Here is a 68,277-nt window from a genome sequence, read left to right on the forward strand (position 1 = left end):
GGACTTATGAAAAACATTATGGATCTTCCAAGTCTGAGGAAGATCAAGACGGTAGGCAACAGGATTGATGACAGACAGGATCTTGTAAGGCCCAATAAACCTAGGACCCAACTTCCAGGAGGGAACCTTCAATTTAATATTCTTGGTAGACAACCACACCAGATCACCAACATTCAGGTCCGGACCAGGCACACGTCTCTTATCTGCCACATGCTTATATCTCTCACTCATGCTCTTTAGATTATCCTGAATCTTTTGCCAAATAGATGACAAAGACGAGGAGAATCTGTCCTCATCAGGTAAACCAGAAGACCCCTCTCCCGAGAAAGTCCCAAACTGCGGATGAAACCCATATGCACCAAAAAATGGTGACTTATTTCTGGAGCTTAATAATATTACAGGCTATAGCTACTAGAGAGGGGTCGTTGATCCAGGGAGTTATTCTGATTGCCTGATTGGAGTCGGGAAGGAATTTTTTATTCCCCAAAAGTGGAGAAAATTGGCTTCTACCTCACAGGGTTTTTTTTTTTTTTTGCCTTCCTCTGGATCAACTTGCAGGATAACAGGCCGAACTGGATGGACAAATGTCTTTTTTCGGCCTTATGTACTATGTTGACTATGTTATCAGAGGACTCCTGACGACGGTTATTTAAAGCAAACTCAGCAAGGGACAAAAAAGAACACCAATCCTCCTGATTCTCCGCCACAAAACAGCGCAGATATGTCTCCAGATTCTGATTGACGCGCTCTGTCTGGCCATTCGACTGCGGGTGGAAAGCAGAAGAGAATGACAACCGAAGCCCCAAGCGAGAACAGAAAGCCTTCCAGAATCTGGAAACAAACTGCGTGCCCCTATCAGAGACTATGTCTGAAGGAATACCATGCAATTTGACAATGTGGTCAATAAATGCCTGCAGCGTCTTAGCATTGGGCAAACCAGGAAAAGGGATGAAATGCACCATTTTGCTAAAACGGTCCACCACCACCAGAATCACAGTCTTCCCCGAGGAACGAGGCAGGTCCGTTATGAAGTCCATGGACAGATGTGTCCAAGGACGGGAAGGAATGGGTAAGGGAAGGAGAGGACCTGATGGCCGTGAATGAGGGACTTTGGCACGAGCGCAAGTCTCGCAGGCTGCCACAAAACCCTCAACCGACTTACGAAGCGCAGGCCACCAGAATCTCCGAGCGATGAGATCCAGTGTGGCTCTTGCCCCCGGGTGCCCAGCAAGGACCGTATCGTGGTGTTCCTTAAAAATCTTGTGTCTCAAAGCGAGAGGCACAAACAACCTCCCAGGAGGACAAAGATCAGGAGCCTCTGACTGGGCTGCCTGCACCTCTGCCTCCAATTCAGGAAAAAGAGCAGAGACCACCACACCTTCAGCCAAAATGGGACCCGGGTCTTCAAAATTCCCACCTCCCGGAAAACAACGTGACAGGGCATCTGCCTTCACATTCTTAACCCCAGGGCGGAACGTGACAACAAAATTAAACCTTGAAAAGAACAAAGACCATCTGGCCTGTCTCGGGTTCAGACGCTTGGCTGACTCCAAGTAGGCCAGATTTTTATGGTCAGTAAACACGGTAATAGGGTGTCTGGCTCCCTCTAGCCAATGGCGCCATTCCTCAAAAGCCAACTTGATGGCCAACAATTCCCTATCTCCCACATCGTAATTTCTCTCTGCGGAGGAGAGTTTCTTCGAGAAAAAGGCACACGGTCGCCATTTGGCAGGAGAGGAACCCTGAGACAAGACCGCACCCACACCTACCTCAGAAGCATCAACCTCAACTATGAAGGGTAAAGAAATATCAGGTTGTACCAGGATGGGAGCGGAAGCAAAACTCTCCTTAATATTAGAAAAGGCCTTACGCGCCTCTACCGACCAGGAAGAAAAATCTACCCCCTTTCTGGTCATATCAGTGAGTGGTTTAACAACAGAGGAATAATTCAAAATAAACTTCCTGTAATAATTGGCAAAGCCCAAAAAACGCATCAGCGCCTTCTGATTCTCAGGAAGCTCCCACTCAAGCACAGCGCGGACCTTCTCGGGGTCCATGCGAAAACCAGAAGCGGAGAGAAGAAACCCCAGAAATTGAATTTCTGGAACCGCAAACACACATTTTTCCAGTTTCGCGTATAATTTATTCTCCTGCATGATGAGCAAGACCTGACGTAAGTGTTCCTTATGAGTTTTGAAATCAGGAGAAAAAATCAAAATGTCGTCCAAATACACTAATACAAATTTTCCCATTAAATGATAAAAAATGCTGTTCACGAAATGCTGAAAAATGGCTGGGGCATTCATCAATCCAAAAGGCATAACCAAATTCTCAAAATGGCCCTCAGGGGTATTGAAGGCCGTCTTCCATTCGTCTCCTTCTCTGACCCTGACCAGGTTGTATGCCCCTCTTAGGTCTAATTTGGAAAAGACTTTAGCCCCAACAACCTGGTTAAACAGGTCCGGGATCAGAGGAAGCGGATAAGGGTCACGAATAGTGATACTGTTCAGCTCCCTGAAATCCAGACAAGGTCTTAAAGAACCATCTTTTTTCTTAACAAAGAAAAAAACAGCGGCAACAGGTGACTTCGAGGGTCGTATGTGTCCTTTTCTCAGACTCTCAGAGATATAAGCACGCATAGCGACCCTCTCAGGTTGGGAAAGATTGTATAAACGAGATTTAGGCAGCTTGGCGCCTGGGATGAGATTAATAGGGCAATCGTACTCCCTGTGCGGGGGCAAATCCTGAACTCCACTCTCAGAGAAGACATCCAAAAATTCAGAGAGGAAAGGTGGTACAGTCTTAGTAGAAACCTCAGAAACAGATGTCGTGAGGCAATTCTCTCTGCAAAAGTCACTCCAACCATTTATTTGCCTCGCTTGCCAATCAATGGTGGGGTTATGTTTAGTGAGCCAGGGTAGCCCCAATACTAGAGGAGTAGGCAAACCGCTAAGGAGGAAACATGACACATCCTCAACATGAGCATCACTCACAATTAAACGAATATTGTGAACTATGCCCTTTAATGATTTCTGAGAAAGTGGAGCGGAATCAATAGCAAAAACAGGAATATCCTTTCCCAAAGTACATACCTGGAAACCATGAGTTATTGCAAATTGATTATCAATGAGATTGACAGCTGCTCCACTATCCACAAAAATCTCACCAAAAATGCTCTTGCTCTCTAGCGCCACCCTAGCAGGCAGGACAAAACGGGAACTACAATCAAAAGGAAAACCTTCAATTTCCGCCTCAACCCTGCCAATAGTAACAGACGGAACATTTTTAAAAGATTTTTTCCTTTTTGTTTCTTTATTACTCCCAGAAAACTGCCTGAATCTCCTAGAGGGACAAACATTTGCCAAATGATTTATACCTCCACAACAAAAACAAACCCTCCCATGCGGGCTGAATCTTCTATTGTCAGAGGCAATCAACCCCAGCTGCATGGGCTCCTGCTCAGAAGGGGCCGATAGCAACTGAGACCCCTGCGCACAGAATGAGACAGCTGCACTGTCCCAGGACTGAGTATGACAGGAAGGAGAGATCTCTCCTCTCTCTCTAAGACGCCTGTCAATACGAACGGCCTGAGACATAGCAGAGTCCAAGGAGATAGGCCTCTCATGAAAGGCAAATGCATCTTTCAATCCCTCTGAAAGACCATGGCAAAATTGACTTTGGAGTGCAGCATCATTCCAACCAGTATCAGCTGCCCATCTCCGAAATTCTGAGCAGTATATCTCTGCGGATTGTTTACCCTGGCATAACAGACGTAGTCTAGACTCAGCCAGAGCAATACGATCCGGATCATCATATATCTGACCCAGGGCTAAAAAGAATTCATCCACTGAACGGAGGGGCCGTGCCCCCTCCGGCAGCGAAAAGGCCCAGGACTGAGCGTTACCCCTGAGCAGCGATATAATGATCCCCACCCTCCGTTCCTCATCACTAGAGGAATGGGGAAGAAGGCGAAAATGGAGTTTCCAAGCCTCTCTAAAACGCACAAAATTCTCACTACCCCCGGAGAACATATCCGGGAGCGAGATCTTAGGCTCAGAACAAACTCCATAAACGCAAGCTGAACCGGTCACTTGAAACTGAGAAAAAGTCTTACGGAGATCAGCTACCTCCAATGAAAGACCCTGGAGGCGTTCAGCCAAAAGTGAAACCGGATCCATGCTTGAGACGGTTTTGGCGGCTTATAATGTCACGGATGGTGTACAGGAAACAAGACAATGCAAAATAATCTATGACTCACTGGATCCACAACTAAGGAACAAAAGGGAGACCCCTGCATGAGACCTGGAACACTCTCCCTGACTGCTCAGCCTATGCGAACACCCCAAAGGTGGATGGTCGCATATCCACGTACCTCGACTATCTAACACCTGAAGACCCTACAAGTTAGGGGACACGACCACCGGCTCCCTACACTAGACACGGAGGGAGTCAGGGTCACCTGAGATCCAGCAAACAGAAAATCACAAATAAAAGAACAGCACTTATCTTGCAGAAGACTGGGAAATAGGAACTGCATGCACACACACTCCAGGAAGTTGTATAAGCCGCACACTACTGCATTATGGGGAGGAATTTAAAGGGATGCAATCAGTCCAACTGCATGACAGCTGAGAGAGGCTAACGAGATGAGGAACTGAAAACCAAAACAAAGAAAACTCAAGGAGGAGGTTCTGAAAGGCTCCTGTCAGAGTTTCTCAGCTGTCTGGTTGTGACAAGAACAGGGGAAATACATCTAATTTTGTTTTGCTATTGATTTCTTAAATTAATGAGGGAAATCACTTTTGTTTTTTGTGTTTTATGTGTATTATATGTCGCACTATATACTGCAATGTGTGTCCCTTGAACAAATAAAAGAAGCCATTTTGAGTGTCTACAGTTTGTCACGTTTGCAGTATCCTCTCCCATTTTGTTGGCATGTGGTAGAATACTGCATCATATAGGTTTATCTTTGACCTATCTTTGATTGCTACTACCCCATTGGCACCGTGATGTTCCCTGGCATCCCCTACATTAGTTTATATTTATTGATATCTAGGTTAGCGTTGGTGATAAGATTTAAGCTATAATGAATAAAGGGTCTTTTGTTTGTGAGAATTTGATTTGGAAACCAAATGACAATTTTGTATGGTGTGACAACGCCTTTAAAAATGTTTTACTGAGACCCGATGATGTACCGGAAATAAATATGGAAAGCCAATCACTAATGGAAAAGGATCTAGAACACAATGGGGCTTCCAGTGTCTAGCATGGCATTTTTTTTAATGAAGCATTGTAGTGAAAGAGCTGAGCACTTAACGATTTAATAGGTTGGGTGGATTACTTATGTATGGATTATTTTACATTGAGGGTTTCAATGAGTTTATTCCTCATTCTATTATTCTTACAAACGAGGCTTCATCTCTAACATTTATGACAGAAGATACAATTTACTTACAATACAAAAGCTGAATATGTGATAATTTACTATTTTTGGCCAGTTTTCCCTAGGTCTTATCCCCATACATTATAATCCCTGCAACATCAGTTAGAGGTTTGTATGGTTCTAGAGCACTGCTACACGGAGATGTGCAGTCATCTGCCAACTCAATGTGTCTGGCTGAAGCCAAACATCTCTCTGATAGCAGATGATTGGGGAAAGATTTGTGGCTCATCCTTCACTTCTCATACTCGACTGAGGGTCACTAAGAAGCTTTTGGGCCGTACTTAGACCATCCACTTTCTAACATACATTTGGGGATAGAATAGCCCACAAGAGGACCAGAGAATCCTGTTCTATTCCCAGGTTCTGACATAGTAAAAAAGGCAGCTGCAATAGAGATAAGCTGGTCGCCCTGTGTCTGTATCTCCAGAAAACTGTTAATTCTGCCTGAGGAACTGTTGTTAGCCAGAGATTTTCCCTGAAGCGGCTGCCATACATGAATGAGCATCTATGTCATACATGAATGACTTAAAGCGAACCTGTCATCAACTTTATGCTGCCCACACTAACGGCAGTATAAAGTAGAGACTGATGAGTTGATTTCAGAGTCTGTCATTTAAAAAGTTAAAAGTAAGTGGTTGCCGAGAACTAACATCACAATCATTGCAGACTGGGCTTGAAAAGAGTCCCGGCCACCTGAGAAGAGTCATGGTTATTCATGAATTCTTGCTCTCCCTGCCCACCTGCTGATGGCTGACAGTCTTCTACCTAGTTTTCTCCCTTTCTCTCTAGGAGAGAACTGCCAATCATCAGCAGATGAGTGAGAGAGCAGGAGATTATGAATAACCACGACTCTTCTCAGGTAGATTTGACTCTCTTTCAAGGCCTGTGCTGCAATGATTATGATGCTGGTTCTCAGCAACCACTTACTTTTAGCTCATGAGTGACACACCGCTGTAATCAGTATTTCTGTCACTATTTTATGCTGCCCTCAGTGAGGTCAGCATAAAGTTGATGACAGGTTCCCTTTAAGTTCACTAGAGCAGGAGGCGCTCTAACAGAAAAGCTCTCCTGAGTCCCAAGCGGGCATGTGGTCAAGAGTGGTCTTTATGAGACAACCCCTTTAGTTCACAATAATCTACTTGTCCTTAGGGATGATACAATCTGCAAATGTACTGACGGAATATCTCTATATGGAATATGTCCATCTCTTCTGGTGGACATAAAGTACCCAAGTCTGATAATGCATCTACTCCTCTGTACTGCAATAAAAATGGATCAGCTGCTAATGGCTTTGACTCATTAATTTGGGTTATTATTAAGTGGTCAAGCATTTAGTTTTTTTATGCAGTTTTTGAGGCCAAGACCAGCAGTGGATTAAAAAAGAGGCATAGTAATATATAGCCTTAAAGGGGTTGCCCCATGAAAAATATTCTACAGCACCTGGATCTGAATACTTTTGCAATTGCATGTAATTACAAATTTAGCATAGCCACTGAGTTATTCAATAAAATATATCTGTATACCGCCACCTGCTGTTTGTCCTTTTTGTTAATTCTTTGTCCAGCTCGCTGAGATGGCTACACATGCTCAGTTTCATCCTTCAACTGCCTACTGAGCTGTGATAGGCAGAGCTGAGACACGCCCCCTTAGCTGCAGCAGAAAACACACTCAATTTGAGCTTTCAACTTAATTCAAATCTAGCAGAGCAATGAATGTGGAGATCTCTGAATCCATGTGAGGTAATGGGGGCTAGTTCTGGCTACGTTAGAAAGAGATTGCCATGTACTATATGATCTCTTATTTTCATGTTTTACATTAGTCACGGGATAACCCATTTAACGTATAGCTAAGTTCTCAAAACAAGTTTGCATAATGGGTGTGCTTCTTTGTACAATCATAACTTGGAAGAAACTGGTGTTTTTGGGGCTTCGCTAAAGTCTCTTTCAGCCATATTATTTCCTGTTTCAGCTGCACGGCTAGATGCGTTTCTCTCAGAAGAAGGGGGTGTCTCCCTTCTGCCAGCACTGTACTGCTGTGACATCCTTTCCCTAAGGGTACTTTCACACTAGCGTTAGAAGAATCCGGCAGGCAGTTCCGTTGCCGGAACTTCCTGCCGGATCCGGAAATAGGTATGCAAACGGATATCATTTGTTTCCGGATCCGGATCCGTCTGACAAATGCATTGCAATACTGGATCCGTCTCTCCGGTGTCATCCTGAAAAACGGATCCGGTATTTATCTTTTTTACATTTTTAAAGGTCTGCTCATGCGCAGACTGGGAAACCGGATCCTGCATTAATACATTACAATGGAAATTAATGCTGGATCCGGCAATCCGGCAAGTGTTCCGGAATTTCGGCCGGGGAAAATACCACAGCATGCTGCAGTATTTTCTACGGCCAAATACCGTAAAAGGGACTGAACTGAAGACATCCTGATGCATACTGAACTGATTGCTTTCCATTCAGAATGAATTGAGACAAAATTGAAGCCCCTATGACGGAACTCATTACCGGAAAACTTTAACGCTAGTGTGAAAGTACCCTAATTACTTTCCACTATGTTTGTTTCTGAAGGGAGTTCAGAAAGCTAATAAGAAGGGCTCATACACACAACCATATTTTCTTTCCGTGCCTGTTCCGTTTTTTATGCGGGCTGTATGCGGAACCATTTTTTTTAATGGGTCAGCAAAAAAAGCAGAAGTTACTCTGTGTGGATTTCATTTCCGTATGTTCGTTCTGCAAAAAAATAAAAATGTCATATTATTGTCCGCATTACAGACAAGGATAGGACTGTTCTATTAGGGGCCAGTTGTTCCGTTCCGCAAAATACAGAATACACACTGACGTCATCTGTATTTTTTGCGGATCCGTGTTTTGTGCAGTCCATGAGACAGCCTATGGACAAGAGTGCCACTGTTTCTAGAGAACAGAATAGACCTTTTTTGTAATCCTAGACAAATCATTTAAATATAAATAGGAGTAAATCCACACTCTCAATAAAAGGTCAACTAGTAAAAATAAAACCAGTTATATTACTGGACTGGAAGTAGCTCCTGCTCTGTGATGTAAGCAAAACCAATGTGTAGATATAAAACATTCAGCCCAGTACGTGGAACACAAATCTTCTGATGTGGCTATAATCAACGGCGTCATTAAAAGACCTGACCTTGTTAGTAGTGATAAAAAAAACTGAAGCATTTCAGTACGACATATCAGTCTCTAAATAATGTGATGAAATTGTAATTCTGTGTGTATCATTGATTGTGTATGTCCAGGGTACTTGAGGATCTTCTGATGGTTCCAGGCTCTGAAACAATAATGGGCCCCAAAGATTCAGTAGAAGACAGCACCATTTGGAGTTGATTTTGGAGCAATCACTATTGCAAAGTCTATTTTATATGGGCTGATTAATAAATAAATAGTGCCACACCTGTCCATAGTTACATCTGGTATTTTAGCTGAATGCTAACCCCCCACCCCCATACACATTAGATAGTCGTCTGGTCAAGGACACTTATATCAATATTATGTTCTGTATAGCTGGATAGCTGGATGTTGGGCCCTCATGATCATCTCCTCTAGTGGACCCAATGAAAAACAGCCCAGTACTGTGATTGGTAGTAGGTTTATGTAGCCTAGGAAATCATTTATAAAACTATATGAAATAAGTGAAAAAATCATAGTGGGCCCTACATGTGTACTAGCAGTTCTAGAGGTAATAGAGGTACCAGTAGTACTGTTATACTAACTGTTACACTAAGGGGTTCCAGTGTAATATAAATGTTATCTATTGGACTTCATACCAGTGGATATTAGACTATAGGGTTAACAGTGTAATGATGGAGTCATGAATTGTCCGCAACAGCACAAGCTCCATTTTCAGTTTATTTCCTAAACTTTCCAGAACTGGGAAGGGTTACCGTATTTCTTACCTGGTTAAGGTAGAAGAATGTCAAATGCATAGCCTTGGGGCCAGGTGCCTCCCTGACTCAATGTGAATCAGAGCTTTTGTTTTAGGAACTAACGCTGTACACTCATACAATACCTCCTCCTGCATGAGTGAAAGCACTTTGTGTAAGGAGACTTAAGAGAAAAAGAAGAAAAAAAAAAGGGGGGGGGGGGGTTGTAATACGATGAAACATGTACAGGTAATGATGAATCCCGCTTCTCTTACAAAGGTTGGCACGCAAATCAAATCTGATGACTCTGTAAAAGAACCAATGCTTACGTAAAAGTCACACCCATATCCACTTGTATAAAAAGAAGGATGGAAAGTCTGGGTTCCTACACCTAACCAACTATCAAAGGTAGCACTTATACAGACAGGTGTTAGAATTACATCATGTCCTCCTCATACAGTATCAGGCAGAGCACTAGATCCTCTGGATCCTCAGGTGGATTGGGATTAGGTGTCCATGGTGGTGGCTCAAGTCGGTTGTCTGTAGGTAGTTACAAGCCATCTAGCATCCATGGAGGCAGTGGTGGCAGAAATATCTCCATCTCCACTTCTAGAGTGATGTCCTCTGGGGCTAGCGGGCTTGGAAGTAGCCTAGGTGGAGGATTTGGTGGTCTAGCTGATGGGGTAGGTGGTGGCTATTCATCTAATTATTGCTTTGGAGGTGGACTTGGAGATGGTCTTCTCCAAGGAGGTGAGAAGGAAACTATGCAAAACCTGAACGACCGTCTGGCCTCATACTTGCAAAAAGTACACTCCCTGGAGAAGGCCAATACTGAATTGGAGATTAAGATTCGTGAATGGTATGAAAAACAAGCACCAAGGCCAGACCATGACTACAGCCATTATTACAAAATCATTGAAGACCTTCGCAACAAGGTAGGACAAACATTTTGTTACATTTTTAGTTCTCTCATACATCCATGTAGAGTACTGTTATATATGTGGATGCTGTATGTTGCTGTATGTATACGAGAATGGTTTGTATCCATGTGTGAATAATGGTTTCCTGTATCTTGAACTATTAAGTCCCAAGTAGCCCATAAACAAAACATTACAACACATCTGATGTATACTGTACCCAGCAAGTACTAAAACTGCTGCTATATTTGTTAAGACTGTAGACTACACCTTTAAGGTAACCTCACTAGATACTTTCTGATTGTATAACTAATCACATTGAACAATTACCTTCCCATACTATCTGCCTATCATTGATGCATACAGATGATGTCATCAATATGGGGCTTGTATGACTGTGCGAGTTAAACATGAGAAATGTTAAGTTATTTATTTCATTCAAATTAAATTTATATCAAGGCATGGTATCAGGTTAAAAAAAGAGGTCTCATTATGATAACATAGTAAGGAGAAAAAAAATGATATAGGTGTAATTATTTGGTACTAATGTTTTCTACAGGACTGTACTGAAATTGCCATTACTCACATCAGTTTCTGACCATAATGGGGTTCATAATTTAATGTCTCTAACACAAACACACAAGGATAATTTCATACATATCCAACTTCACAAATGCCTGGAAAAACTCACATACAAACTCCATGCAGATGTTGCCCTTGTTTGGATTTAGGTTTAGGGCCACATTGATGAAAGATAACAGTTCTACAGTGGCAGAATGAGGGTCAAGGGCTTTCTTAACCGCTAGGCATTTGGGCACTGACAGAAGGTTTATGTTACCATATAGATTTCATATAGGACACCTAATAGGACTTTATTTAAAAAATGTTCACATCTGCATTACCATATCAGGTTTTTCCAACTTTTGGTCCTACAGTTACAGGTGGACACAGACAGCAGAGGGCCCCTGTGCCAAAACATTATATGGGCCCTTTGCTTCCAAATAACATATCATTGTCTCCTTAGCAATCTAATAGACAGTACATAGCTGCTTTACTGATTGAGGTGGAACCCCCTGACACTCTGGGCCCTTATGCCCATATACAATGAAATATAATAGCTTGCTATAGATAATAACCAGAATATGCTTTTTTTAACTCTTAGATCCTCAATGCTACCATGGACAATGCCAGCATGCTCCTTCAGATTGATAACTCCAGATTGGCTTTTGAGGACTTCAAGACCAAGTAAGTGTTTTGCCCTAGTTATATGTGACATAAGTATATAACTTTGCCTATTGGTAATCATTTTGGTGATTCTTTGTCATTGCAAGACCAGTCAAGAATCATAACTTGGCATTTCATAAATGATTCCAGAATGTCGAGTGGTTACTGACTTTTCCTACATTACACAGGCAACCTATTGATTTGTATGGGACCATGTTATGTTTATTTTCACCAGTGGTGGTGTTGCAGAGAAACTGAGACATTACTACCAGATTTCCCAACACATTACAGCAGGTCATTGATCCCTGCATGGGAATAATTTGTGATCAGCTTATAGACAAATAACTCTTCTAGCAAGTAAGAATTGGCAAAAGTGGAAAACCCTTTTTTAAATTTTAGGTCTTACAGCATGCCATCATCAAAAGATGAGTTATATTTTGACTTGTCTCCTTTCAATCAGGTATGAAACTGAACTGAACCTGCGTATGAACGTTGAAGGTGACATAAATGGACTACGCAGAGTCTTGGATGAACTTACCCTTACTAGATCAGATCTGGAGCTCCAGATTGAGAGCATGAAGGAAGAACTGGCTTATCTAAAGAAGAACCATGAAGAGGTAGGACTGATCATCACAGAGATTAGATTTATTTAAGCAGTATTCAAAAAGATATAGACCATAACGCTTATTTTGTTGTATAGGAAATAAATTCTCTTCGTGGACAAGTTGGCGGCCATGTCAATGTAGAGATGGATGCTGCCCCAGGTATTGACCTAAGTAAGATTTTGTCTGACATGAGAAACCAATATGAAGGGCTGGCTGAAGAGAACCGTAAGCAAGTTGAGGCCTGGTACTTCAAGCAGGTGAGCAAAAATTTTAATTTGGAATGTTTCTTAATGGCTATCATGTTGAGCAACATATTCACCCTTCATATTCAATATTCATGCCATAGACAGAGGAACTGAACAAAGAAGTTGCAAGCCACAGTCAACAAATCCAGTCCAGCAAAACAGAAATGACCGACCTCAAACGTACCTTCCAAAGCCTGGAGATTGAACTTCAGACACAAATAAGCATGGTGAGATCTGGTTCCAATATTAACGGTGATATATTTCATTATTATATAACAGCTTATCCTAAATGGTACTCTCTACTATAGAAAGCGGCACTGGAAGGCACCTTAGCAGAAACGGAAGGCCGGTACTGTATGCAGCTCTCTCAGATACAGGACATGATCAGCAGTGTTGAAGCTCAGCTAGCAGAATTACGGTCAGATATGGAACGCCAGAGCTATGAGTACAAAATACTCATGGATGTGAAGACCCGTCTGGAACAGGAAATCGCAACCTACAGACGTCTCTTGGAGGGTGAAGATACCAGGTAAGTAAAAATACAAGGATATTGACCACTAACAAAAATGGGCAATCATTGGGTTAGACCACAAAATTAAAGTGATTAAAGTGACTGAAAATCTCATTGACATTGCATCCTAAGGTGTCAATAAATGAACAAGCATGCCATTGTTGCATCCTCCAATGCCTTGCTTATGTCATCAGTATAGTGTGGGATCCCATGTTGGAAACATGGAAAGCTTAATTCTCAGCCCAATCAAGCCTTATTAGACCAGTGTAGACAAATACATAACCTTGGTAATGCCTCTTTGGTTTACCTTGGCAGTTGCAGCCAGAGGCATAAGGTGAAGTTCCTGGCCCGCAGATGCACTATCCGTAATCTGTTCCTCTGCCATTATGTGGAAGAGGGGTTGTCGGGTGCCTTTCAGCATCAGAGCCCAAGAATGTTTCCTTGGCAGCTGAATTTTGCTATCAGAGTCATAAGCTAAAGTTCCTGGGCCCAGTCCCTTAATGCAAAATGTATAACCTTCTCACAAACTATTATGTATCGATCATAGTATATTGAGGCATCCAAGCCCAGAAGTGGGAGGGACCTTATTTCTGCCTTATTCTATTTAATATCTAAGACAACAGTCTCCTTTGGGGATACAGACTTGAATCTTTCCATTATTCTATATGGAAACCCTTCAGGCCTTAAATATGCTGCCAATGACAGATGATGCCAAATACATATTTTCTGAAAGCAGTGATTAACTATTTATTCGCTCTCTTTTTCTTTTTCCCACAGTATTTCATACAAAGAATGTAAGTATATTATATTCCCAGATTTTTTATTAAAATAATATTAACTTATGTTGGAACTGCTGAGATGTGCCAATAGTATCTCAAAATTGTCCTAACACAACTGAGGTCTTTAAGGGGTTGTCCACGATTTTTAAATTGATGGCCTATCCATAGGATAGGTCATCAATGTCAGATCAGCAGGGGACTGCCTCCTGACACCCTCTTTGATCAGCTGCTCTGCAGGAAAAGCACCAGGACTACACAACTCTGTCCATTATGTGGAAACAGTGAACAGAGTTGTGTACTTCCAATACCTATTTTTGTGCTGGAGCTACTCTAGAGCAACCAATCAGCAAGAGTGTTGGGAGACATACCCCTCCACTGATCTGATATTGATGACCTATCCTAAGGATACTCCATCAATATGAAAATCATGGAGAAACCCTCAAACCATAATTGTACCTTAGAGAGTAACAATCTTTCAGTTGGGTACATTTTATTATGTATTAGGCTTGTGGAATACCTTACAGCCAAGAACAATGTAAGATACCAGCTGCTATGTCTTCCTTTTCAAGTACCAATAATTTCATGACTGCATCTTCTGTGCATATGTCACTTTTTGACTTGGGTCGGACTTCATTCTCCACCAAGCTCCACTTGGCCACCTATCATTATATAAAATCCATATGTACAGAAGATTAAACTGAATTTCTCACTACAGTCTTGGACTGTTATCTGCAGTAATACATGAGAAGTACTGCAGATAAGAGTCCAGATCACGATTTATTATTTTCCTACTGCTCCCTGTTCCCCTGCTGTTACTGCTCAGAGCTGTGCTGAAATACACAGTCAGGACTGCTGTGCTGAAATACACTGTCAGGACTGCTGTGCTGAAATACACTGTCAGGACTGCTGTGCATTAAACACATTGTCAGGACTGCTGTGCTGAAATACACTGTCAGGACTGCTGCGCATTAAACACATTGTCAGGACTGCTGTGCATTAAACACATTGTCAGGACTGCTGTGCTGAAATACACTGTCAGGACTGCTGCGCATTAAACACATTGTCAGGACTGCTGTGCATTAAACACATTGTCAGGACTGCTGTGCTGAAATACACTGTCAGGACTGCTGCGCATTAAACACATTGTCAGGTCTGCTGCGCATTAAACACATTGTCAGGACTGCTGTGCTGAAATACACTGTCAGGACTGCTGCGCATTAAACACATTGTCAGGACTGCTGCGCATTAAACACATTGTCAGGACTGCTGCGCATTAAACACATTGTCAGGACTGCTGCGCATTAAACACATTGTCAGGACTGCTGTGCTGAAATACACTGTCAGGACTGCTGCGCATTAAACACATTGTCAGGACTGCTGTGCATGCACACAAGTCCTCTGCATTAGCACAGCACAGCAGTCCTGACTGTGTATTTCAACGCAACTTTGTGTTCTCACAACAGGGGAACAGGGGCAGTAGGAAAATAAAAAATAGTGATCTAGACTCCTCATGTGTGGCACTAACTGCAGATAATAGCCCAGAAACTTGGTGGCAATACCCAATAAGAATTGAGCATGTCAGATGTAACAGAGCCATATTTGTTATTTGGCCTGATTCATAGTGATATCCCAATGGTTTACATATGGTATTTACACAAGGCCACTAGTTTAGTTACTATGATGCATGCATAATACAGCCTCACAGCATACACACATACAAATTCAGCTTATATGGGGGTGGGGCAGACATTAAAATTGACTAATTTGATGACCTTTTTTTCATTCAAGCTATTTATTTGCAATTTTCCACTAAACTATTTTTTTAAAATAATTGCAGCCCCTCAAACCATACGACAAATCCGTACCATTATTCACGATACCGTTGACGGAAAAGTGGTGTCCTCACGGGAGAAAGTCCAGGAATCAACCTACTAATCTAAACCTGTCGCCATATTCAGTACAGATTTCTGCGATGCAATATATCTAATATAACTTGTTTTAGTGGCAGGCAACCTGTGGTACTCCTGTTGTTTAGGAATTTAAAATCCCAGAATGCATATGGGTATCTGAGGTTCTGCAGCAGCTGGGGAGCCATAGACTACACAAGCCAACTCTGCCCTGCAATCATAAAGATGACCATTATCGTGTGCTGAGTTAATCGACAAGGTCACTGACACCAATTTATGTCTGTATTTCTTGTGCTACTTTTTGAGGCCTCTCTATTTTCTATATCTAATAAACTCATCAGCTTTCTCATGCACTTCTGTCATGTCTGCCTGATTTATTGATTCTTATATCTGGTTATTTTGAAGTGTTAGTAATTTAAACCTTAAAGGGAATGTTCACCATTGAATATTGGTTTTGTAACCTAATAGATCAATAATTCTGTGTTGATAATATATCTTTATAGATGCTCAGTTTGATTGATGCAGAGCTCCAGACACACCTAGAGTTAAATTATACTCTCTGGTTGCCTGCAGTCACCACTAGGGGGAGATAAGTATCTAACTGCATACATTGAGCTGAACAGTAAAATAATATTCAGTAAACTCTGAAAAGGGTTTTACCGCTAACAACACTTATCCCATACTTGTCCACTGTCCTGGAATGTCTGGGAAGCTCCTGGAAAAAGGAGAGACCTCCCAGCCTACTAGAATAGATGGCAAATCATCTGGCACTGCATGGATTGCTGCTTTGTCCTAGAAAGCAGCCCTCCATGTACTTTGACTACCTGTGACGGCAGGAGATTGCATAATGTAGACACAGGGGGTCCATCCAAAGTGCATTGAGATGGCGGGTGCTAGATGAGAAGGGGAAGACGGCTGTACAAAGTGGCATGGGCTAAGGGGGTGTGGCCAGTCTCCTGGAACCACTGCATACAAAACTGCTGAGTATGACCTATTTTTTATTGATATGAAAAGTAGGGGATAGGCATAAGTGTCTGATCACTGGCTGTGCAACCGCTGAGGCCTGTAGCAACCACAACTTAGTTCCCCATGAGAATGGAGGGGTATTGCATGTGTGACAGCTGCTCCATTCACTTCTGTGGGAGTGTAGGGAATATAGTACTATGGATAAGAAATAAGGGTTAATTCCCCTCTAGTGGGGAATGAATTATTCTATGCAGGGGACTTGAAGGGGTCTAAGAATTGAGCTCTTTCCAATATAAAAATATATTAAGAGATTAATCAGTACAGAATTTTCGGCCTAAAAACAACATGAAGACCATGTGATATGGTAATGACTTACATGGTTCAAGAGAAATTAGGTTTCATGTTGCCTTTGTGGGTAGGGAACTGATGAGGGCTCCCTGAAGTACTTTACTGGTGGTCGGTGCTGTCATAGGGGACATTGTAGGGCTCAAATCATTATCTAAGCAGGCTAGTTTTCATATTGAGCGAATTAAAGGGATTGTCCAGTTTGAAGAGGAAAACGGACAACTCAGTGGATCGATATGTGATAAAAATAGATGATTACTTACCTGACAGATCCCACTACGATCTGTCAGGTAAGTAATCATTTATTCTTTATGACAGATCAATCACCTGAATTGTCCGGTTTCCTCTTGAAACTGTAGAACATTTGCTTTGTCGGGCAATTAAAGTGACCACTAGGCTCTTACCTGACGGGGTTTGTTTTGTAGTTAAAGGAGTTGTCCAATCAGGACTATTTCTTGATTGACTAGTGATAAACTTATCCCGAGAGACCTGGCAACTAGAACTCTGTAAGATACTATTGTTCTTCTGCAGCGTCCCACTACGTGTGTGTGGGCACTGCTTAAAAGGCACTTTTTTTTATATTATTACAAGCATTTGGTTGTTATGTGTAACTTTGCATTTGTGTAACTGCAAAATCCCTGTTAACAGGCCTATTAGGTGCAATTTATACATCCCGCCACTAGATGGGGATGAAGTGCAGGTCACATATATATTCAGGTCAGGCCTAGTGAGAGAGAGTTGTAGTTTTTAGTCAAGACGGATTAGTCAAGGCAGAGCAGATTAACTAGGATGTAGTCAGCAGAGAGCAGATCTGAGGTAGTCAGAGCAACTTAGTGGGAGGAAAGATAGAGTGAAGACTTCGCAGCACAGATTAGTGAGTGGAGCCAACTTCGCTAGGAGGTGTTACTCAGATGTTAGGCGCAGAAGAGCGTTTTCCTTCAGTAGCTGGACTATAGACTTGCATCCCCGACCAGTAGGAGAAGAGTTTGCCTCCCTGGAAAAGAAACAAGCATTCCTAGGAATTCATCGGTGATAAGAGCCATTATTTAGGGCCACAGACACCTTTGCATGGTGGAGGTTTATAGCTTCTGGCAGCCACACCAACCTTCTGAGGGACAGTTGAGTTTTCCTGTCTCCACATACTTAGCTTGTAGGGAAAGTCAAGGAATAGGATCCAAGGCATCTAAAGGAATCGGGTACACCTAACCCGCTGCTCCAAAACCAAACAAGCACCTGACAAGCCCTAAACAGTGGATTTGCAGTATCGTCTCTGTACCATCTAGAGACTGCATAAGTGTACCACAGCAACTGAAAAGCCACTAAAGTAAAAGTTGTGAGTTGCATCTTACCACTGTCTACCTCATTATTACCACCTATGGTTGTACCACCAATAACGGTACTGGCGTCACGACAAATTACATCAAGGGACTCATCCGCAACAAGCACCCTAAGCACCCTTAACATCAAGGGCACCTCAACCACCATCTTGGCTGATGCTTCCTACCACAGAGCGTGCCCCGGAGGATTTCGTGCTGTCCACCTCAACACTGTGCTGCCAGCCCAGGGAGGCTATCTGCTAACCGTGAGTAAACTGATGAACTGCACTTCCATTTACCATGGCTCTTTTCTCTGACCAGTAATGTCTATGTACTCTAATAGGACACATGGACAGGGATTATCCTGATGGACAATTTTAAAAATAGGTGGAATGATGTTAAAGTAAATATATCACATATATTTTTTAAATAATTTATTAAATAATCAGCTTTTATTTTCTGATTATAGATTCCTTTTTATTCTATTTCCTGGATATGATTAAGGCAGCAGCCATCTTGCTTGAGCTGCTGTTAACAGCATTTAGAGATCTGCTTTACAGCAGCAGCCTGGGCTGTAGAAGCAATAGACTGGAGATGACTCATTGATTTCTATGTGAGAGATTTGTGACATGATGCAGGGAGGTACAGGTAGGGTGCTGCGACCATCACCTATTGTGAATGGTGGGTCCTGTGTCACCTATACAGAGAAGGTACCGCTCATTATAAGTGATGAGAAGTGCCTATAGAACAGAAAGTGTTGGCATATTAGCAGGGGTGTTGATAGGGTCTATCAAAAGACTCGCTTCACATGCTTTAATGCATATGTGGCAAATTCTTGATCTGACAGCCCCCTCCCATACATGCAGTGACTCACAGGCGATGTCTCCTCTGATTGTAGATGTTCTCTTTCCTTATCTTCTCCATTTGGCTCAGACCGCCATAACAACTGCTTCCAGCCATGTCTCTGCACAATTTGGCACACAGACATCCTAAGATCCTCTCTTTCCACCATGCTTCCCACTTTCTCATTACACAAACTTCCTATTCTTGTGCCCTAGTAGTGTCATCCTGCCCCCAATACTGTGCCTGTATGCCACCCCAATGCCCCTAAGTACTATACTGCATAATAATAGTGCCATACAGATAGCGCCCCACAGTAATAGTGCTCCCCTCAATAGTAATAATTCTGTCCCAGAGTGCCCTGATTAGTAATAGTGCCACTTACAGTACCCCCTATAGTAATAGTCTCCTCAAAATTGCCCACATTAGTAGTGTCCTTCAGAGTGTGCCCAATAATAATAATGCCCCTGTGGTGCCCCCAGAAATATTAATGATCTCATAATGCCCTCAGTGGTTATAAAACCCATCAAAGTCCCCCCCCCCCACAGTAGTGATAAAGACTTTAATGTTATTAAAGTCTACCATAGTATCCCAAGTGGAAGTAAAGCGCCCAATATTAATAATGCCCCCTGTAGTAATCATCTCCCTATAGTGTCCCCAACAGTAATAAGCCCACTATAGTACTCCCAGGAATAATTGCGACTTCCATTAGTGCTCATAGTAATGATTAGGTCCTATAATGTTCCCAATATTAATAAAGCCCCTTATAGTGCTCCCAGTAATAATTAGGCCCCCTATAGTGCCTCCAGTAGCAAAAAGGCTCCCTGTAGTGCCCCAGTAGTAATAAGGCTACTTTAGTGTCTCAGTAGTTCGCTCCCCCAAAGTGACAAAGAAAAAAAAATACTCACCTGACTACCATTCAATCCCACTAACTCCATGCAGGCCGCAGGCCTCCTCCAGCCTTTGGCCTGAGATGCCTGCATCCTGGTGCAGGTGATCACGATTATGTCATACCTGCACCTGAATCCTTGTGCTATTGATATGTCCTTTCATAGTCTTCAGGCCTTGTGACCTGAGGGCTATGAGGGGGAATGGCGGAGCAGGGAGCCTTTGGTTCCTAAGCTCCAACACAATATTCATCTATATTGATGTCTTGAGATTGCTGATATAGTTTATTGTAGTGCTTACCCAGAGATTTGCGGCCCTAGACAAAACATTCAGAGCCCAAGCCCAGAATATTTTGGGCTAGCAATGTCCGTGGTGGTAAAGGAAATGTGTCACCAAAATTTTTATCTGACAGTTAAAACCAGATAGCGACACGTTTCCTTTCTTCTAATCTGTTTTTATTGTCTGCTTATGGATTTTCTAATTCTATTACCTAAACTTGATTATGTGGGCGGCCATGTTGCCTGAGCTGTTCTTAACCGCATTTAGAAAGCATTAAGAAAACTACTTTATGGGCCATAGACATAATAGACAGGAGGAGACCTTATTAAGTTCTATGGGAGAGTTTTCTAGGCTGTGTGACCTGTGCAGAGGTCATTGTACAAGGAAAGTATATATTAGCTTTGATAATCACCTATTGTCAAAGGTGGGTCCTGTCTTATCTATACACAGAAGTGGTGTCATTACAGGCAGAATTAGAATGACAGATAAGGAGATAACTGCAGTAAAGTGATCTGTACAGATCAAATAGTGGCGTCTCTTATTAGGCTTAGTGGCCAGGATGAAAACTGCAGGATTTTATGTTTTTGTTTAAATATAGATATTGACATGAAAAATTAAAAATAACATTATCAAAAATTCTTTAAATATATGTTAAACATAAAACATGGTTTAAACCATAGGCTATTTTCTGATGACACATTCCCATAAAAAATTGTGCTATATTGCTGAAATATTCCCTATGGTCGATCCTTGGGATCTCCGCTGTTTCCTTAAAGAATCAAGCCATAGCTTTATGGGTGTCCATTAAAAAATTTTGTCTTTCCATTTTCCTATCTGGAGCACTGGAAGAACTATTTAAGTATTTAATGTTCTCTGCACAGCATCCGGTCACAAGTGATAATGCAAAGAAAAAACAGAAATCTTTTTAGAAACTGTTTTAAATCCATAGGTTGGACCTTCACTGATCAGATGATGATATGCTATAATTTACTATGGTTGGACAACCCTATGGGTTGGATCATCTGGAGAAACCTAGCATATAAATGTCATAGAGGTCACAAGACAAATCTATTTGGAGGTGACTGAAGCCAATAATTTGTCACAGTCTGTTTCTAATGGGTTAATTACAAATAATCCATTAGAACTGATTGATGTTGTATCTTGTGTGTATAATGATCACAATTAGAGATGAGCAAAATTCAAAAAAATTCGATTCGACTGCTTCGGCGAATTATACAAAAAAATAGCTTTGTGATGAATTACTTTGTCACGAAGCACATTTCTTTGTAAATAGCAGGTGCAATGACGGGGAACGGCAATTGCGCTGCCCCCCGTCATTGAACCCCTCAGATGCCGCTTTCATAACTGATTGTGGCATCTGAGATCCATATTAAAGCATTTTGGTGGTTGCTAATTAAAAAAAAAATTTAATTGTACATACCTCATCCATTTGATCGCAAAGAGGCCGATGCGGCCATTTTGTTTAAAGATCCATCGCGAAATCTCGAGCGGCACGTGATGATATCATCACGTCGGCCGCCGGGGTGACATCATACGTCACCGCGCACAAGATTTTGCATGGGATCTTTAAGCAAGATGGGCGCAGTGAATTCTTCGCACTTAAATGGATGAGGTAAGTATAATTTTTTATATTTTTAGCGCCATTTGAAGGAAAATGTATTCGTTACCAAGAAGCACAAGGAAATTTGGCTACACGGCGTGTGACAAACTGCCATTTGCCACTGGGCATTGTAGAGGACTTATGGCTAGCCTCCTGCCCTACGACTATGGCCCCGGGACATGTTGCCCTTCAGGAACAGTGACAGAACTGTGCCGCATGTCTGGACTGTTGGTGGGACCGAACGCGGTCAGCGGTGTATGCTGGGGATTCTGTGGAGCTGGAATCGGATGCGCGGATACACGAACGCCGCTGACCCTTACCTTCTGCCATACTGAACTTTCAGCTCCAGAGACTAAGTCCCGTTCGAAGATGGGACTTAGTCATTTTTCTGCATGGAATTGACCGACCACACAGCCCAAATCTATGGAACTGTTTTGGGCAGGAGGTTGTGCTTGCGGTCGGTCATGAAGGACTTCCACTAAACTTTTGATCCGCTGGAGGGATTTGTGTGATTTTTGGAAGTGTTTATGTTTGATGTATGCAGAGTTTGAATATGTAGTTTTTATGGAGATGGAATGTATGGTTTTGGGGTTACAGTGTATGTTTAAAAACTGTATTTTTACTGTCTGTGATAGTTATGTTAATCCATAATTATATCCCAGACAGAAGGGAGGATTTTGTGTATTCGGGTGGGGATTCCTCTCCTATTGTTCCCACATGTGTATTGGTGGTCTCCCTTTGTCCTAGGAGATAATTGAATTGCACTTCGGGTGTCTCCAGGGCAGAGAGGAGGAGACCATGATGCATTGTGGGGACCTGCATAAATACGGGCGGGTAGCCCTCAATAAAGAGTTCATGTTCAGTTCATGTTTTTCTAACCCTTCCAAACGCAGCCTTGTCTCGTTATTGGAGGGAATTGCTGTATCACGCTGGGGATTGCTATGCTCTGCATATTCCCTGGAGGAGAGATCTTTCCCACACGGTCCTGAATGCTGGAGGTTCGTTTAGGGTGGAAGGAAGACGGCGCGGATCCAGTTAAGCTACGGCGGTTGTGGAGTCTGCGGTTGGTGTGGTGTCCAGTGCGGTGCTTGTGGTCCTCGGTGCAAGCTAGGAAGCGTCCATTAACGGAAGCGTATCCGTTACATTGGTGGCAAGCGGTGGGATGGCTTCCCTAGTGCGAGGAGCAGCATCCTGGGAACACCAAGCAAAACTGGACTATTGGTATAGTCACGTACGGTTTGACGCTATGCTGAAGAGGCGGTTGGCTATCTACGGGCCCCACCTAACAGAGGAATTTGTACCGGAAGTGAGGAGAGAACTGGAGGAGTATCTGCAGCAGGAAGCAGAATATCGGGCAGAGATAGCGAAGTATTCCGTCCCTGCGCTCCAGCAAAAACGTGAGTTACAGGGGGCCGAAGGTGTCGTCCTTCCCCCCCAGCGGCAGTGTGTACCCCAGGGGGCCGAAGGTGTCGTCCTTCCCCCCCAGCGGCAGTGTGTACCCCAGGGGGCCGAAGGTGTCATCCTTCCCCCCCAGCGGCAGTGTGAACCCCAGGGGACCGAAGGTGTCGTCCTTCCCCCCCAGCGGCAGTGTGAACCCCAGGGAGCTGAAGGTGTCGTCCTTCCCCCCAGCGGCAGTGTGTACCCCAAGGGGCCGAAGGTGTCGTCCTTCCCCCCCAGCGGCAGTGTGAACCCCAGGGGGCCGAAGGTGTCGTCCTTCCCCCCAGCGGCAGTGTGTACCCCAGGGGGCCGAAGGTGTCGTCCTTTCCCCCCAGCGGCAGTGTGTACCCCAGGGGGCCGAAGGTGTCGTCCTTCCCCCCCAGCGGCAGTGTGAACCCCAGGGAGCTGAAGGTGACGTACTTCCCCACCAGCGGCAGTGTGTACCACAGGGGGCCGAAGGTGTCGTCCTTCCCCCCCAGCGGCAGTGTGAACCCCAGGGAGCTGAAGGTGTCGTACTTCCTCCCCAGCGGCAGTGTGTGTTACAGGGAGCTGAAGATGCCCTCCTTCCTCCCCAGCGGCAGTGTGTACCCCAGGGGGCCGAAGATGTCGTCCTTCCCCCCCAGCGGCAGTGTGAACCCCAGGGAACTGAAGGTGTAGTCCTCTCTCCCCAGCGGCAGCTTACCATAACAAGGGGAGACACCAATCGCCCAGACGGCGCAGAGGGGACCGTGGTCTCTGCGCCTGACCTACCGGGATGCTGGACAGCCTGTCCAGATCCCCCACTACCCTCACCAGGACAACAGGAGGAGGGGGTAAGTACAAATTTCACTCCCCAGTTAACTCCTAACGTGGCCTCAGGGTTAACAGAGGCGATGTTAACCCCTGCTGACTCCCATGTTCCTCTGGCTACTGAGCCGGACTATGGTCTCAGCACCTCAGCAGAAGAGCTGGCAGCTGGGCAGAGTGCAGTCGGCCTCTGCCCTCCCTCAAGTCCCCACAGCATGTTGCCCCATCACCACAGCAAAATACCCAGGTGCAGAAACTGTTTCTTGTGGGTGGGTCACCCTTGTACCTGTTTGTTGTGGGTGGGCTACTCGGGCATCTGGTTACTGTGGGTTGGTGGATCGACTAACGGAGGCACTGACCGACAGAAGGTCAGGTGCCTGGTTAGTCTTCCCCCCAAAGGGGAGATGTGTGACAAACTGCCATTTGCCACTGGGCATTGTAGAGGACTTATGGCTAGCCTCCTGCCCTACGACTATGGCCCCGGGACATGTTGCCCTTCAGGAACAGTGACAGAACTGTGCCGCATGTCTGGACTGTTGGTGGGACCAAACGCGGTCAGCGGTGTATGCTGGGGATTCTGTGGAGCTGGAATCGGATGCGCGGATACACGAACGCCGCTGACCCTTACCTTCTGCCATACTGAACTTTCAGCTCCAGAGACTAAGTCCCGTTCGAAGATGGGACTTAGTCATTTTTCTGCATGGAATTGACCGACCGCACAGCCCAAATCTATGGAACTATTTTGGGCAGGAGGTTGTGCTTGCTGTCGGTCATGAAGGACTTCCACTAAACTTTTGATCCGCTGGAGGGATTTGTGTGATTTTTGGAAGTGTTTATGTTTGATGTATGCAGAGTTTGAGTATGTAGTTTTTATGGAGATGGAATGTATGGTTTTGGGGTTACAGTGTATGTTTAAAAACTGTATTTTTACTGTCTGTGATAGTTATGTTAATCCATAATTATATCCCAGACAGAAGGGAGGATTTTGTGTATTCGGGTGGGGATTCCTCTCCTATTGTTCCCACATGTGTATTGGTGGTCTCCCTTTGTCCTAGGAGATAATTGAATTGCACTTCGGGTGTCTCCAGGGCAGAGAGGAGGAGACCATGATGCATTGTGGGGACCTGCATAAATACGGGCGGGTAGCCCTCAATAAAGAGTTCATGTTCAGTTCATGTTTTTCTAACCCTTCAAAACGCAGCCTTGTCTCGTTATTGGAGGGAATTGCTGCATCATGCTGGGGATTGCTATGCTCTGCATATTCCCTGGAGGAGAGATCTTTCCCACACGGTCCTGAATGCTGGAGGTTCATTCAGGGTGGAAGGAAGACGGCGCGGCTCCAGTTAAGCTACGGCGGTTGTGGAGTCTGCGGTGGTCGTGGTGTCCAGTGCGGTGCTTGTGGTCCTCGGCGCAAGCTAGGAAGCGTCCATTAACGGAAGCGGATCCGTTACACGGCGAATCAAATATTTCCTGAAATTCGGATTGAAGTCCACCTGGTGAACTTCGATTCGCTCAAAACTAATGACAATATCCTATTTAATCATGACAGGATTAGCAGGGAGCAATTATTTACTTGTTCAATAACTCCGATTAACTACAGACACAAAGATAATGACACATTACATAATGTACACTTCCCATGTAATCATGGTCTATGCCATAATTACATGTGCCAGTGTCAATTTATAAGAAATTGACACTGGCACATGTAATTATGGCATAGACCATGATTACATGGGAAGTGTACATTGTATCTGTCATCAAATGTATCTGGTAAATGTATCTGTCATCAAACGGCCTGGGTTCAGTCAGTAAAAAAGTGGTCTCCAATCTAGATGTAATTTTTACAAAAATGTGATAAACATAGTAGTAATAATAAAGAAACACATGGTTTAAAGGGGTTGTTGAGGTAATAAGTAGGGATCATTTATTTTCATTTCTTCAGATTTTTCTCTTTGTAATATACTTTGGGGGGTCTTTTATTATACTGAAATACTCCTATATTAGGTGTATTTCAGGGGCAGATAGTGGTGGAGGCCCATCTCCTTCATCATTTTCTACTCCTTATTTAGGCATAGAAAATTGTCTAAATGTAGGACAGCTAAGAAGCTGTCTTACATTAAGAACTGGCGCTGGATGCGCCAAAGTTATGGAGAAGCCTGCGTCTCTTCATAACTTCGGCAGATCCACCGACAACTCTTGGGGCTTTATTAAGAACGGCGTCTAAAACGCTGTTCTTAATAAATGACCGCCTTTATCTTTATGCTCTGTTTGTCTCGATCTGAACGTACATGATCGCATTCAGTAAGCAAGATGGTCCTTCCACTGATGCCATGTCTGCTGCTCCTGTCTTCTTTCTTCCAGTCTGGAGAGTCTCCATGTGTATCGCTATATTTTTGGGTGGTCAGGAGGTGGTCACTGAATCTTTGTCCCAGTCTTGGCTCCTGTTCAGTAGTGATTGTGTCATTATCTGAATACATTAGGGGAACTTTCTTGTCCATAGCTAGCAATCAGATTTCACCTTTCATTTTCCAGAGGAGCTATGAATGAAAAGGTGGAATGTGATTGATAGGACAATTAAGCCAGTTTTCACTAGTCTTGATAAATCAGGGCCTTTAGGTATTTGACAGAATGGTTACTTGGGACATGCTAGTCAGCACAATGTAATACTTAACTTTCCCTGCGGAGGCACTGCAGAAGAATTAGACATTTACTGCTAGCTTCTTCCATAGATTACAGCTGATTGCCGAAGATCCCAGCAGAGGGACACCCTGTAATCAACTTATCGAAATCCAATATCCTGTTTTTTAAAATCTAATATATGAACCACGCCATTGTGTTTTTAGTTTGCACCCACTGTTTATAGAAAAGGGCTAATTATTTGGAAATGGGAAGAGTACTCCTCCACATTATGATGATATCATTTTTCAGATTTATTTCTTCACCCAATAAGAGGTTGTTTAATTAGATTTCTGCAGTATGCCTAATGAGAGTGGCTGCTACAGACTTACAAGCTCACTGCGGACAGTCCTACAGTCTACAGTCCATTCTTTTGAGTGATGCTGTATATCTAGTACATAACCTTTTGGCTAAGATTAATGGTAGTATTTTTAGCTAAGATGAACGTTAGTATCTGTAGTTAAAGGGAACCTGTCACCGGGATTTTGTGTATAGAGCTGAGGACATGGGCTGCTAGATCGCCGCTAGCACATCCACAATATCCATTCCCCATAGCTCTGTGTGCTTTTATTGTGTTAAAAAAAGATTTTATATATATGTAAATGAGGCTACTAACGTTTCCGGAGAAAAGCCACGCCCACTGTGAAGGAGCCCAGCACCGCCCCACATACTCCGAATCTCCTCCTTGCTCCTCGACGTCACAAATCTAGATTGCCGTAATCTCGCGATGCGCGAGCTAGCGCATGCGCAGTGTCGGCATAGTGTTCCTTCCCTGTGCTGGCATCAGCCTCAGGGAACGAACTGCGCATGTGCTAGCTCGCGCATCGCGAGATTACGGCGCTCTAGCTTTGTGACGTCGGGGAGCAATGAGGAGATTCGGAGGAGGTGGGGCGGTGCTGGGCTCCTTCACAGTGGGGCGTGGCTAGGCTCAGAGTAAGAGAATGCTGGACTTATCTCTCAAGCATGGAGGAGACAAGACTCATCTAAGATTAATTTACATATCTATAAAAACGTTTTTTGGACACAATAAAAGCACACAGAGCTATGGGGACTGGATATTGTGGATGTGCTAGCGGCGATTTAGTAGCCTATGTCCTCAGCTCTATACCCCAAATCCCGGTGACAGGTTCCCTTTAACAGTGGTCAGCTGCAATATTTCTTAATGGACTGGTACATCATGTTTAAGATGGTTGTCCCCTCTTGCCTTATGTAAGGCAGGATGAGACTAAGCACCGACCACTTGAGGATGCAAAATAAAGCTAAAGAGAAGGGTGGATTTTCACTTCACCTCATATCTTGATAATTGTGTCAATGGTGTTTCCTACCTGGGTACGGCTAGACTCCTGACTCACTTGCAATAAATTTGAGTGTAGTGATAGTAGGAGTAATAGAGGAATTTTGCAGCAGAAATGATGTCCAGACCTTTAGATGAAGTTCAAACTTTTCTTTACTGAAGATAACTTGTATCCAAACAGTATACAGCTTTGGTCTTTGGTCCCAGCAGGTTTTGGCAATCATTGGCAGAAATAAATGCTTCTGCTTTAATGTGAGCTTACAGGATAATTCGTCTGCTTGTTAGCTCTGTGACTATGGCAGGAACTAATCTTCTGCTTTGAACTGTACCTTCTGCTTTGTGGGGACAGACTCGCTGAAGAGGAATGGCTTCTCCTAGGTCTCTGGACTTGACTCACAGATATATTCTCAGGGGATGCTTTCTTCCTGGAACTGGAGGTTGTTTGCTTTCTTTTCATCCAGTTGAGCTGCAGGGCTCTAACTGGGAATTTTATCAAGTCTCAGACCGAGACTTGGTCCTTGCTGTCTTCCCTATACAGGGGGCAAACTAGATCTGGTTCTAACTGTTTTTTTCCTCACTTGCTGCAGGAAGATGGAAATCTCCATTTCTCTTCAGCAGGGGGGCAGAATAGAACACATCGTTTCACTCTGAACGGCCATAACATTAAAACTATCTCTACCAATGATGCTGCCACCTGCTGGTGGACCTGCAAAATGACAAGGAAAATATTACATTTGACATGGAGACATAATACAAATTATATCAGATGACAATATAAAAGCTCTTAGAAGATAGTAGCGAGGTACAGGAGTGTAGTAACACAACTCTGGGGTGTTACATATCTTGTTTCTGACCTTTTGGCTATGCCCTAGTATGAGGAATTGTTGGACAATTCTCCCTAAGTTTCATTGAGTTTACTTGTCCGTGACTTGCAGATCCTTGTGGATTAGACAGTTGGACAATAGGTTGGGAAACATTTTTTCTCTTGGAGACAATTTCTTTTGACATGTGGGTTAATTATAATGGTTACTTTATAGAGAGAAAACTTTTTGTTTATAGGAATAGTGAGAGCATTGAGGTCCATAATAAAAAAAAGCTTAGACTTCTTTTACAGTTAGTTCTTGGTTAGCCGTTGTGAGTTTTAGGATGCTTGACGGTAACAATGATGGGTTCGTGAGTTCTTGGGGCTCCATATTGAGAGTGAGGCCTCAGATTATGATGATACTAACCCCTTTCCTCAGTGGTAAGGCTTCCCCTCTTTACAGGTACAATGAAATTTGCAAGACATGGAAATTACCTAATTGTCACACCTACCATGCAGTCCTCCATGTACAAGCCTGTTTAAAAGTGGTTAGTTGTTACTAGGAGCTAATTTTTTGTCCATATTTCTTCATCATTGCCCTGACACGTTGTACGGTGTATTTACTGTCTGATTTTATGAGACTTTTATACATTTAAGCAGTGACTCACAGCTGGTTGCCAAGGCAGAAACCATGAGCCATGAACACAACGCATAGATAATATAACACAATAAGCAACATTCCTCTCAGGAGCCCTTCCCAGGATCGGAAGACGCCAATAAAATAACATGTAATTTACCCCTCCCGTTAATTGTTCCCAACAGTACTAATAAATTTGGTACAAATAGGACTTGTACATATTGTCTTGGGGGGACATTTCCTTAGGTCAATTCTCGGTTCTTAGTTTGCGTTTAAATATACGGCAGATTACCATTATTAGGGTACTTTCACACTAGCGTTTTTCTTTTCCGTCATAGAGTTCCGTCCTAGGGGCTCTATACCGGAAAAGAACTGATCAGTTTTATCCCCATGCATTCTGAATGGAGAGCAATCCATTCAGGATACATCAGGATGTCATCAATGCTACAGTTTTATCTCCGGCAGAAAAAACACTTGCCTGAATGCCGGATCCGGCATTTTTTTCCATAGGAATGTATTAGTGCCGGATCCTGCATTTAAAATACCGGAATGCTGGACAGAAAGAAATGTGGAAAAAAAAAAAATGACAGATCCGTTTTTCCGGATGACACCGGAAAGACGAATCCGGCATTTCAATGCATTTGTAAGACGGATCAGGATCCTGATCAGTCTTACAAATGCCATCAGTTGGCATACGGTTTGACAGATCCGTCAGGCAGTTCCAGCGACGGAACTGCTTGCCAGATCACTCTGCCGCAAGTATGAATGTACCCTTAGAATTATGAGTTCAGACCAGGTATGGGTAGCACTGTAAGTGGACTTATTGTTTACAGTTAAGTAGAAGCTTCTATAGTGTGTTGGATTATAAGCTTATAAAACAACATTTTATGGACTTCAAGTTAATTGAAAGTCATAATATACTTGTATCAGATCTATCATCAGATTAGACATTAGATGACAGTCTGCCGGGTGAAAGAAAAGTAAAACTAGGCATATATATGGAAGAGAATATATACTGAATGCCGTTTCAGTATATATAGGAAAAGCAGTTGCCAAGGTCTGAAATGGGCACAGCTGCTGACTCAGCAATACACATACACTCACCTAAAGAATTATTAGGAACACCATACTAATACGGTGTTGGACCCCCTTTTGCCTTCAGAACTGCCTTAATTCTACGTGGCATTGATTCAACAAGGTGCTGATAGCATTCTTTAGAAATGTTGGCCCATATTGATAGGATAGCATCTTGCAGTTGATGGAGATTTGAGGGATGCACATACAGGGCACGAAGCTCCCGTTCCACCACATCCCAAAGATGCTCTATTGGGTTGCGATCTGGTGCCTTGGGGGGCCATTTTAGTACAGTGAACTCATTGTCATGTTCAAGAAACCAATTTGAAATTATTCGAGCTTTGTGACATGGTGCATTATCCTGCTGGAAGTAGCCATCAGAGGATGGATACATGTTCTCATTCTGTTTACGCCAAATTCGGACTCTACCATTTGAATGTCTCAACAGAAATCGAGACTCATCAGACCAGGCAACATTTTTCCAGTCTTCAACAGTCCAATTTTGGTGAGCTCGTGCAAATTGTAGCCTCTTTTTCCTATTTGTAGTGGAGATGAGTGGTACCCGGTGGGGTCTTCTGCTGTTGTAGCCCATCCGCCTCAAGGTTGTGCGTGTTGTGGCTTCACAAATGCTTTGCTGCATACCTCAGTTGTAACGAGTGGTTATTTCAGTCAACGTTGCTCTTCTATCAGCTTGAATCAGTCGGCCCATTCTCCTCTGACCTCTAGCATCCACAAGGCATTTTTGTCCACAGGACTGCCGCATACTGGATGTTTTTCCCTTTTTACACCATTCTTTGTAAACCCTAGAAATGGTTGTGCGTGAAAATCCCAGTAACTGAGCAGATTGTGAAATACTCAGACCGGCCCGTCTGGCACCAACAACAATGCCACGCTCAAAATTGCTTAAATCACCTTTCTTTCCCATTCTGACATTCAGTTTGGACTTCAGGAGATTGTCTTGACCAGGACCACCCCCCTAAATGCATTGAAGCAACTGCCATGTGATTGGTTGACTAGATAATTACATTAATGAGAAATAGAACAGGTGTTCCTAATAATTCTTTAGGTGAGTGTACATACTTAGTTCTTTAGAACATGTGTGTGTTGTCAATGGGGAGAGAAGGGAAAGCCTGACATTGGCTAATCTCCTGGATAAAGAAAAACGATTGAGCATTGAGATTCAAAGCACACGATCCTTTTCTCCACCAGCAGGTGAAAGTCGAAAGACCTTTATACGCATTAGATTGTTGGTTATTCCCACCAACTAATGTGTATGGGGGTCCTTAGTATTATTTATTTTGATTGTATCTGTGTCCTCAGGGTACTAGTTGTGGCACTAAGGCACTGATAAACTTTCTAGCTGGAACAATATCTAAGGGGATACACTTTGACTGCCGCACTGCATATGGCGAGCAGCCTGATAGGAACGTTCATCAGGATCAGGATATGCAAGTAGTAGAGAGTAGTGTGAGGTGCAGTTCTGTGCCTAATCCTCCTAAGCAGCTCAGCAAGTGGAGGCAACCAGTCCCGCTCACATTCTGGGAAAGGTTGCTTGCAGCCATTTTAAATCATTCCCGGAGAACCTGTTTAATGCTGTTCTAGATGGTCTGAGAATTGGTGCAATTATCGGAAGGAACCGCTCCTATGAAGTAATGGCTGCCACACTGCATATGGTGACACTCTTTGGCTAGGGCACATTCTGACAAGAGCATTGTATATGGGGGCACTCTCTGGCTCTCGGTTGCCTCTACTTGCAGAACCTTTATGTGTATGAGCAATCTATGTAGCAGTTGCTCATTCGCATACAGAGTGCAAGATTAGTGTATGGAAATGCAGCTCTCCTCTCTAAGGCAATCATTGGGAACAACTGGTCCCTTCATTACTTGTCAGTTGGCTGTGTAACAGGGCTGTTAAAGGGGCATTCCAGGATTTTGATATTGATGGCCTATCCTCAAGATAGTCTGTCAATGTCAGAGCTGTGTGGGTCCGACACCTCACATTCCTACTGATCAGCTGTAGGAAAGAATAACAAACGAACCAGAACCTCCATAGTATGTAAATTTGAGAATGCAGGTGCACGCTACCTTGGCTGAAACACAGTGTGATTAGTAGAACTACAAGCAGGGCTAGCCTTAGGTGTTCAGGCGCCCTGTGCAAGCTAATCTTGTGCCCCCCCAGTTCACCTAAACATACACAAAGAGGAAAACAATCTTTGTAACAAATAGTTTTTCACACAATCTCAGGCCGGCTGCTGTAAGAGACCGACTGTGAGCTGTGTGGCTGATCCAGAGCCTGGTCTCGGGAGGGGCACTTCCAGATTATTTTCTGTCCGCCGCCACAAAACAATGGTGCTTATAGAACAGACTACACAGTGTAGAGGTATACTGTATATTGTGTGGCACAGTGTATGCTATATGTGTATAACATAAACATATTTTACATGAAAACTTACAATTACTTGGCTTGGCCCTTGGGGATCTCGGACACCACTTCAACACTTTGGCCGGGGGCTCGGCGGAGCTGATGTGTTTTATCCTAATGAAAAAGATTTCATAATAAGGATTTGGAGAAGGGGCAGAGGAATAGCAGAGCAGGGAGAGGCTGGTGCTGCTACTAGGGGGTCATACCATGGGGGAGTAATAAAGCCCACCATAATGCCCCCCAGTAGAAATAATTCTCCTTATAATGTGACAGTGCAAAAAATACCCCCTTGTAATGCCCCCAGTTGAGCTAATGTCCCCATAGTGCCCCCATAATGTGCCAGTATAAAATACCCCTATAAAGTGCCCCCATAGTGCTCCTCTCCTCCTTCCTTCTAGTGCCCCCATAATGTACCAGTATAAAATGCCCCAGTAGATGCCCTCAGTGTCCCCTTAATTTGCAAGTATAAAATACCCCTTCTTAGTGCCCCCGTAGATGACCCCATAGTACTCCTCACCCCCCTTCCCCATAGGGCCCACCATAATGTGTCCTAGTATAAATTTCTACTGTACAAATCCCCCATATAAAATACCCCTTCTTTGTGGCCTCAGTAGATGCCCCTATAGTGCCCCCAATAATGTGCCAGTAACAAGAGCAACCCCCCCAATCATGTGCCAGTAATAAGAGCCCCCCCATCATGTGCCAGTAATAACAGCCCCCCATCATGTGCCAGTAATAACAGCCCCCCAATGTGCCAGTAATAACAGCCCCCCCAGTGTGCCAGTAATAACAGCCCCCCAATCATGTGCCAGTAATAACAGCCCCCCATCATGTGCCAGTAATAACAGCCCCTCATCATGTGCCAATAATAACAGCCCCCCATCATGTGCCAGTAATAACAGCCCCCCATCATGTGCCAGTAATAACAGCCCCCCATCATGTGCCAGTAATAACAGCCCCCCATCATGTGCCAGTAATAACAGCCCCCCCAATGTGCCAGTAATAACAGCCCCCCAATGTGCCAGTAAAAGTATTGCATATATAAAAAAACAAAAACACTTATACTTACCTCAGTGTCAGCAATGCGGGCCTCTTCCGGCCTGTGTCCCGCGCTGTACGGCTCAGGCGGCGCGTTGACGTCATCGCGCCGCCTGCGCCGGCCTCTGATAGGCTGCTGGCCTAGTGCCTGCAGCCTATCAGAGGAAGGGAAAGGGACACGCCTTTCCCTCCCCTGCCTCAGCACAGCCATCTGTATGGCTGTCCTGAGCACGGCGATACATATGACTGTGGAAGCGTTCCACAATGGAAGCGTTCATCTCCCTGTGCCCCCCCGCCACCGCCCACTACCGCGCCCCTGGATCCGCCAGTGGCTGTGTCGGTCGCCGGGTGTCCCTGTTGCCATGGCGCCCTGTGCGGCCGCACAGCTCGCACACCCCTAAGGCCGGCCCTGATTACAAGTAACAGCACACTGCTAGTCAATTGACCTCTAGAACTATAAGATAACAGGTGGACGGCAGGGGTTTGAGGTATCGGAAGTATCCTGCCCTGAGGATAGGCCAACAATATTAAAATTCTGGGAAATCCCCTCAAGAAACTGAAAAATGAAAAACTATGGGAGTCATTTATTAAGACCGACATTTTAGACGCCGGTCTTAACAAGATCCTGCGCAGGATCCGCCAAAGTTATGTAGAGGCGCTAGCCTCTACATAACTTCGATGGATCCACCGCCGCTTCTAAATCGATGCCAGCATCCTTGGTGCCTAAAACAGGCGTAGAAAATGATGAATGAGATGGGCCTGCCTACCCATCCCCTTTCCCGGCCCACATCATGCCTACTGTTTAAGACCTGGCGTGAGCGTCATGGACTGCGGCAGAAATGTGCCTAATATAAACGTATTTCTGTTAGTAAATGACCCCCTATGTGTTTCTTGATATTCATTTTTTGTAAAATCTTTGCTATAATGGAGGGCACCAATAAATGGGGCAAGTTATGTTCCACATTATAGTATAATATTATAGTATAACCACTTGATATATATCCTAGCACTATGTTTAAAAACTATATATATAAAGGAGGATGTATATATGTGTATGTATGTGGGTGTGTGTATGTTACGCCATCACTCAAAAACGCAACCACCGATTTCAACGAAACTTGGTATACACATCCCTTGCTACCTGGAAAGTAATCTTGTGGGGTCACAGATCTCTAGGACGTACCATTCCTGAGATATTCCCCAAAAATGACCTGCATTAGCTAATACAAACCTGCAAGTCTTTCTCTTCATATCCCAACTGCCATACACATGTCACATGTCCCTTATCAGCCAATAGAAGCTCGCAGGCCCTTAGTCTCCACATACACACAGCTGCTGTAGGTCAGCTTTAGGCTAGGGCTGCACGACACATAGGGCACAACTACACTGCCTCATGCATCCATCTTGGATGGATTTTTTGCGACTGTTGTGTCGCAGTTGCAGCATGTTGCAGTGCGACACCATAGCCTATCATTATAAAAATTGTTGCGCAACATTGGTACGACAAAATGTCGTGCGACACATGTTGTCATGTAGCCCTAGCCTAATGGGGCAGGGCGATGTGGAGGTCACTGTTAAGGGGGCAGGGGCCACTATTAAAGGGGCAGGGCACTTTGGAGGACACTGTTAAGTTGGCAGAGGCCATTTTTAAAGGGGCAGCTACTGTGGAGGTCACTGTTAATGGGGCAGGGGCCACTATTAAAGGGGAAGGCTGCTGTGGAAGTCACTGTTAAAGGGGCAGAAACTGTGGAGTTCACTGTTAAGGGGGCAGGGGCCACTATTAAAGGGGTAGGCCGCTGTGGAAGTCACTGTTGATGGGGCGGGCACTGTGGAGGTCACTGTTAAGGGGGCAGGGGCTACTATTAAAGGAGCAGCTGCTGTGGAGGTCCCATTTTAGAAAGGCTGGGCACTGTGGGGGGTCAGTGTTAAGGGGTGGGGGGCTATGGAGTTATGGAGGATACTGTCAATATCTTTTAATGACACACAGAAACATTAAGTGAAATAGAGGAAATATACCCGTGCAAAGCCGGGTCCTTCTGCTAGCCTAATTATAAAATCTCATCTTGCAAGGTGTATTATTCTTACATGTGGGTTCTGGCACAATCAGCTCTTCTGTTGGTGTGTAATAATGATACTATTGTTTATACTGTATTAGAGTAAATTGATACTTTCTTTCTTGAGTGATGCCACAATGGAGCCTCTGTGCATAGTTGGAATCTGCCAAGATATTGCTGTTTTCTACCTCCACAGAGGCTTTTTTTTTTTAAACCACCCACCACCCAAACACCATGATGTTGTCCTAAAGAGGTTTCCAGGATTTGAAAAACATGGCTGCTTCTTTCCCTCAAAACAGCACCATACATCTCTACACAAGTTCACCTGGCCCCATCCACTTCAGTTAAGATAATCTGCAATACCAGACAAACCCATGGGCAGGTGTGACACTGTTTTAGTCAGAAAGCATCCATTTTTTGCTAAGCCTGTGCAGCCCTTTTCAACTATGAACATCCTGGGCAAACTTGCATTATAAGGATCTAGCACCAATAGAAAGATACAAACCGTACAGTGAGAATTTTTGTTTTAGAATATTTTATTACAAAAATAATCAAGAATGAAATAATTTGCAATATGTGAGTCCATACATATGTGAATTATTACAACAATATTTAGTGTATTCTGTATCCCAAATGTAACAAAAGGTTATTATGTATTTGAAAGGTCTATGAGTTTTCAAAATTTTCAATATGTCAAAGAGACATATCAAAAAGTTTTGATCGGTAGGGGTCTGAGTGCTGAGATCCCCACTGATCCCTAGAACGTGGAGAGAGAAGCTCTTGCATGGCGTGTTCTCTCTCCTCACTGCAGGAGATGGGCTCAGGAGAAGTCTATGGGCCCATCTCTATTCCATCCTCTGCAGCCAGGAAGAGAGAGAATGACATGCAGGTGCTTCTTTCTCCTATCTCTAGGAATCGGTGGGGGTCTTAGCACTCAGATCAAAACTATTGCTATGTCTCTATGATATGTCAAATATTTTTTGAAAACTCAGTGCTACTTTGTGACACAGGATAGCATTTTTTCAAAATTTGGAAAGAAATTGTGCCCCATCTGTGTCATAAAAAACTTTTTACAGTGGATGATGCCTAAAAACCTGCAGCAAATCTCTTCATTGCATTGGATAAAATCATAGAAAAATGAATCTCATAGGGTATTTGAAGATCCAGCAATTGAAAATCTACAGCATGCCCTAAAATCCACTGCAATTATGACAGTGCCTTAAAGTGGGACAACAATGTATGGCATGACAGAAGTATATTCTGTGTAACATAATGCAAAATTTGATTATGTGCCACCAAAATTAATATGTAACAGAAACAAAATACTAAAATATTGAACTTTTGCTCTAAAAAATTCTAAAAACAACTAAAACAAGGGGCTCTATCCCTTTAAACTATATTTGTTGCTTAGTTATTATAGTTTTTAAATTTGCTGGTACTTATCATGTAGGAAATTTCAAAACGGCTCTATTCAGATTCCCAGATAGATTATTAGTTGTCTGGCGAAACCATTCTTGTTATTGATTTAATTGCATTAGGCTGACATCCAGGAGGAACAGATGAACATGCATTTTTGCTTTCTGCTATACTCCTTGTGAAAAAATATAATAACACCCAGATGCTATGTAGATAATGAATGTCCATCAACTGGGGAAATAAATGTGCTAAAAAAAAATGGTTGCATAACAACTCCAATTAAATGGTGACACCCAACACCCAAAGAATAACTGGTATAAAAGGAATGACTCCACCAATACATACATCTGTGGTCCTGTCTCAGATCCAGCTGTGGAATATTCTTTGTAGCATATTGTTGTAGAATTATTCTTCATCACCATGAGTGTTAAGCAGAGTTCTGGTTCTTGTCGTGGGAGTTCAGGGTCAAGCATTAGAGTATCTTCGGGAATCCAAAGCTCTGGTGGACACTTTGGTGGTGGCAGAACTTCAGGAAGCTATGTGGGAAGCATGAGCACTGGTTTTGGTGGTGGACATATGGCTGGATCTGGTTTTAGCCGTGGATCTGGCATTGGCACTGGTTGTGGATTTGGTGGTTCTGGTTTTAGTGGTGGTTCTGGATTTGGGGTTGGTTCTGGTTTAGGTGGTAGCTATGGCTATGGTGGAGGAGCAGGTTTTGAAGGTTTGGGATTTGGAGTTGGTCAAGGAGTAAGCTCTGGATCTTGGGGAGACCAAGGCTTAGTCGGTCCCAGTGAGAAGCTCACTATGCAGAACTTGAACGATCGTTTGGCTGTATATCTTGAAAAAGTGCGATCTTTGGAGGAGGCCAATGCTGAACTTGAGAGAAGAATACATCAGTGGTATGAAAGTCATGGTCCTAAACCAGACAAAGACTATAGCCATTACTATAAAAAAATTGAAGAACTACAGAAAAAGGTGAGAGATGCTACAAAAAGATAAAGAAAAGTAATGATTTTGGCTATTCAACTTATGAGGTATAAATATGTTTTGATTTTGAGTTATTTTAAACAGATACAAGGACAGTTTCAACAGGGGTCTATCTATCTGTCTATCTATCTATGTCTGTCTGTCTATCTATCTATCTCTGTCTATCTGAATCATATTGGATTATTTGGATTATCAGGTGGCCATAAAAATCCATACATTTGGAGATTTCTATATCATTTTAAATGTTGGATACTGTAATTGCTGCAAGTCAATGGAGACTGTTTCTATCTATCTATCTATCTATCTATCTATCTATCTATCTATCTATCTATCTCTCTATTTTTATATCTACTATGCATCCATGCAAAATTCCTTTAAATGCTATGGACACCTTTGGGGGAATTGAGAATGCATCCGCCTGCCAGCGCTCAGCCTCCGCTCCGCTCAGTGAGCGGACACCTGAACGCTGCTTGCAGCGTTCGGGTGTCCGCCTGGCTGTGCGGAGGCGAGCGGATCCGTCCAGACTTACAATGTAAGTCAATGGGGACGGATCCGCTTGAAGAAGACACCAAATGGCTCAATCTTCAAGCGGATCCGTTCCCCATTGACTTACAATGCAAAGTCTGAACGGATCCGCTCAGGCTACTTTCATACTTAGAAAATTTTCTAAGTTTTAATGCAGACGGATCCGTTCTGAACGGATGCGAACGTCTGCATTATCGGAGCGGATCCGTCTGATGAAACATCAGACGGATCCGCTCCGAACGCTAGTGTGAAAGTAGCCTAATACGAATTGATAATGACTTTTTACGAGCTGTTAGGAGTTCAGCGATAAGGGCGACAGATCCATCAATCCGAACAGCTCCATGCTAAATTCAGTGTGAAAAAGAGAGCCTGCTTAGCTCAAAATAAGTAACATGAAATAATTTAAAAAAATGATCCCCAAAGGTGTCCATAGCTTTCAATTTTGCATCACTGGGGTTATCTAAACACTGGATTAGAAAATATCAGATGGTCACAAAAAAGTCCAATCATTTTATGATCAGAAAATATGTTTGTTAGCCCTTCATGTATCTATCTATCTATCTATCTATCTATCTATCTATCTATCTATCTATCTAGCCATCCATAATCTATCATTGCTCTCAATACAAATTAAGTAATATTTTACAATCTAACATGTGGATAACTAGATGAGCGAAAGAGGGCAGTATCGTACTTCTTACTCAGGATCTTCTGAAATAAATCTTTTCCTCCTACTCATAACACAGACAATTCTAGGATGATTGCATTGACTTGCAATAGATTAATAATATACCTGGCAAACACATGCAAATAAACTACATGTGTGCTACAAACCTTTGAGTTGTTGTATGTATGAATCCCATGGACCTTGAGTTGTAAGGTCAATTGTTGAACACTAGTTCAAATATCTTTTTCTAAATATATGTCACTCATAATGAACTTCAATGATACTATGTTTATTACTGATGTCTGTCGGGAAAAAAAATCTGTGTTTTGCTTATGAAATAAAGTAAGCCTCATTTGAACTTTTTGTTTTGAAATTGAGATCCAAGATACTACTATCAACAATTGCCGTGTGGTTCTTGATATTGACAATGCTCGACTGGCAGCTGATGACTTTAAGCTTAAGTAAGATGGATATACTGGTACCAATTTATTCATTTTTGATGCCCAAAGACTGCAATGAATAATAATTGATACCCTGACAGGTATGAAAATGAGCTGTTCATGCGTCAATCAGTGGAATCGGATATCAATGGCATGAGGAAGCTTTTTGATGAGATGAAGCATTCAAGAAGTGATCTTGAGGCTGAGTTGGAACATTTGAAAGCTGAACTGGAGTTTCTGAAGAAGAATCATGAGGAGGTAGAATAATATCATATTGAATTATACTGAATGAGATGAAATTATAGTACGTTCCAATCACTAGGAGGCACTGTGTAACCTACAGCTCATATGATTTTCTGATTGTTCAGGAAATGAAGGCTTTGAGGGGACAGGCCCAAGGTACTGTCAATGTGGATATGAAGGCAGCTCCAGGAATTGACTTGCATGCAATGCTTGATAAAGTTAGACAAGAATATGAGTTACTTAGTTCCGAGAAACATAAGGAAATTGAAGCTTGGTATCAAAATAAGGTGAGTTGTGAACATTATAAAAAATGTATCATATGTAGATTATATGTTTACAGTAATTAATCTACATAAATAATATCATTATACTTCAGACTGAGGAAATAAGACATCAGATGACCACTGACTCCAAGGAAATCCAGACAACTTCAACTCAAGTCACAGAGTTAAGGCGTACTTTCCAGGGTCTTGAGATTGAACTCCAGGCCCAGATGAGTATGGTAAGTGACTCTCCTAACAGTTTACCTACTTTCTATGTGATTAATTCCATACATTTAGACCTTGGCATCTCAAACTTTTGTTAATTTGGCTCCACCAGCCAAAACATGATGATGCCTTGACGTAACTAGTGGTTGAAGACCATGCCACAACTATATTGCAAGCACATTGATTCAAAACTTTGATAGTTATTATATATTATTCATATTTCATAAATCCTAAGAATAATTTCTTTGCAGAAAGGCTCTTTGGAAGGTACTTTGGCAGAGACGGAGGGACGGTACTGCATGCAACTGGCACATCTCCAGGAACTCATTCAGAAAGTGGAGTTAGAGTTAACAAGTCTCCGCTGTGAAATTGAGAACCAAAGACAAGAGTACAACAATCTTTTGGATGTTAAGACTCGTCTAGAGAAAGAGATCGGCACTTATCGTTCTCTTCTGGATAACGAAGGAGCCCAGTATGTTGAATAGTAACCTATGTACAGATTTGGACTAAAGTCCACATATCATTTTAGGAACAGGGCAAGGATCCTACTCACTATCTAAGGCTACTTTCACACTAGCGTTAAGTTTTCCGGGATTGAGTTCCGTCATAGGGGCTCGATACCGGAAAAAAACGCTTCCGTTTTGTTCCCATTCATTGTCAATAAGGACAAAACTGAACTGAACAGAATGGAATACTACAAAATGCATTCCGCTCCGTTTAGTTGCGTTCCCAGACTGGAGAGAAAACCGCAACATGCTTCGGTTTGCTTTCCGTCCTGGGATGCGGAGCAAGACGGATTCGTCATGAACCCCAATACAAGTCAATGGGTATGGATCCGTTTTCTCTGACACAATCTGACACAATAGAAAACGGATCCGTCCCCTATTGACTTTTAATGGAGTTCATAGCCTTGGATATGTTAAAGATAATACAACCGGATCCGTTCATAACGGATGCAGAGGGTTGTATTATCAGGTGGATTATGGGCTACTTTCAAAGAGCAGTTCTAGTTCTGACTTCATGGTATATGGGCCACTTTCCATTTGCATAGTTCACATTACCCCAATTTTAACCATGTTCAACCTACCAGTGAACATGAATATGCCATATTTGTTTCTGTGCCCCTAGCTCTGTATCTAAATACCAAGGGCCAATTCAGATAGATACCCCTGTGGAATAGACTGAATCTACACAGAAATACCCTGATTAGTTATAATTAAAGGGTTGTACAGAATTAGAAAAAATGGCTTCTCTCTTCTAAACAGCATCACTGGAAGAAGGCGTCTATGTTTTACTAATTATGTAGAACCTCTTTCAACCCAAGAACCCAGTAGTGATTGTTGCCAAGGAAATCACACAGTAATTTAAAAATACATACTAATAGTGTCATGTATTAATAGAATATCATTCAGTAGCATAACTAACTTATGTTTTCTTTCTTACAGAATTTCTAAAGGCTCCTCCTCCTCTTCCTCCTCTAATTATTCATCATCGGGTTCCCATTTAGACAGACAAGGTATGACTTTTCTACCATGGATTTATAGTGGGGAGACCTATAAGACCCAGAATGTAGTAAAGACACAGAATCTAGGCATGTTTCAGATTACCATAAGATGACCACATTTTAGCTGCCTTTAGGACCTATGCCACCCACTTCTATGAGACCAAACCCAGATGACCATAGAATATCCATTTGTGATCAAATTTTGGTTGACTTAATGGGTACGTCAGAGTCTGAGTTTCAGCCATCTTAAACAAGGCCCATATGTGAGTTTGTGGTGCTGTCTTCGGATGACAAACCTCCTGGTGATTACCCTCAAAATCATGTAGTAGATCAAGTGTCTCTGCCATGGAGCGTTTTCCCACATTTACTTGCAATCAACCTTGAAGATGTGTATTTGGACAGCTGTCTATGAAAAATGTGATGTTTATATGTAGGAGGGACTGGGTTTAGTAGAACATCAATAGAGGTCACACCTGAAGAATACTTGCAGTAATAAAATAAGAAGCTGATGTCTGAAAATGTGAGTTTCACAATGTTATCACACCACCACATAACCACATTCATGGATCAGCATGGCCCTAAATTCCCAAGCTGTGGCAGTTTAAAATCCAGACATAGAAGGCATTAGGTGTCTTGACTGAAACCTACACCGCTCTCCTCCAGCTCCAAGTTGTATAGAACTGTAATATAACGCCCATAAAAGTCTATGCGGCCATAGTTTATCTCCTCTCATTTCATCCAGAGTTGTACAATGTTCCATTTCTTCTAGGGAAGAATATCTCTCTAGTAGTGTTGAATATTCTAATCGCTAATTTTTATCGCGAATATCGGCACTTTGAGAATTCACGAAAATCTAGAATATAGTGCTATATATTCGCAATCGCGAATATTCTAGTTTTTTTTTTCATCAGTACTACTGCTTCTTGCTTGTGGGCCAATGAGAAGCCTGCAATATCTTTGTCAGAGCTTAGCAACATCCCTAGCAGCAACCAATAGGAAATTTGCCTATCCCTTACTATATAAGAAACTCCCCAGCAGCCATTTTCTGCAGTTTTTTTGCATTTCTGAGAGAGAGAGAGAGAGCAGTGCCATTGCTGTGCTCTGTGCTTTGCTGACTCATCTGGATCCTTATTCAATTACATTAGATAGTTAGTTAGCTCATATATATAATACAGATAGTTAGTGGGAGATAGTCAGTGTAGGTTATATCCTGATATAGTGTAGCTGATAGGTTCCAGTGCAGGGTGTTAGGTAGTGTGATAGGAATTACTGTTTCTCTGCTGTCCATACATGCTACAGACATAGTGCTGTGATGTCACAACAATACGTGCATCAATCAGTAATATCTAGTGTTGGGTGTGAATATTCGAATCGCGAATATCGGCACTTCGAGAATTCGCGAATATTTAGAATATAGTGATATATATTTGTAATTTCGAATATTCTTGATTTTTTTGTCATCCGTAACCTCCCTTCTTGCTTGTGGGCCAATGAGAAGGCTGCAATGTCTTTGCCTGATCCCTAGCAACCAATAGGAAAGTTGCCTAACCCTTACTATATAAGAACCTCCCCAGCAGCCATTTTGTACAGTTTTTTTTAGGTTCTGAGAGAGACAGCAGTGTCATTGCTGTGCTCTGTGCTTTCCACACTACATTAAATAGATAGATAGCTTATATATATAATACAGATAGTTAGTGGGAGGTAGTCAGTGTAGGTTATATCCTGATATAGTGTAGCTGTTACAGTGCAGGGTGTTAGGTAGTTTGATAGGTTCTGCTGTCCATACATACATGCAGACCTGCTAAAATGTGAAGTTTCACGTATTGCGCCAATATATTTGCATCATTAGTGCTGATTAGCGCAATTGCAAATATATTGGAGCACTCTAACTGCATATAAAGCCATTTTTAATGTTCTGCCGTGCCAACCATTTTCTCCAGTCTCAGGAAACTTCTAGCAGCTTGGAAAATGTAGCAAAAGTAACCCATGCATGAATTTCGCACGCATTACACGAATATTACATTGACGAGTTTTCGCAATCAAGAAAATAATCTCAAATTCGCAAATATAGGACGAATATTCGCCAAAATATTTGTGAAGTATCGCAAATTCAAATTTAGCCCCTGCCGCTCATCACTAGTAATATCTACTCAGACGTGATATAATGGGAAGTTGCATGTATTGCGCAAAAATAGTCACATCATTAGTGCCAATTTGCGCAATGATGAAAATAATGACTGGAGATCGTGAATTCTAGAATTCGCGAATTTATTGCGAATATTTTGCAAAAAATTAGTGAAATATCACGAAAATGAATATTGCCTATGCCGCTCATCACTAGTCTCTAGTACAGTGATATATGGAGTGTAAAAGCAGTGATAACAGAGTGTAAAAGCCTCAAAGTATGGAGCCATAGGAACAACATGTTTTACATTACAGGTTCTTTGTGCATGAGTCATTGCATAAGGTTCCAAGGGAAAATAGTCCTAATATAGACTTTGTGAAGATTTCTTCTGTGCAGGGGAATGTTAATAGGCATATGGCCATATTATGGCTCCGTACAAGCTCTAAGTTGTAGAGAACCATAATACAAGTTCATAGGGCCATACTGTACTTTTATATGTTTGCGATTTTCTATGCTGCTCTATTGCTATTTTCATCTCCATAGATCTAAGTTCTAATATTCTTCTAATTATATTTTTGCAGCTTGGTGATAAATAATCACATAAAATTAGGCTGCTTTTCTGTACAGAAGTAAAACCCATTAACTGAAATACTGTGTATTTTATTCAATGCAGGAGGTTCCCCCCATGTGAGAATCCGGACTGAGGATGCTGATGGGCGAGTGATCAGCACACGTGACCAATACCACCAATCTGGACACAAAATGTAAATGGCTTTCCGCTCCCACGCTAGCAATACTTCCGAGTTCTAGTTCTAGAAATGCTCCGTTCTCTAAGTCTATCAAGAAACCAATAGAATGCTTCAGAACCAAAAAAGTGTTTCCTCCAATATAATCTGATTCATGAGTCACTTTAAAGGCATTGTCTATCATCCATGTCCATACTCCCTTTTATGAAATCCTCAATGGAGGGGTCCTCTGTTCATGATCCTCATCTATAGACCAAAGTAGAGTAATTGCAAAGAGCATCTCTCACTTTGGAGGACCTGTCCTTTTCTGCATCACACAGAGAATGTATTCATTTGAATGTGCACTGTGTAATCCTGCATTTCTCCTTGGCTGGCACTGCAGAAAAATACTTTATCAGGATTCCCAGATTACAAATAATCGCTCAAGGTGCCCAGCAGGGGAACATTTGGAAATAATCTTGTAGTCAAGAGGCCCTTATAACCAGCCTTGTCCAAAGTTAAATTATCAAACCAAGCATGTCATATAAACACAGATACACTCATTTATCCACAGCTGTCTTCATAATGTAATGCCACATTGTCTGTTCTTTGGCTGATTGGTTCGTTGCTATGTATACTTCTTTCGGTAGGCAGGATTCTGTTTGAAGTCTTTAATAAAGCTTTGCTATGTGAATTTCATCCAGTATTCTGATTAGAGTATTTATTGGGCAGTTTGCCAGTATTCTCATCCATCCATTTTATCTTGTGTAATATAAAACTGTCAATGTGGGAAAAGAGGAGTCAGAGGAGTTTAGTTAAATTGTGCCCACAATCATATACAGTGATCCTGTCACGGCTGAGAATGGGGGAAACCCTCAGCCGGGCGATGTCTCTCTGAAGGATAGCTGTTAAGCCAGGACAAGAATCAGGGAGCTGGTCACCTCCTATCACATCCCTAATTCTGACCCTGTCTCCTAGCCGTATGAGCCGACCCTGATGGTGGGAGGGCTCATACACTGGAACCTGTAATTCCTACTAGCCCTCAGGGTGGCCCTGAACTAGGAGAAGGGTGAGACGACCTGTTCCTCCTTGACACGGAGCAACAGGAGTCTCACTGCCCAAGCTATAAAGGAGAAGGGGAACATATACAGACATATGGTAATGGCAGGTAGTAGAAACTAGTATCACACCTACCTGCCACAGACACACAGCCTGGAACCCGTGCACAAGTGCTGCAGTCCACAACAACATAGACGGACACAGCACACACCAAACATCACACAGGAACCCAGGAACCATACGCTGCAATAAACATAAAGAGACACCACTAGACATAACATAACCTAAGATGATCCATGTCTAAACATAAGTTTTATGACCACAAGGGTGGCCCTCACTGGCAGATGGTATAAGAAACCAGGAGGGTGCCTCCAGCTTACAAACAAGGCTGGAGTACCCCTCAGACATCAGGTCTCAACTGAGGCTTTATAGCCCAAAGTAGCCACACCCATACTCAGACACACCCAGTGTTCACACACAGAAGGGAATTAACCCTTCTCACACCAGGGAAGGGAAGACAGCCACTTAAAGAGAAACGCACACCAACACACTCACCTGATACCGCCGGCAACGGCATGCGTGGCAACCATGTCCTGTGGAACAGCCAGCAGGCCGAGACACTGCCACCACATGCACATAACACCAGACATTGCCGCGGACAACCACAAGTGAAGGGAGATGTCACTGTGCATACAAACATAACCTCGTGCACAACAAACAGACATACAAAGTGCATAGACAGAACTACAAAGTGCATACGTACACACACACCCAACCAGGTGTAACCGCATGCACTTGACAGCAGGCTGCCTAGCAACAGCTCAGACTGCCACACTGCCAAGTACCAACCATGTTGCCAGCGGCAACCACACGTGAGGCAACATATAAACACAAATTGCCATAGGCAACCGCATGCATAGACAGTGAGCAGCCCAGCAAGAAGCTCAGGCTGCTACACTGCCAAGAACACCATGTTGCCAGCGGCAACCGCACGTGAGGCAAAACACTCACAGCTGCGGTGAACAACCAAATGACCGCTGACAACTGCAAGCAGACTCAAAGAGTCATGACCATGACCATGGGTCGTGACAGATCCCTTAAGATACAATGGCCTCAGGATACAATATTTTCAACATACAATGGTCTGTTCTGGGCCATCGTAAGGTGAAACCAGACTCAACATACAATGTCTCAGACCCAGATCCAACCAATCAAGGCCACTTCTCTGGTAAAATAGCTGGATTAGTTGCTAGTTATCAGCTATCCCTGACTGGTATATGCAAGAACTTGATTTATCTGTCTTAGTTATCTGCTTATTTTTCTTAATTCTTCATTTTCTCTAATCTTGGATGACATTTTGGGGCCCTGGAACAGATTACTCAACTTACTATGGTTTCAACATACAATGGTCGTCCTGGAACCAATTAATATTGTAACTTGAGGGACCACTGTACTTCTATTTAGATCAAACTAAAGTTATAGGACTGGTTCACACTTGATTGTATTTCAAGAAAAATTCAAATGGCATGGCAAGCCAGGAAGTAAAATCTAATCTGCATTAGTGCATTGACAAGACCATCTGGCATGGATTCTTAATCCAGTGTCAGATAGCTGTAGTATGGACACATTTCAGGAGCCATATTACAGCTTCAACACCAGACCACATGTGGCTCCAAGAAGCCACGCTTTGCTCACCATAGAATATTGTGAGATCTAAGTTTACTTCAATAGCACCATAGGGGAGGGGCTAGGTGTTATGGCTATAATACGATCCCTGAAATATTGCGCTTTTGCAGCCATCTAAAATTGTCATATCTTTAAATGGTCAACAGTTTAGCCAATTAGTGACCGCCTATACGCATTTTACGGTGGCCACAAACACAATTGCCTTTTTATGGCAATGCAGGTTTAGCCTGGTATAGGTGTCCTGGGTGTCTGTTTGTTTAGTGACAGCTGGACACCTGCTATAATGGCTAGGATCAGCGAAATCTCTGATCCCAGATGCCACAGTCAATAGTGACAGCAGCATGAAAGTCGTTTCCGAGAGATCGGGCTCACTCCACAGCCATGTGGCAGCTGTGGGGTCTTGCTTCTGTTTATGCCCATTAGCCAGTGCCAGAGACCAGATGTTTGGCCTAAAAGACTGCCTGTCAGTTTCCTACTGACAGCATACTACACTGTACTACATAAGTAGTACAGTGTATTATATAAGCAATCGCATGTGAAACTCATCTTTTAAGTATAAAAATATAAATTTAAATTTTATTTTAAAAAAAATCCCCAAGTTACATAAAAAGGAATCTAGAAAAAAAAAAAAGCTTTAAGATGGGGAAAAAAATGTGAAATCCCTTCCATTTATTTGGTATTGCCAAATTCATAATGACCTGACATAGTAAAAAAACCTCTAAAAATGTTAGAATTCATATTTTTGGCTTATATGCCACACAAAAAAGAATTTAAAAAAATCTAAAGATGCTCCAAAATGGTGCCAATGAAAACTACAAATCATAGTGCAAAAATAAAGCCCTCACACAGCTCTTTCAAAATATATATATTTTTTTTATGGGTCTTGGGTAGGGTTGAGCGAACCCGAACTGTAAAGTTCGGGTTCGTACCGAACTTTAGGATTTTTGGACCCCGGACCCGAACCCGAACATTTCAGTAAAAGTTCGGGTTCGGGTTCGGTGTTCGGCGCTTTCTTACTCCTATTTACAACACTCAATTTTGTTGCATGTGAGCCAGGATACAGGAGTCCAGCCGTACTTCAGGTAGGAGACACCGTTGACACAATACCATATCCCCCTCTGGCATTCCTAACCTAGTACGTGTGCTCATACCATCTTAAAGGGCCCTTCTACAGTACCTGCACAAGCTGCAACTGGCGTCACGAACTTAGTTCCACCTAAATCTGACCCACTGCATAGCAGCCCCATTGACCCAGTGTCCTGCTCGTTGTATCAAGTGGCGTCACGAACAGGATAGGATTGATATTGTGTGTCCATCCTTAAACAGCAGAACCGCATTTAATTGCGCCAAAAAACGGACTTAAAACCGCATGCTGCACAGTATAACAATCAGGGCTGAAGATTGTACCAAAACCGCTTAAAAAGTGATTGTCTTACTTGTATTGCCGTGCCAAGGAGAGCGCTGCACGTGCGCTGCGGCACTTGAAGAGTTAATTCGGCATTGTGGAGATTCGCCATATTCGTTCCAAGATGGTGCTGCATCTTCATGCTGAAAGACAAAGAAATCAAGAAACGCCCTCCTAGGAGCGCAAAAATGAGGAATACGCCCCCCAGAAGCGGGAAAATATGACTACACCCCCTCAGGAAAAGCACGAAGATATCGAATACGCCCCTTCAGGAGTGGGAAACTTGGAGAACGCCCTCTATGGACTTATCTATGATCAGGCCAGAGGTGATAAAAACTTCGCCCTCTGTGCCCCTCCTTTAGTGTTAGCAATCAGCGTGTGCCGGAGCACAGTGAAGATGGCCTATCCAAGACCAAGGTGGAATGCCATGTCCATTGCTGGGGAAGAAGTGTACCCAGAACAGCCTATGGAGATCCGGGTCTCCCAGCTAATCCAGAGACGCGGACCCTCAGCTCTTGCTGCCCGACAGGAGGCCGTGGATACCCCTGCGCTGCAGACCCCTGCTGCATCTAGCTTACCTGAGCTACCGGAGATGTCTGAGGAGAGCGATGAAGTACCGGTTCCTGACAGCAGTGTCCCAGACTTGGTAATCGAGTACCAAGAGGCCGTGGATCCCTCCGCTGTGTACAGTGCACCCGCAGAAGCTGACGAACCTGTCCGGATGGATGTGGACGTTGTACCCGCTCCCGCAGAGGCCGTCGCTGACGTCACCCCTCCAGCAAAGAAGAAGGCCGCGATCCAGGTGGCGCCTGAATCCGGAGAGGACCAGCGGAGGACACTGGAACCGGCCACCCGGCCACGACATCAGGTAGGAGCTACCCCGCTCCCTGAGGCCCAGGCCCGGTCCATGTCCGCTCTATCGCCATGTCCAGAGACCCCATCACTGCCAATCAACCTGAGGCCTACCAAGCCACAGCCACCTACTGGTGCGGTGGAGGCGGCCAGGGATTCCACTCCACCGACCAGCTACAGCCAGCTCAGCAGCCTCAATCCAGAGATACCCCATGAGATCACCGCATTTGCCCAGACGGCTTGGGAATACAAGTCGGCCGTAGAAGAGTGGGTGAAGGAGGTCCTTGACAGCCCCCAGTCCGGAGAACCCGTCCTGACCCGACGTACCGGAACCGTCCTGTGGTTTTCCGTGGAGCGCAGTGTGGGTTTCCTCCAAGATAACCATTCAGGCAGAGAAGTGTTTGTGGGCTGCAGGTCAGTTAAACGCCACTACTTGCCCCAGGAGAGGCACAACTTGTACATTGGGGACCAGGTTGAGTATACCCCCATGCGGTCCATCCAAGGACTATTTGCTGTTAGAGTCACCCTGCTCCAGAAACCTCTCTCCCCTGCCATCACCCCAGAGACCTGGCAGGAAGATCCAGGCTCTGTGGCAAAGACAAGATGCCTGCAGGAGACCCCAGATGGCCGGCTGGTATTCAAAGAGAAAGCCGAACCAGCCCCAGCACCTCTCATTCCAGATTTGTCACCTCCACCAACCCTGAGGGTAGGACAGATAAATAATTCAGTCCTAACCTTTAACCCTAAGGTGCAGCCATGTTTCATACCCCCCTATGTGCTCCCATGGAAGCAGTCCCAGTCAACTGTTCCAGCACTCCCTGAGCCACTGAAGCCAGAAGTTCTTCCCCTTCCTGCACCGGCTGTGGATCCCGGTTTGCAGCAAGCTACGGCTACATTCTCCAGGCTGGCTGTACTTTCAATACCTACTGTCACAGGTAGAGGTCGCTGGCGTACCACAGTCAATACCACCTTAAGCCTCCAGCAGAGGCAAGATGTCCCTCTCATGAGGTTCAGCAGCTCCAGTAGTGACGAGGAGCTAGACACCTACCTGTAGGGTGTCCACAACATAAAGAAAATATAACAGATAACATTGTTCTGGGAGCCACGCCATGGACCTGACGGGTGAGGACCTGTTGGCATGTTGTGCTATTTTAACCGTTTGTGTTCCAGGTTGCCATTGTTTTGTCCTCATCCAGATGGTCATGTCAGTAAGGACTCCCCCCCATCAGCACTTTAACCCCTTCAACTCCAAGTTAACCGTTTTATCCCCTTTCTCAGGTTACCTGATAGCCTGCTGCTATTTTATGACATTTTAACCCTTTGGATTACAATTGACTCTTTTGCCCTGTGGATTGCAAAGGAACTTTTATCAGATTCCAGAGGATTCAACTTTAAGCACTTCCGGGAATACGGACTCAAGTTATTGTTGAGCCTATCCCTTACACTTATAAAATTTGCACTATTTTATAAAATGTTGGCAACATAAAAGCTTGCACTTAATTGTCATGCTATTTAATAATTTATGCCATTGTAGCCAGTTTACAAATGTTATGTAATGTTCAAGATATCCTGCCCATTGTGTGTATTATCGTTCCAGGTGCCACAATGTGAATTTATGCACTGTTCCAAATGATTGCACTTAACCATTGCACTTAACAAAAAATGTATCAACTTACCTAAAGTGTGCCTTTTTAACAGCTCTTGTTCTCTCCCCCTTATACGGACTGTCATCATACGGACGTTGTACACCAAAGGCCTACACCCGGTGAAGTATACCCATAGGTACCCAGGGTAGGACCAAATGGTAAGTCCTGACAGGTCCAGGTTGTTATACAGGTGCCCCTGCTGCTTCGGGAATCGTTAGAAGCCCTAGGCTGCTCCTTCCTGCTTGTTAAATGTTCCGGATTGTTCCCATCCGGAGGTGTCTCATTTCCAGGAGATCCATGGGAACGTACTGCCCTCCTCCTGTGACTAGCCAGAAGACACGGAGACGATACATACCTCCCCTTCTGAGCTTTTGCCTAAGGTAAGGCGCCTCAAACCTTAGAGACACAATTTAGCTTCCTCAAAGACATCATAGTGATCGTGCTATAAGCCAAATTTCTTCAGGCTATGATGCAGGGAAAGGAAAACAGGATAAAGCCACCCTTCTATTTGCAGGCTTTGCATTACACAATGGTGGGATTACGGAGTAAAGACACCCCCATGCTTTCTTTGATGTTTAAAGGATCCAGAACATACAAAGTCAGTCAGTAATGTTTGCTTTGTGCAGTTATAGGTTACCTGGTTATACCAAGATAAGGAAACTGTGTGTTGGACACCTTATGCTAGTGGGCAGGAACCTCGAGGAAACCGTTATATGTTTTGTCTATGTAATGTCTTATATGTAAATTCATGCAGCACTTTGTATTAATTGGGTACCCAGAGCTATTCCTCACCGCCTAATATACGCCGAGGACGGCTTCACTTAAAGTAAGCGGGTATGTAACATCCCAGAGTATGTCACTAAACTCTCTTCACCCAGCTTCATTATGTTAAGATGTGAATGTGTTAATATCCTATGTAATCTGACATTGTATTTATCTGTATTGAATATATTTGCTGTAATTCCAAATGTACGCCAGCAGGTGGCAGCAATATGAAGGCAAACCATGGTTAGAGTTAGACCTAGACTGGAATATACCATTCCAGGCTAGCTTCCCCCATCTGAGGAGGAGTGGAATGTTCCCAGATCCTACTTCAGAGGGAGGACTGAAAGTTCTAGGCAGTGTACCAGCCACCCCCTGTTGGGGTAGGCTGTGTGAATAGGAGCTCCCAGAAAACAGGGATCCCAACCAAGGATTCAGGCCTAACCTGAGGCCCAAAGCAACCTTCCCAGCCTGAGTTCCTTACCTCAGCTGGATGATAAAGAAAGCAGCAACTTCAGAACTTCTAGATCTCCAGGACGAAACCATCATTCCCTGCGAGCAGTCCTGTAAGTAACAGATTCCAAATACAAGGAGAAGATAAGTACCTCCATAGCTAGTCAGGCCCAAACCAAGCAGTACCCAAGACAGAGCAGAAGACAGATACCTGCCAGATCTACAGGCTTATGTACTAGATGCAGAATATATATATATAATTCCTGCCACATATTGCCAACACCTGCTGGGACCCAAGACTATTGCTGTAAATTGTATGGATCTAAAGCTGCATATAATAACATCAAGTAAAGACAAGTTGGACCCTATTCTCTGTGTGGAATTCCATCATTCCTCTATTACTCCTATTTACAACACTCAATTTTGTTGCATGTGAGCCAGGATACAGGAGTCCAGCCGTACTTCAGGTAGGAGACACCGTTGACACAATACAGAGACCATATCCCCCTCTGGCATTCCTAACCTAGTACGTGTGCTCATACCATCTTAAAGGGCCCTTCTACAGTACCTGCACAAGCTGCAACTGGCGTCACGAACTTAGTTACACCTAAATCTGACCCACTGCATAGCAGCCCCATTGACCCAGTGTCCTGCTCGTTGCAGATGGACAAAGGGGGCAACTGTATGAAATGGATGGACAAAGGGGTCAACTGTATGGAATGTAAGGACACAGGGGGCAGATGTAGCAGAGCTGAATAAGCTGCTGTTCAGCCACAGTACTAATGGTGAAGGAAATAGACGGATTTAGCAGAGATGTATATGTGGCGGTTTAGAATCAATGCGGGTGAAAGATAGAATCAGATGTAGCAGTGCTGAATAAGCGCTGTTCAGCCACAGTACTAATGGTGAAGGAAATAGACAGATTTAGCAGAGATGCGTATGTGGCGGTTTAGAATCAATGCATGTGAAAGATAGAATCAGATGTAGCAGAGCTGAATAAGCTGCTTTTCAGCCACAGTACTAATGGTGAAGAAAATAGACGGATTTAGCAGAGATGTGTATGTGGCGGTTTAGAATCAATGCATGTGAAAGATAGAATCATATGTAGCAGAGCTGAATAAGCGCTGTTCAGCCACAGTACTAATGGTGAAGGAAATAGACGGATTTAGCAGAGATGTGTATGTGGCGGTTTAGAATCAATGCATGTGAAAGATAGAATTATATGTAGCAGAGCTGTATAAGCGCTGTTCAGCCACAGCACTAATGGTGAAGGAAATAGACAGATGTAACAGAGATGTATATTTGGTGGGTCAGCATCAATGCTGATGGAAGAGAGAAACAGATGTAGCAGAGCTGTATACGAGACTGTTCAGCCACAGTGCTGGTTGAAGAGATAAACAGACAGATGTAGCAGAGCTGTATATGAAGCTTTTCAGACACAGTGCTAGTGGGGGAGTAGAATAAAGATGTAGCAGAGCTGTATAGGAAGCCATTCAGCCAAAGTGATGTTAGGGGACTGGAGTAGCCACATGTAGCTGAGCTGTATATGCATCTATACAGATACATAGTGTAAGGTGTATACACAACTGCAGTACAGCTATAATGGAAACAAATCTGCATCAGTGCTGGTGGGTGGGGGATGGTTGTGTTTTATGGGAGACAAAAGCACAGATTAGAACTCTACTAGCTGACAATCTTTTGAGCTAATGTATAATATGGAATTATATTTTTTGATAAACAAAATGGGTTTGTAAGAGATCAGACAGAGATTTTGTGTGTAAAACTGCAGAACAGCCACATGTTCCTGTACACTGAGCTCACTTATCACAGCTCTCTGATTCCCCAGCAGGGGGAGGGGACTCACACACACTGCAGGCTGCCAGACTGATGACTCATAGTCTTCACATGAACTAGCACGCAAGGACTGAGTTCTCAGTGTGATGTCATAAGGAGGTGTGGCCGGCCTTCACTCTAGCTGCCTAAGCCCGCCCAGCCTTAGCTGCAGAAAACCAGGAAGTGAACAGCAGAGTGACTGCAGGTGAGGACGAATTTGCAAGATGAGAATACCCCTTTAATACATTTGGGTTAGATTCAGAGATTTGAAATACCGCCATTTGGGGCACCAATCTTTAATTCAGGCCTACTGTGTGTCACGCTGTGTGAGATAGGGCTTATATTTTTTCATTAAAAAAAAACACCCTTTTTGGGTCAAAATACACAATATTTAAGGCCTTGCAGCATAAGCACGTTTTAAATTCCTGGGTTATATACTGCTGCCATATTGAGTTATTAAACAAGCACCCGTTTGTGCAAAAAAAGTTTATTTGGCAGCCTTTGCTGCATATGTCATTGCGAGATACACCCTTAATACATTTGGGTTAGATTCAGAGATTTGAAATACCGCCATTTGGTGTACCAATATTTAATTCAGGCCTATAGTGGTTCAGGCCGTGTGAGATACACCCTTTACATACAAGGGTTTGATTCATGCTTTTGAAATACAGCCATTTTGGGCAAAGAAATCTTTAATTGAGGCCTACAGTGGTTCAGGCGGTGTGAGATACACCCTTTACATACAGGGGTTTGATTCAGGCATTTGAAATACAGCCATTTTGGGCAAAGAAATCTTTAATTGAGGCCTACAGTGGGTCAGGCCGTGTGAGATACAACCTTTATATACAGGACTTATATTGTTTCATTAATAAAACACCCTTTTTTGATCAAAATACACAATATTTCAGGCCTTGCAGCATAAGCAAGTTTGAAATTCCTGGGTTATATACTGCTGCCATATTGAGTTATTAAACAAACACCCGTTTGGGCAAAAAAAGTTTATTTGGCAGCCTTTGCTGCATATGTCATTGTGAGATACACCCTTAATACATTTGGGTTAGATTCAGAGATTTGAAATACCGCCATTTGGTGCACCAATATTTAATTCAGGCCTACAGTGGTTCAGGCCGTGTGAGATACACCCTTTACATACAGGAGTTTGATTCAGGCACTTGAAATACAGCCATTTTGGGCAAAGAAATCTTTAATTGAGGCCTACAGTGGTTCAGGCCGTGTGAGATACACCCTTTACATACAGGGGTTTGATTCAGGCATTTGAAATACAGCCATTTTGGGAAAATAAATCTGTAATTGAGGCCTACAGTGGGTCAGGCCGTGTGAGATACACCCTTTACATACAGGGGTTTGATTCAGGCATTTGAAATACAGCCATTTTGGGCAAAGAAATCTTTAATTGAGGCCTACAGTGGTTCAGGCCGTGTGAGATACACCCTTTACATACAGGGGTTTGATTCAGGCATTTGAAATACTGCCATTTTGGGCAAAGAAATCTATAATTGAGGCCTACAGTGGGTCAGGCCGTGTGAGATACACCCTTTACATACAGGGGTTTGATTCAGGCATTTGAAATACAGCCATTTTGGGCAAAGAAATCTTTAATTGAGGCCTACAGTGGGTCAGGCCGTGTGAGAAACACCCTTTACATACAGGGGTTTGATTCAGGCATTTGAAATACTGCCATTTTGGGCAAAGAAATCTTTAATTGAGGCCTACAGTGGGTCAGGCTATGTGAGATACACCCTTTACATACAGGGGTTTGATTCAGGCATTTGAAATACTGCCATTTTTGGCAAAGAAATCTATAATTGAGGCCTACAGTGGGTCAGGCCGTGTGAGAAACACCCTTTACATACAGGGGTTTGATTCAGGCATTTGAAATACAGCCATTTTGGTCAAAAAAATCTTTAATTGAGGCATACAGTGGGTCAGGCCGTGTGAGATACACCCTTTACATTCAGGGGTTTGATTCAGGCATTTCAAATACAGCCATTTTGGGCAAAGAAATCTTTAATTGAGGCCTACAGTGGTTCAGGCCGTGTGAGATACACCCTTTACATACAGGGGTTTGATTCAGGCATTTGAAATACGGCCATTTTGTGGAAAAGAAATCTATAATTGAGGTATACAGTGGGTCAGGCCGTGTGAGATACACCCTTTACATACAGGTGTTTTATTCAGGCATTTGAAATACTGCCATTTTGGGCAAAGAAATCTATAATTGAGGCCTACAGTGGGTCAGGCCGTGTGAGATACACCCTTTACATACAGGGGTTTGATTCAGGCATTTGAAATACAGCCATTTTGGGCAAAGAAATCTTTAATTGAGGCCTACAGTGGGTCAGGCCGTGTGAGATACACCCTTTACATACAGGGGTTTGATTCAGGCATTTGAAATACAGCCATTTTGGGCAAATAAATCTTTAATTGAGGCCTAGTCTGGTTCAGGCCGTGTGAGATACACCCTTTACATAATGTCATTCAATTGAACTATTAATTAAACACCCATTTAGGGCTAGATCCTAAATTCGAAAAATATGAGGAGAGCGTCAAATTAGGGACGTGGCCCAATTTGTGGTAATGCTGGCGGAGCTCCTGTTGCAGGGAGAGGACGTGGTCGATCTGTGCCAGCTACATGCACAAGTGAAACCCCTTCCTCAGGTGCGAGTAGGCGACAGAACCTGCAGCGGTATTTGGTCGGGCCTAATGCGGCTCTACGAATGGTGAGGCCTGAACAAGTACAGATGATTGTAGATTGGGTTGCTGAAAGTGGATCCAGTCAGCCTCAAGCCTGGCCTGGTGGTGTGCGATAATGGGCGAAATCTCGTAGCAGCTCTGGGACTAGCCAGTTTGACGCACATCCCTTGCCTGGCGCATGTGCTGAATTTAGTGGCACAGAGATTCCTTAAAACTTACCCCGAAATGTCAGAGCTGCTGCTGCATAAAGTGCGGGCCGTCTGTGCGCGCTTTCGGCGTTCTTACCCTGCTGCTGCTCGCTTGTCAGCGCTGCAGCGTAACTTTGCACATGCTGGCCAGACTGTGCGAGCAGCAGCAGGCGATAGTGGAGTCTCGCACGGGTGAGTCGCTCGGCGGAACAGCACCACTTCACCACCAATGACTGGGCCTCCATGCGAGACCTGTGTTCCTTGTTGTGCTGTTTCGAGTACTCCACCAACATGGCCAGTGCCGATAATGCTGCTCTCAGCGTTACTATCTTACTTCTATGCCTCCTTGAAAAAACGCTCCTGGCGATGATGGAAGAGGATGTGGCACAGGATGAGGAGGCGGAAGAGAGATAATTTCGTAGGGTTTCCGGCCAGTCATTCCCAAGTTCCTGCACCCACAAACCCAAGGTACACAATTGTCCAGCCAGGGCACAGTTCTGGAGGATGACGAGGTGGAGGATGAGGAGGAGGAGATGGAGCAGGCGGAACCATGTTCACAGCAGGGTGGCACCCAGACCAGCTCATGACCATCACTGGTGTGTGGATGGGGGAATACAGAGGACACAGGGTGTGATGTACCACTGCTATACCTAGTAGGCCAGTAAAAAAAAAAAAAAAATTGTAATTTACATTTTAGGGTGAAATTAACAAATTTTTGGGTGTGATTGTCCAGCTAGGGCACAGTTCTGGAGGATGAGGAGGTGGAGGATGAGGAGGAGCAGATGGAGGAGGAGGAACCATGTTCACAGCAGGGTGGCACCCAGACCAGCTCATGGCCATCACTGGTGCGTGGATGGGGGGATACAGAGGACACAGACGATACACCTCCCACAGAGGACAGCTTTTCGTTGCCTCTGGGCAGCCTGGCACACATGAGCGATTACATGCTGCAGTGTCTCCGCAATGACCGCCGAGTTGCCCACATTCTAACTTGTGCTGATTACTGGGTGGCCACGCTGCTGGATCCCCGTTACAAGGACAACGTACCATCCTAAATTCCGTCACTGGAGCGTGATCGTAAGATGCGCGAGTACAAGCGCACGTTGGTAGATGCGCTGCTGGTGGCATTCCCACCTGACAGTGGGGGCACAGTGGAAGCACAAAGCAAAGGCAGAGGACGAGGAAGAGGTCGCCAATGCAGCTGGGGCACCGCCAGCACCTCAGAAGACAGGGTTAGCATGGCCGAAATGTGGAAAAGCTTTGTCAGTACGCCACAACAATCAGCACCACCAGCTGATATGGAATGTCTTAGCAGTAGGCAGCATTTCACCAACATGGTGGAGCAGTATGTGTGCACACGCCTACACGTACTGAATGACGGGTCTGCCCCCTTCAACTTCTGGGTCTCCAAATTGGGCACATGGCCTGAGCTTGCCCTTTACGCCTTGGAGGTGCTGGCCTGCCCTGCAGCCAGTGTATTATCTGAATGTGTGTTTAGCACGGCAGGGGGCGTCATCACAGACAAGCGCAGCCGCCTCTCCACAGCCAATGTGGACAAGCTCACGTTCATTAAAATGAACCAGTCATGGATACCTCAGGACTTGTCCGTGCCTTTTGCAGAATAGACATGTATACTGGCACTAACCAGACATTGTTATACTGCAGCACAATTGCTCATTCGTGTATTTTGGATATTTCACACTCTTTTAGAGTGTAACCTAATTTTATTTAAAAAAAAATTAAACCAAAAACCTGTGTTGGCTACCTCATCCTCCTCCACCGCTGTTTCCACCTACACCGTGTCATTTACTTTTTCGGGTGAAATTCACCAATTTTTGGGTGTGATGAACCACTGCTATACCTATTAGACTGGTAAATAAATGAACTAAAAAAATTGTCATTTACATTTTCTGGTGAAATTCACCAATTTTTGGGTGTATAGTACCACTGCTATACCTAGTAGGCCGGTTAAAAAATAAATAAATTGTCATTGATATTTTTGGGTGAAATTCACCAATTTTTGGGTGTATACTGTGGACTGTGGCTGTGGACAGGCAGCTTCGCTTGTCTGTGATGACGCCCCCTGCCGTGCTAAACACACATTCAGATAATACACTGGCTGCAGGGCAGGCCATCACCTCCAAGGCGTAAAGGGCAAGCTCAGGCCATGTGCCCAATTTGGAGACCCAGAAGTTGAAGGGGGCAGACCCGTCATTCAGTACATGTAGGCGTGTGCACACATACTGCTCCACCATGTTGGTGAAATGCTGCCTCCTGCTAAGACGTTCCATATCAGCTGGTGGTGCTGGTTGTTGTGGCGTGCTGACAAAGCTTTTCCACATTTCGGCCATGCTAACCCTGCCTTCTGAGGTGCTGGCGGTGCCCCAGCTGCGTTGGCGACCTCTTCCTCGTCCACTGCCTTTGCTTTGTGCTTCCACTGTGCCCCCGCTGTCAGGTGGGAATGCCACCAGCAGCGCGTCTACCAGCGTGCGCTTGTACTCTCGCAACTTACGATCACGCTCCAGTGACGGAATTTAGGACGGTACGTTGTCCTTGTAACGGGGATCCAGCAGCGTGGCCACCCAGTAATCAGCACAAGTTAGAATGTGGGCAACTCGGCGGTCATTGCGGAGACACTGCATCATGTAATCGCTCATGTGTGCCAGGCTGCCCAGAGGCAACGAAAAGCTGTCCTCTGTGGGAGGTGTATCGTCTGTGTCCTCTGTATCCCCACATCCACGCACCAGTGATGGCCATGAGCAGGTCTGGGTGCCACCCTGCTGTAAACATGGTTCCTCCTCCTCCATCTCCTCCTCCATCTCATCCTCCACCTTCTCATCCTCCACCTCCTCATCCTCCAGAACTGTGCCCTGGCTGGACAATCACACCCAAAAATTGGTTAATTTCACCCTAAAATGTAAATTACAATTTATTTATTTTTTACTGGCCTACTAGGTATAGCAGTGGTACATCACACCCTGTGTCCTCTGTATCCCCCCATCCACACACCAGTGATGGCCATGAGCTGGTCTGGGTGCCACCCTGCTGTGAACATGGTTCCGCCTCCTCCATCTCCTCCTCCTCATCCTAGTAGGCCGGTAAAAAAAATAATAATAAGAATTTACATTTTTGGGTGAAATTCACCAATTTTTGGGTGTGATGTACCACTGCTATACCTAGTAGGCCGGTAAAAAATAAATAAATTGTCATTTAGATTTTCGGGTGAAATTCACCAATTTTTGGGTGTATAGTACCACTGCTATACCTAGTAGGCTGGTTAAAAAAAAAAATTGTCAGTTACATTTTCAGATGAAATTCAAAAATGTTTGGGTGTGAAGTACTATACCTAGTAGACAGGTTAAACAATAAAAAAACTTGTCTGTTACATTTTATGGTAAAATTCACCAATTTTTGGGTGTGATGTACCACTACTATACCTAGTAGGCTGGTTAAAAAAATAAAAAATAATTGTCAGTTACATTTTCAGTTGTATAGTACCACTGCTATACCTAGTAGGCCGGTTAAAAAAAATAAAATTGTAATTTACATTTTTGGGTGAAATTCACCAATTTTTGGGTGTATAGTACCACTGCTATACCTAGTAGGTCGGTTAACAAAAAAAATTATTTGTCAGTTACATTTTCAGTTGAAATTCACCAATTTTTGGGTGTGATGTACCACTGCTATACCTAGTAGACAGGTAAAAAAAAAAAAATTGTCAGTTACATTTTCTGGTGAAATTCACCCATTTTTGGGTGTGATGTACCACTGCTATACGGAGTAGACAGTTAACAAATAATAATTTGTCTGTTACATTTTTGGGTGAAATTCACAAATTTTTGGATGTAATATACCCCTCCTCTAACCAAGTTGACAGCTTAATAAATTTCAATAATTTTTATTTAACATTTTAGGGGACAATAAAAATTTTTTTTTCTGTCATAGACCCCTGCTCTACCAAGTAGACAGGTTAATAAATTTCTGTAATTTTTATGTTATATTCCTGGGTTGATATTATACAATTTTAGACGTGAATAAACCCCTGCTCTGCATAGATGACAGGGAATAAAATTTCTGAAATGCTTCTTTAATTGATGCGCGCCACTTCCTTTGATTCAATGCTTAAACTTAAACAAGTTGTTCCACATTTGCACTTCAATAATTTGTTCCACATTTCCGCTATACTCTTTTGGCCAACATTTGGGCCTCAACAGCTTTTCCCTATTTTATGTTATTTTAAGTCATTTCCCTATTCACATTTGTTTGCAGAGCACTTGCCATGCTCTTAACCACATTTTGATCACATTTGCAGCCCTCTAGCTCTTTCCATTAAATTTTTACAGCCATTTTAGTGCTCAAAAGTTCAGCTCCCCATTGACTTCAATGGGGTTCGGGGTCAAATCCGGGTCAAGTTCGGGTCACGAACTCGAACTTTTTTCCGAGGTTTGGCCGAACCCGTTGAACCCAAACATCCAGGTGTCCGCTCAACTCTAGTCTTGGGACATGAAGATGCAAAAATGTTTTACTTAAAGGAGCTTTTACTGTGCAAAAGTAAAACTTAACAAAACCTATAAACATTTAGTATCACTGTTATCGTACTGACCCAGTTATCATGCTAATCATCCTACACAATGACTGCAGTAAAAACATATAAGAGAAACAATACCATTGCTTTTTTTTTTTGCTTATTTGCCAACCATAAAGAGAGAATACAAAGTGATCAAAATGTCTTATGTGCCCTAAAATGCTACCAATGAAAACTACAAGTCATCCTGCTAAAATAGCTCAAACAGCTCTGTTAAATCTAAAATTAAAAAGTTATAGGTGTTTGGATTTGGCATTACATGACTTCTTTATTTCACAAAGAACACTACTCCTGCCCTATGGGTTGAGTATGCAGTGTGGATGTCAAGAATGGTGCTGCGTCCGGAGCAGGAGAGGTAAGTTAATTGTTTTTTAATGTCTGCTCTGAGCCTAGGAGTCTGATCTGAGGTCTGCTTGGGGGTCATTCACATAATGCACTGATCTGAAGTCTGCTTGGGGAGTCATTAACATTGGGGCCCTAATCTGAGGTCTGCTTGGGGACCACATTGGGGGTCTGAATGCGGGGGTTTATTCACATTGGAGCTGTTATCTGAGGTCTGATTGAGGGTCTTATTAACATTGGGGCTCTGAGATGAGGTCTGATTGGGGGTCTTATTAACATTGGGGGGTCTGAGCTGAGGTCTGATTAACATTAGGGGATTGATTGGGGCCCTGAGCTGAGGTCTGATGAAAAATATTTATTTCTTATTTTCCTCCTCTAAAACCTAGGTGCGTCTTACAGGGTGAAAATATATATATATTTTTTTTACTAACTCCCCCTCCCAAAAAAACAAATAAAAAACAAAAAAAACAGATGGATGGTTTTCTGGATATCATTTTTGAGGTCACTCCATGTATTCTACTTCTTGTCCTGGCTCTTTAACTTCCTCCTTTGTTTAAATTTTAGCAGGGCAAACAGCCTCATTTGGCTTTCTCAGTCAGACCATTTACTGAGAGGGAAGTGGAAAGATGACTGAATTGGATAATCACAAATTACACTGATTAATGCCCTGCTCTTCTGTGGGCATCCAACTAGGCCTATCAAGAGAATAATAAAGCTGCCATACTGTTATCCCAATTCTACAAATCTATTATTATACTAATAGATAACATAATATTAGATAATAGATAATATTTCTGTATTGACCGGCGTCACGCAAAGGGAGGGAACTGGGAAGGCCCTGTCCAAGGGAGAGGGAAAGGTGGTGACCCCTGACTCACCTTGCGGCTGGCACCTGACTGCCCTGACGTCCCTAGACGGGTTCCTCACCCGTACGCCGATCACGTGCCTAAACCCTGGCTTTCCCTAGGATGAGCCCTGAGTAGTGAACGGGGCTGTGGGATCACTAGTCCGCACCACTGACACTAAAAGGAAAACACCAAGGAGAGGACAGACAATACAGACAAACATATAATCCCAGGTGGGCGACAACAACAGACCACCAAGGCCCAACAGGGATCCGGAGGGTAATGTTCTGGAACAACAACCAGGGAACACAACTACACAGCTCCAGTGGGTCAGTATAGAAGTCCAGGCAGGAAGCTCTATATCTGGCAACCAGAGAAGTGGGAGATGGGAATATAAGGAGGTTGGGATTGCTGGACAAGAAACAGCTGAGGAGGAGAAGCTACGGATCCCTGAGTGAGCCAAAAAGGGTTGCAAGGCAAACCCAGAACGCTACCATTAATAAACAGCACTGTCTTTAGACATAGAGCGCGCAGCTACCCGCTGCGACTTCCTGACCCCGGGTATAACGGAGTCAGGCGTGGCTCTTGACACCCTCGTGACAATTTCTCTCACAGCAGTGGTAAACATATAATGTGTTACTTATCTGCTGTATAGAGTTTTATCTCTATGTGCTGACTGTTATACAAAGAAAATATTTTGCATTTCATTTTCAACGGTACATAACTGCTGAAATGAAAAAGAAAAAAAAAAGCCGAATTTCTTAAAAATATTTTCTATGAATATTCAGTTTAAAAATGACCCCTTTCTGAAAGAAGTGTCCCTATGCACTGTCTCTGCATATGTCACCTGTACGTAATCTTTTTATGATGATAGTGTAACAAGTCACCAATGCTTTTCAAATTCATTCTATCAAAGCGGTCACATGTGGTAAAGACTATAGCCTACTGGTTCTCCTCCAAGAAACATTTATATTGGGTTAATGCATGACGTCATCTCAGAAATAGAAGGGGCTTTATGAAGAGGAAAGAACAAAATCATGACGACTGTGATGACAAAAAAAAGTTAAACAATAGACAACGTAAAATCAATGTTTTTTCCTAATTCCCACAACTTCTCAGTGGTTCTGAGGACAAGAGTGTATCCCACGAAGGGAGTGTAGATGTCATGTTCGTGTTTGTCATACTGTATTGAAGATGTTTTAGCTAATAATAACGCACCTCAGGCGATTTTAGCATCATGATGGAACAGGTTGAACATATGCCGGCACAATGGGATCTTTCATTCAACTATCCAAGTATGACCTGGTTACATTCACTCCCTCCGCCCGCGAAGTTAATCCAGAAGCACTTTAAGTGTACTGACAATTATAGGACTAAGATCGATAATCTGTATGATATTCCTCGCAGGATTGCTCTCTTCACTTTCCCATTAAATGGGGGAAGGGGTGTAACATATATCCATAGGGCCTCATAGCAAAATTCTGACTGGGGCCTGATTCCACCATAAGTAAGAGATGGAAAGGTTTAGATCATTATGGACCTTGTGCCTCTCCTCTTGCTAATGGCTTTTCATTTTATTTGTACTCCACTACCAGATACCCTTCCCCTTGTCCAGCACAATTCTTACTTTTTATAACCCTCCACATAATCTGCAGTTTCTCCCTCCATAATTCACAGTGATTTCTAGCTCATCACTGTAACCTCTTTTACAGTGGAGATGGCTTCCTGCAGATGCAGGGCCCAATAGCAGCCACTATGCCTGCTTAAATGATATGGGGTGTACTCTTTCTCCTTATGGAGAGTGCCTAGTAGGCTAAAGTGGTCTTATAGGCCAGGAAGTTCTTCTCGGGAAAAAGGTATGCAAGCTAGCATAAAAAAGCTGAACTTCTGATGCCACCAGATGTAAGGTAACTATGCTAGTATTCAACAGGTGATTGTTTTTAAAACAGGCCTTGAGGCATAACTTTGATAATAGCTAAAACAGTAAGCCAGTTCTCTCTGCTCTGCACTGATAAGGGGCAATCCCCAAACGCAGCTGTCTGCAGATGAGGTGCTGGCTTAGCAGCTGTCCAGGTTATGCCTCAAGGCCAGTTTAAAAAGATAGAATATTGAGTTGTAGCTACCTTACATCTGGTGACATCAGAGGTTCAGCTTTCTTTCTTTTTTTTTGGAAAGAGAGCTATTTTGCATGCTCAAATGATAATCCATGAACAGGGGTGATCTAGAACAGTGGTTCTCATCCTTTTCATGCGAAGCGAACAGTGATAAATAAGGCTATTCTTATGCTGCTGCCAAAAATAGGCTGTATTCTAAGCCTCTGTCTGCAGTTCTTTCAGATTTGACATCTGTATACTAGGATCTCTCTCTCTCTCTCACTCTCAAAATTTGGTGAACTTCAAGCAAAACAAATCTTGCCTGGTTCGCTCATCTCTATCTCGAAGGTCCCACCAATAGTTATAATTCCTCCTAAAGTGGCCTTGGTAGTAGTAATAGTGTCCCATACAGTGTCCTGAATAGTAACAATGTCCCTCATTGTGCCCAAGAAGTGATAATGTTCCCCATTAGTAGTAGTAATAAATACCACCATATTGTCCCCAGTATTAATAATGCCCACCTATAGTGCCTTAGTACCATAGTACTAATGCGCCCTTAGGTTGGTTTCGTACTGCCTTCTGGCTGGCTGTTCCAGCATAGAATGCTGGGAATCGGATGGACACAAACTGCTGTGCGTAGCTGTATTTGTCTGGCCAATTCTTGGAATATTTGCCGGGTTTCGGCCGGATCACCACTGGACCCCATTATGGTTAATGGGGCCGGACGACATTCTGGCAGTGTCGGATCTGACAGACTGTTCCAGTTGGGAACAGTCTACTGAATCTGTAAACACTAGTGTGAAACTAGCCTTACAGTGCCGCCAGTAATATTAAAAACCCCATAATATGTGCCGGTAGATAAAATGTCCTCTTCTAGTGCTACCTGTAGTACCTATTCCCCACAGTGGTCCACCCAGTTATAATGACCTCCCCTATAGTGACCCAACACCATGCTGTCCCAAGGTGCCAAAGGAATATAAATAATATAGCTGTAATAGAGTCTGTACAGCAAAACCATGTGCCCCAGCCACTTCACCGGTTTTATTAATTTTGCCTGCATCTCCAGCTATGTGGTGCTGGCAAGTTAATATATCTGTAGCAGTTGTGTACAGCACTGGGTTTTGCAGTACAGGTTGCTGACGCCATTTTTAAATAATTCCCGGAGAACCCCTTTAACAGCTTGTGCGTTGTGGTTCCCAGCAGCCAGTTGGGGGACTTGCTTGCGGCTACGGAGAACAGTAAATGAGCTGTTTTTTTTCTTCAGTCCTAGTGTTGGTGCATACTCCTCAGGTCTGCGGCACATACCCCCTGTAGTTCACGTACTATGCCTTGAGAACGACTGATTTAGAAGAACTGAGGTGTACAATGCAACATCAATGGAACCGGAATGTGACTGACATTACATTCGTCCACAAATCAACAGAAAAATTAACTTTTAGGACTATAATTTTCCAGGAAACACATTAGGTGCCAAAGTTGACCTGTTTTATGGAATGGCCTTCTCCTTCCCAAAATAACATAAGAGCCTAGACCACTGAGAACCCTTGTTGATAAGCCCTATTAAGGTATATTGACGTTGATATTGACCTCTCTTCTATGTGCTACAATGGAGGGCTGCTCTGTAAGATGTGCATGGACAGCCATGTATTTAAATGATTGGCATGTAATGCTCCATTTTCACTGCAGAGGAAATCTGTGGGTGGCCATGGCTGCTCTACGTCTACATCATCAGCTGATAGTTGTGCCACCCATTATTTTTTAAAAAAAAAGCCTTTATGAAACAACCCCTTTAAGAAAAGATGTTCTGCAGAAAGAGGTGGTTTGGGAAATGAATTAGGTTAGAAGATCATATACAAATAATGGGGAATATTCAGGGCCATCTGTGGTAGGTGGTGCATTTCTTAGGCAGCAAGAACACTAAAGATAGAGCCCCTGTGTCATGCACTTTCCCTCTCAGTCCTGCACTAAAGGGAATCCATCAGCAGGAGCATTCTTATGCAACCCTACCTAGGGTTGCTTATATGAATGAAACACTACCTTTCTTTAGTAAATATGTGGCTCCATTACCAAGAAATTTCACTTTAAATCAGCATGCAAATTAGTTGTTAGGTGCACTGGGGGGGGGGGGGGATGTCTGATGCCATTGGTGCACCCAAACTCTTTCTCTGCCCTGTCCCTTCTTTGGATTGTTGATTGATAGGGCAATGAATTGGATATATCATTTCACCTGAAATTTAATTCTTGCACGTGCACCGTTCTACAGGGAGGCCAACGTAAAAGTTACTGTTTGCTCCTCCGTAAACAGTTCATGAAACCGTGCTGGTGAGTTCCATCAAGGTCTGGCATGTTCCACCATCTTGTTGGAGCAGGACATTTTTTCTTCTGGTGTTAGTTGATTGTAAAATGATTCAAAGATGTCCAGGTAAATTGTGGTATTGACAGTTGATTTGAAGAAAATTGGGCACACTATTCCTGTTCCTGACACTGTGCACCAAACGCCAGTTTTCTGGTCGTGAAGTGGTGTTTCGTTTGTCAAATTCCCAAGATACAGTACCTTGTATTTTGGGAATTTCTGTAACCTGATAAATGAAACCAAGCTTCGTCCATCATGAAGTACAGCAATGGGTCCAAATGTCTGCCAGCAACCATAATCAGTACCAAGTCCAGTAATTTACGCGTTTAGC

General features: G+C 43.4%; 3 protein-coding genes across 3 annotated transcripts; all 3 read left to right on the forward strand.

The window, feature by feature from the left end:
• The first annotated feature begins 9,713 nt into the window (after window positions 1-9,713).
• LOC121004385 (keratin, type I cytoskeletal 19-like) lies at window positions 9,714-15,885 on the forward strand. The gene is made up of 8 exons (XM_040436584.1): window positions 9,714-10,279; window positions 11,424-11,506; window positions 11,946-12,102; window positions 12,186-12,347; window positions 12,437-12,562; window positions 12,644-12,864; window positions 13,624-13,640; window positions 15,463-15,885. Exons 1-8 carry the CDS (start codon window positions 9,788-9,790, stop codon window positions 15,558-15,560), a joined length of 1,356 nt encoding a protein of 451 aa, XP_040292518.1. The 5' UTR covers window positions 9,714-9,787; the 3' UTR covers window positions 15,561-15,885.
• Window positions 15,886-37,750: 21,865 nt separating this feature from the next.
• LOC121004383 (keratin, type I cytoskeletal 15-like) lies at window positions 37,751-45,828 on the forward strand. The gene is made up of 8 exons (XM_040436582.1): window positions 37,751-38,400; window positions 39,983-40,065; window positions 40,146-40,302; window positions 40,413-40,574; window positions 40,664-40,789; window positions 41,027-41,247; window positions 42,221-42,291; window positions 45,078-45,828. Exons 1-8 carry the CDS (start codon window positions 37,846-37,848, stop codon window positions 45,170-45,172), a joined length of 1,470 nt encoding a protein of 489 aa, XP_040292516.1. The 5' UTR covers window positions 37,751-37,845; the 3' UTR covers window positions 45,173-45,828.
• A 3,848-nt stretch (window positions 45,829-49,676) lies between these two features.
• On the forward strand, window positions 49,677-51,185 carry LOC121005666 (predicted GPI-anchored protein 58). The gene is made up of 2 exons (XM_040438440.1): window positions 49,677-50,147; window positions 50,880-51,185. The coding sequence occupies exons 1-2, from the start codon at window positions 49,677-49,679 to the stop codon at window positions 51,183-51,185; spliced, it is 777 nt and encodes a 258-aa protein (XP_040294374.1).
• The last annotated feature ends 17,092 nt before the right edge of the window (window positions 51,186-68,277 follow it).

This window comes from Bufo bufo, chromosome 6 (genome assembly GCF_905171765.1).
Source record: "Bufo bufo chromosome 6, aBufBuf1.1, whole genome shotgun sequence".
In the NCBI taxonomy this organism is placed as follows: Eukaryota; Metazoa; Chordata; class Amphibia; order Anura; family Bufonidae; genus Bufo; species Bufo bufo.

What these genes read in the sequence shown, in the direction of transcription:
- LOC121004385 (XM_040436584.1), top strand. Translation starts at nt 9,788, where the DNA reads ATGTCCTCCTCATACAGTATCAGGCAGAGCACTAGATCCTCTGGATCC. An exon ending in TTTGAGGACTTCAAGACCAA is followed by an intron (nt 11,507 to 11,945) that starts GTAAGTGTTTTG and finishes CCTTTCAATCAG; the next exon opens with GTATGAAACTGAACTGAACC. An exon ending in TAAAGAAGAACCATGAAGAG is followed by an intron (nt 12,103 to 12,185) that starts GTAGGACTGATC and finishes TTTGTTGTATAG; the next exon opens with GAAATAAATTCTCTTCGTGG.
- LOC121004383 (XM_040436582.1), top strand. Translation starts at nt 37,846, where the DNA reads ATGAGTGTTAAGCAGAGTTCTGGTTCTTGTCGTGGGAGTTCAGGGTCA. An exon ending in TTGAAGAACTACAGAAAAAG is followed by an intron (nt 38,401 to 39,982) that starts GTGAGAGATGCT and finishes TTTGAAATTGAG; the next exon opens with ATCCAAGATACTACTATCAA. An exon ending in AAGCTTGGTATCAAAATAAG is followed by an intron (nt 40,575 to 40,663) that starts GTGAGTTGTGAA and finishes ATTATACTTCAG; the next exon opens with ACTGAGGAAATAAGACATCA.
- LOC121005666 (XM_040438440.1), top strand. Translation starts at nt 49,677, where the DNA reads ATGGCCTATCCAAGACCAAGGTGGAATGCCATGTCCATTGCTGGGGAA. An exon ending in CCACCCGGCCACGACATCAG is followed by an intron (nt 50,148 to 50,879) that starts GTAGGAGCTACC and finishes TTTAACCCTAAG; the next exon opens with GTGCAGCCATGTTTCATACC.